Genomic DNA, 72,089 nt, shown 5'->3' on the forward strand with positions numbered 1-72,089 from the left:
GAAACAAAATGAAAATAAAACTAATAAATGTGTTCTTGAGTATTTGCACCAGATAAGACTACTGGATGCCTGCGACTACAGCTCAGGCAAATACAGCTCTCTATGATTAGCAGTATTCCCACAGATATTTTTGGTTTTATTAATTTAATGCAACTTCACATAACCCTGAACAAACTCTCTTTACTATACAGAGGGACTCTGAACTTTTAGTGACACTTCTAAATCCCACAGCAAGCTACGTAAACAAACAATTACACACTCAATCCTCTCTGCACACACAAATCGGCTATCAGGGTGCGACCTGACAGATGGGGTACTTCAGGAGACAAAACACATAGGCTTCCATTGAAAATACAACCCTATTTGTAATATGAGCTTTCTAAGAGCTGGATTTAAACTTGAAGCATATTCAGAACACAACTAAAATCCCATTAAAATGGAAATTAATTTTCTGACTCCTATTCTTGTATCAAAACTTTCTTCTTTTCAGTTTCCTTCATCTTCAGCAAAGTTACAATTTAGTATTTGTAGCTTCTTATTTAGTCCGGCAGAATGAGCAGTATTAGCAAGGTGAAAGCTTATATCAACGCATAAAAGCCTCGGTATTTTTAATAGCATTAGGAAGTGAAATGTAAGACTGCAACAGCACAAATTCCTTTTAGTTAATTCACAGAATAACTTCTTTAATGTGAGGTTCATAAAAAAATAATGCTAAACTATTTGATTAATTTGAGACTCTCAACGCTTCGTGTGCCATAAACAGGTTCAGGTAACAAAGGCTTACAGAGCAAGCAAGCAGCATAGAACCAGCAACTCTTGCTTTCCTATTCAAGCACTCATTCACCTTCTTTATATTTATACTTACCTGTCCCAGGTAAGATGAAGCAGTTCTTGCATGTCTAGTCTATGCTTTACACGTTAGCACCAAATAGCCTGGAAATTCCAATCCTTTCTCCTGTGCTGCCACATACTTATAAGTCTTCAAACTTCTCACTTCTCTCTCCTCAGAAACTTTTTCTAACCTCTTTCTCACAATACATGCATGAATAAAATCAATAACAAAGGCAGGGGCTTTTCAAGGCTAACCATAGATCAAGCAAGATCATCTACAGGATAGTTGTGCCTACCTTAAATGAAGAAGATACTCTAAATGAACTTCATAAGTCTCTCTGTTTTGTTCTCTGTGGCTTCTCTAGTTGTTTGGGGGGTTTTTTTGTTTGTTTGTTTTTGTTTGTGTTTTCCACCCCCTCCCTCCCCCGTAGAAAGGAAGAGAACCAATACTGACATTGCAACCAGAAGTCACTGAACTATGTAAGGCATCAAAATAGATGTATCTTATTATCTACATTCATATATACATACCCCCACACCATCATCTAATCCGGCTTCAGCTAGAAATCAGTATTTCTAGTTTTTCCTCTGTCAAGAAAGTAAGAAAAAGAGACAGCTGAACAGGACACATCAGCAACTAAGGGCAGAAGTTGGAACAAGCAGCGTTTTGAACAAGGTGCATTGTAAAAAGGCAAAAGTTAAACCAGTACCTACCTGTGTAGGATCTGATGTCCCACAGTATCCGAAGTGAATTGTTCCACTGGGGTAATTGTACAGAAGGTTGATGGTGGACTGGAGCAAGGACGCAGAGCTATCACGTCTTGTCTGGGTGCAGAGGGAATGCTTTAATCTTAGCCATGAAAAAAGGAAAAAAATAGCAAGAGAAAATGTAAACGTGAAGCTGAATTTTCATTAAAGGAAAAGGATTACCTAAGTCTCTGCTAGCAAGCTTCCATTCAGCTAGTCCTCTAGTGAAGAATGGGCCTAGTTATTTTCAAGTGAAGTCATACAGTTCCACTTTGTGCTAAAAGCTTGCCCCTGCTGAAACACTTAAATGGGTAGCAGCGCATACTTTGTACACTTTTAAGTATTGGAAACTTTTAAACATTGATGGAAGTGTAGCACATGATGAAAGACCAAACCTAGTTGAAGATGGCCAGTTCCAACTTTGTTGGAAGTCATGCTTGTCTCTATAAGCAGTAAGAGATTACCTTGTTTGTTGGGACCTTTCCCAGGTATTTCATTTCTTTGACAAATCTACTACTCATCCAAAATTTCAGAGCTTTACCCAACCGCACCTGTGTTAGGCTCCTTTCTGGAACAGGATGTTTCAGTGTTTTGCAATTCCCATTAAATCCACAAACCTGTTGTCAGCTCCCAGCACTACTGGTCTGCTGGATGTTCCACCTGCATTGTGTGGACTGGATTACTGGCAAACCCAGAACTGGATAAAGCCACTCCAACGCTTGGAGGCTGCAACGAGAACAGCAGCACAGTAGGTTCTCCTTTGTCAGGCATCGGTATTCTTTCACCGCATAGGGCAAAAGCAGAGACACAGCAAAGAAAATCATGAAATAACTGTCAAAGGTAGCTAACATCAATTACAATAGACTGCAGGTTAAATTGCACTTGATGTTTTTTCAAAGCGAATCACTTTCTATAAAGAATAATCTGCTGAGAACTCAAGATCAGGAAAAAAACCCCACCAAAAATCAATTATTTGCTACAGATGGCCACTGGAATCAGATGCAGCTGTGGTATGGATGGGGCAATTACAGTGACATGGCTTTTTCCCCTCCTGTTAGTAGAGATTATACTGCATTAGATGATATTAACAGGGTGGAGAGAACTAGAGCTGTCCTAAGACAGTGATGTATTATAGAGCTGGATGAGCTAATTTTAGAGCATTTAAGCTCAGAAACTGGCAGCAGTTTTTCTGAGAGCTCTGTTAAGTCTAATTTACCTTGAATCATGTACTGAACTCATCCTGCAGATCACAAAAATGTAAAACTATCATGCACTTAGAGGATAAAAAAATACTGTGCTAGTTCCTGCAGGTTACATAAAAATGCTTTTAGAAGCTGTAATGCCAAGAGGACATGACTTGCATTTTTAGACTTATAAATGCTCTGCCACAATAATTAAAAATGACATATCCTATTAAATCACTTCGTACATACCTTAAAGCATATGACGCAGAGGTTTCTTGAAAAAGCCAATTACACAGTACAGCTCTGTACAAGGCCAATGCTTCAAAGCAATTTTCAGATTTTAGGAGTTACATATGCTTCAGAAAGGGAGAGGCTTTTTTTTTTTTACTGCCAAGAAGATACACTGCAAATAACACACAAACCTCTACTTTGCTGTTTTGTTGTTGTTGCTGTGAATTAAAAGTCCATTGCAGATCTTAGCTTCAGCACAAATATCCACAAATTAATGAGGAGGTCTTTTAGTGTGAGAGGCCCCTCTTTACACTGAACTTCTAAGTAAGTAAAGCAGTGATAATTGATTGAATGAGGGATAGGATGCAGTTTTGGTATTGCACGCCTCTTCCCACCAGAGACTACTACTGCTAGAATTCATGTGTAGGAGAAGCCTCCAGTCTTTGCCACGCAGCTAGATACTGTATTAATCTTACAAGACTGCAGATTCTAACTGTATGTAACATATGAAACATTTAGGTTTCTTTCCATTACCTCTGTTTAGCCAAACACTGTTTTGTTCTGCTGACACCTAACGAAAAACAGCCCCAGAATACGTCTTCCCCCCCCCCCAAAATTTTTTCCCAAATTTGAAACAGTAGCAGTCTTAGAAAAGTCATGCACTGAAAACACCTGTTTTATCTGGACAAGGTACATTTGTTTCTTCTGTTTCAGAAATGAAAGATACTGTCAGACCAGAGGATACTGTCAGACCAGAGGATACTGTCAACAGAAGCCCAAAAGTTAACCTTCACAGTGTTAGGAGAAATGATCAAGTATGGCAAGATTCTTCTTGAAAGGCAGGAGACTTTGCTGGCAGTATGATGCCAAACACTTAGTGGGGTCACAGTCTAATAAAAACCCATATGCAAATTAAAAGGAGAAACAGTGCCAAGATGAGTTTCATCTTGTGAGCCGAGAATGATCAAGTAGAGGTATCTCCCAGCTTCAGCACCAAATCTGGCTGCAGGAATGGAAAAGCGGACTTCGTGTTAGCATTTTTAAACTTACTGAGCAGGGAGCACATGGCACCTAAAAAAAAAAATCTTCCTTTAATGCCCAAACTCACAAGTTCATTATAGAAATATTTTTCCTTAAAGAATCGCCTCCTGTTCCTTGAAACTCAACCAAATATTTCATCTCTGCACCAATACCTGTAAAACATCTGCATTGTGTCCTTTGCTGTAAACTCACTGCCCCATCCAAGAATTCAAAGATAACAAAAATGAAGTATTTGTGTGGAAAAGGACATGTGTGACAGCCTAGGTATGTCCATGACACATGCAAACAGCCCTTTTTATTCCAGGATTTCATAATTTATAAAAATAGTATCAAATCACACAAGATTAATTCCCAAGGAAGATAACAAATACTTCCATCCAATTATTTTCCTGAGAACACCATTAGAAAACAAAGAAATCACAGGATAAAGGAAAAAATTAATTTTTGAAATGACAAAAAAAATTAGAAGTTGAAGTTGACTTTTTAAACCTCTAAAGAAGTTTTAGAACTACACAAGACCCTTTTTCCTGATAAAGATCACAACAAAATCGTAGAGTCTTGAGATTTTTCTCACAGCACTGGTTTTGACAGTAACAACCAGATGTTCCTGCTCATTAGTAAATGCAAGGTCTGGGCCAGCTTAAGAGTAAGTTTATCAGGAGCACTTCCCCTCAGACATCCAAGAGAGGAAGTTTATGGGAGAGATTCTGGGGAGATGAAAGGCAATTAAAAACACTGACCCCTAACTATAAGTAATTGAGAAGATAACTGAAAAATAAAAACACGGCCGAGTTAGGGCACACTAAGTTCAATTTGTTGAGCAGCCAAATGTCTTTTCTGCCTAAGCTTTGTAACTTGCTATTGTCCCAGAAAATGAATCCTGGATGTCCTTTTGTAACAGCACTTTTGCAAGGTCAAATGTTAATATACAAAGAAGAAGAATCTGACTTGCTTGGCAGCTGGAGCTGAAGGAGAGGCTCTCGCAACATCCATATTCATAAGAAGTCAACATCATATATCACTTCGGTTTCAAGTATTTGTAGACTCACAGGAGCTTCATTTCTGAGGAAAGACAAATGGACTGAGGCTCATTGATCCCAGTACCTGCCCCTGCTCAGACCCTCTTGAAAAGCTGACTACAGCCGAAGTGGTCACGGGGCACACGTTAGCAGACGCAGCTACATGTACATTTAGAATCAAAGCAGATCGATTTAAAAGAATGGTAGCTAGTAAAATAGTGTCACTGTTGCCACGTAAAGTGTGAGGTAGATCAAGCGCAACCCGTGGGCTCTAGCACATATCCTTCTCATTTCGGGGTCATTGGAAGACGACCAGAATATGACGAATAGCCACAGAAAGGGGTGGTACTTTGATGGGTGGAAACAGGCTGGAATTGCGTATTCCTTGTGCTTTCACAGCAGATGTGACATTCAATAAAAAACAGTAAGTTTCAATATGCTGACGGCAAGCTATGCTCATACACCAGATGTTCATGTGTGGAAATTGTGTTTTATTTAAAAATAACATTGGTAAGATCAGATCTGTACAAGCTACAGTGGAATATATAAAAGCAGTGATTGAAAGGCCTTATTGATACCCTTTTGTGATGGCAATAGAACTTGCTTCTGTCTCCACCAATAATCTACCTCATCTTCCCAAATTCCAGCAAAGGACTCAGAATACACTGCTACATCCTGAAATCACCACGTGAAAAATAGCTGTAGTGCACAAAAGTGTCTGAGAATTATTACTTGGCCTTTGAAACCAAATACCCTAATTATCAAGAATCCAATCCACAAGTCTCTGAAAGCCATAACACTATTTTAAACACTCATTCTGTCCTTCAGATAGTAACACATCAGGAATTTCCAAGGCATGTCCTCAAATTCCTTGAATATTTGGAAATATTCACTTTCCAAAGACTGAAAACTTGGTCATAATAGGTTTTAAACCTGGACATTTTTATGTACCAAAATAGATAGCTTTGGTCCAGGGTTGAGTATGGTCTGTTTAACATATTTTTTGAGACTGTATCACTACATTATGGGATGAATAAAGACTAATATCCTATGTCTAGTTGATCTGAAAAGAGAACTGCTTTACAGCTTTTAGGAAAGCCAGCCAAAACTGAGGAAGATTTATGAAATCACATTCTCCCATCCTTTTATTGATTCTCAGCTCTCCCAAATTCTGCATAAACAGCCCAAGATGTTTGTCTTAAGATGCAAGATATTGTCTTACTCTTATGCATCAAATTTCTGTTGCAATGAGATCATCTTTAACTAGTTTGAATACAATAAGCATCAATACAGGTGACCATGATCACTTCATACTCCATATAATATACCTTAATAAACCAAAACCTATGTCCACAAACTATGCCAAAAAAAACCCCAGAAAAAGGGTGGGTAGATAAGGGCCTGAATCCAGTGAAGCATTTAGTTCACGATGAGAGAATTACTGAAGTAGGAACATGATTCTGTAAAGATAGATTTCCAGACTTGCTACAACCCTTATTAGAAGCTTATCTTTATGAGCAGACAAATTTAAGAGATACAGTTAAATCCACCACCTTCCACCAAGAGTTCAGAATAGCCTAACATTTCTACCAGGTTTTTTCCTATTTGTACTGTTACAAATTGTATTTAATTGCTACAATGAAATTTTAGAGTTGTTTTCACCCCAGGACCAGAGAGAGACAACGATATGTGAATCCCAAACATATACAGTAGATGAATTTCAGTTAGCCCAGAGAAGCACACCACGTAGAGTGATACAGAAAGTCATTTCATACACTCATACACTTCTACCACTTTCTTTGCCTTCAGACTGTAGATGAGAAAAGCAGCCCTTTCCTTCATCTCTTGTATTTCCATTATTTTTTCAATATGATGAACTGAGTAAATTTGACTGAAGTTTAAGGAACTATGTTGCGAGAAACCTTAGATGAATCAGCTGACAAAACATCAACATTACTCTCTACCACAGAAGTAATCCAAATTTCCCCCCCTTTCTTCAGTGTATTGGCCTCTGCTTTGGCACAGATGCAAATATGCAAAGCCTTTAGGACAAAACCAGAAACAGAACAAACAGCAGCAAGACTGGTTAATAGTATTTGTCTCCAAACAGCTATTAGTAGTTATAAAAAAACCCCCAAAAACCTGAGAGAAGGCTTTCATCAGAAAGGCTGCAGCTATTTGGCATCATTTTCCCGGTGCCTAAAGGCTGGATGCTAAGGTCCTCTGTACGGGACTCATGGGCTTTCCCTCCCTCTTCAAGTTAATCTTACCATCAGAGTGCACAATACAGAAAAACAACCACCCTCCACCTCGCCACCAGTCCTAGGTAAGCGCAAGAGATTTTACTTCGAGCAAGTGATCTTGTCGGAAAATATACATCCTATTCTTCTGAGGTTATGTATCTCACCTGTTGAAAACCATTTGCTTTTTAACTAAGAAACCAAAAGATCAAAATTCACAAATTAACACATTTCAAGTAAGTTTGTGTTCTTTCTGAGCACAAAAGATTATATAAGCATTTTACTTACTGTTTTCCTAATTATAAAATACAGCCTGCGTATCCTCTGCTTTAAAAAACTTCTCATTTTCACGGTAATTAATTCACAAAGCAGTAAAATATCAAGAGTTTGCCCCATTTTTGTTTTAATTAAAGAGACTGGAGTTTTCCCATCATGGTATCATGGTGATAACATAAATCTCTGACAGGTTACAGAAACCTTTACAGAAACACAATGGAGAAATAGATAGAAAAAGTTACTCTTTTTGTAGAAGCAGCCTAGTTCTGTACTCCATCATGATTTTTCAGTGCTTTTCCTGTCCCTGTTTGCGACTACGGCGTGTGTTAATCCAGACTTGTTACTTTTCTAACAGCAGGCAGGGAAAAATACCTTAAGTTTGCTTATGCATTTTGCTCTCATACAGCAGATGAATTTCAGCACGTGTAAACATGCAGTTTGACAAGGCATAGCTTGGAAATGGGGAAGGCGGAAAACACCTCTGTTTTGCTTTAAGTGAGACTAAGATAAAAAAATTGGCACCCTATGTTACGATCTAGCAATCGCATTAGACTATGCAATCTGCTTTTTTCTGAGATGCCCTATGGCTTCATAAATCAGAAGCATTGATTACTTATCCTACACCAGTTCTACAGGGCTTTCAACCTCAGTGCTATGGACCGAATGAGAGCAGAACATTCTTTCAGGATGTCTTCTGCAGTTCAGAGATACAAGCTGTAGACTTTTCAAACAGACTGATTCTGCCCTCTGCATTGAATGCTGAATCTCTGAAGAAAAACAGCTTGGGAGGAAAGAAGGTTTTTTAATGGCTACTTCAGGTCACCTAAGAAAACAGGAAAAACAAATCAACAACTGAGGCTGAAGGAGGGCTCCATATGATATTTCATATTTGCTTAGCCCACTGGCATCCTGATTTTAGTGTAACACAAATCAACGATAAAGAGTATTAGACTATCACTTAGTTTCTTTCCTCGTAGGTAAGAACTCCTCAAATTAAAGGTTATAATCTTTCATGTTGTAATAATTAATGAATATATTTAAAGCATCATCACTCTAATAAAGGATGACTTAGGAAATGAGAAGAATAAAAAAACAATTTAGTCTAAGAGTTACATTGACATTTTTATATTTCACTTTGAAAATCATTAAGTTTTTAACTGCATGTTACTATTTTTAGGGCTAGCTGGAAAACTGATTTTGATCTTCAGGGTATTAATCATCGACTTACAGCACCGAAGCAATGGAAAAGCAGTGAGGTGAACACTCCACAGCTTGGCCCACCAAGTCACGTCCACAGAGGCGGCAGCGATGGGCGATGCTACTGTGCTGCCTCTGGCAAGGCTGCGGAACAGGCCACAACGCTGAGCCAAATCAGAGACGAACATGGTCCCTCTCTACCGCATGGTGTATTGCTCACTTCCTGACACAAATCAACAGGCTTTGGAGGACAGCTGCACTTAAATCAGTTCTTTGCCTCATGGTTTCCCCTCCCTGCTTCCATTTCCTTCAGCTACTAAATTGCAAAAAAAAAAAAAAAAAAAAAAAAACCCCAATAAAACAATGTAACAGATATTTATAAGGGAATGCACAACTGTGAGCAACTAATCCAGTTTTGTTTATGTTAGGTTTAGAGATGACAACATTTTTTTTCTCATGTCTTTTTTTGTTATACATAAAAAAAGAAATCACTAAAAAAATATTAGTGGTAACAAGAAGCATGCTGAAACCCGTCTTTTTTTTTTTTTTTCAGAACTGAAGAAAACAAACACGTAAGGAAAGTATGCCCAAAATCTCCTCAGGAACTCATCTTACCTTTAGATCTTTTTGAATTTTGTGATGTATTGATTTCTCAATGGCTGACAAATACAGCTGTCTCCTACTGTACTGGAAGGAAGGAACTCAAGGCTCGACAACCTTCTGCAATTTTTAGGAGCAATCTATGCTTGCTATCATATGCCACCAGGATGAATTGCAGATAGTTTAATTCCTGATTACAACTACAGACTCTTGGAATACTGGAGCAATGCACAAATGGTGTGATACTAAACATAACAGCTCTGCCCTACTAATACTATTTTGTGAACAGTAACAGTTTTATGGTTTGGCACAGGAAAAGTGCCAAACCATAAAATCCCAGCTCAAAAGCATTAACTACTCTGTACTTGATAGTAGCAAAGGGATCGGAGGCAAAAGCGTAAACCTAAGTGTCTGTGGGAAGGATCCACACTGGAGAAGTTTGTGAAGGACCGTATCCCCTGGGAGGGACCCCACTCTGGAGCAGGGGAACAGCATGAGGAAGAAGCAGTGGAGATGAAGTGTCATGACTTGACCACAAGCCCCATTCCCCACCCTGCTGCACCCTTGGAGAGAAGGAGGTTGAAAAGTTGGGAGTGAAGCTGAGCTGGGGAAGAATGTAGTTTTACTTCTGTTTTTATTTCTCACTATCTTACTCTGGTATCAATTGGCAATAAGTTAAATTAGTTTTCCCCAAGTCAAGTCTGTTTTGCCCGGGACAGTAGCTGGGGACTGGTCTCCCTGTCCTCATCTGGACCCACGGGCTTTTTCACTGTATTTTCTTCCCCAGTCCGGCTGAGGAGGGAGAGCGAGAGCAGCTTGGTGGGCACCGGGCGGCCACTGGGCTCACCTTGTTTATAAGAATTTGGACAGTGAATTCTCAGAATTCAGTTTCTTACAGGGCTCCTAACAAGACCTAACACAACAGCTGGCAATCAGCCAGCAAGAGATGCGCATCAAACCAATCCTGTCAGTGACATTGCTCTTAACACATCTCATTTTATAACTTTAAAACGCTGTGCAAACAGCAACTAATCCTCTCACTCATGCAATATATGCTTATCCCCAGAGATGTTAAGTAACCAACACAGGCACACCACAGATGCAAGACAAAGCCAAGTTCTAACCATCACTGTCACTGCCCAGATAAGCAAACCCAAGTACAAGACAAAAAACCATTTTAAAAGTGTGCATTTCCTGCTGTTTGAGGTCAGGATCAGCAAGGTGAACTTAAGTCCCCGCAGACTGTGAACTAAATTAAATGTGAACATCTCAATAGCAGAATCTCAGGCTTCCTAGTTTAGAAATTCAACTCCTTTATTAAAGGGGAGAGACAAATCAGAGCCTGAAGGGAAGGGGCTGTTTAATGATGCTTCATCCAACGTGGGAGGCAGTTGGCCTGTTTCCCAAGCTTTTTTCCTCCACCTCCCAGGCCCAGCAGAGACCTTGAATGTTATGGAGATACCAATCTGGCAATCAAGGAGTACCTTTAATCACCTTCAAGAGGAATAATGCTTCTAAAGCTTGTCCCTCAGCTGGGAGGAGGGAGGGGATTGTCAAAGGTCAATAAAATTAACATTCAAGAGCAACAGAAATGCAACAGGGAGATGACAGCTGTAATTGAAAGCCTGGAAAGTGGCAGAGGAAGGGGAAGAGAATTAGGGCAGTTTTATAGATGTGTTTGCTCCAGGAAAAGTACAGGGCCTCTTATTTTGGGGAAAGAGAGTAGTAAGATCTCATATCCCACAGGGTAGGCAATAATCTTTGTCAAGGGGGGTAGACAGGTAGAGGAACGAGTGCATCAGGCTGAGGGAAGTTCTGCCTGCAAAGGGAGGGAACATAGTGCATAGTAAAATCTTTGCTTCCCAGTCCACTTACTTGCTGGTATCACTATCTGCACCCAGAAAAGATGGGATGGAAGGAGCAAACACACTACCTGGCAACAAACCTGGCTGATATAGCCCCAGCACAGGCTTTTAACCACAAGGTGGTAGAGCCTCTACCATGATTTTTCTTCCTCCTTGAGGTGAGGGAGAAAAGGAAGAATAGGTGAAAAATCTCAGATGAAACCAATCCTTCCCACCCCCACCAATTCCTTCCTCTTCGGCCCAACTTCTGCCAGCATGGGCTCCCTCCCCTCCCCTGCCAATGCACAATGCCAGCCCATGACTTCCACTCAATCACCATCTGCAATAGTTCAGACCTTGTCAGTGCTCTAAATTGCCCTCCGCCCACAAGCTACGCAAGCCCCAAGTCAGAGCATGTCGAAGGGAAGATTACGTAAGGAAGTCAGTGCCAGGTTTCCAAGAGTCGTATTTTTACAAGGCAAGAAGGTGGTGAACTATGCCAGCATCGACCCACAACTATCAGCCTGTTAAAAAGCAAACAGCAACAACCGTGTAAGTACTACTTAAAGGGAGCTTCTTGCCCAGACACTCTTAGGCTCACAAACCTCACTTCTCAGTCCATTTAGGTACAACTTACACGTACCTACAGTTTGCAGGCACACTACTCAGCAGCAGAAGCAGACAAGTCAAATCAATCACAGCTGGGGATGCTCTTGCGAGGGTGTAGTGGGAAAAGGGAGACAAAGCGAATTTCTTTTAAAAACAGAATTCCTTGTCAGACATTGTACATACAACCCCCCGCCTTGTGTTTCAGAAAAAAAAAACTAGGAGACTGCACTAAGTCATTTTTAACCAAGTAAACTATAGAAATAGCACTTACGCACTTTCAGTGGACAAACCAACAAAGCTGCTAAACCTTGTTTATTAAAAAAAAGTAATTTTTTGAGGATTTCATTTGTAAAGACAACTTTTCCTACTTAGAAATCAAAGGTAAATCCTTTGGATATTCATCACCACAGTGTTTGGACTATAAGCATCATAAGAGTGGCAAGTTATTTAAAGAAAAGCTAGTAGAAATACTGTAGTTCAACACTCCCCCCCGCCCTTGAATCTCTAGGTAAGACAGTCATTCTTTTCTTCCCTACCCAGATACATCTACTGCAGACACATGTACAGCTGGTTTTGGCAATTTTGATGATTTCTCCTCTTGCAGAGCAAGCACCACAATGCATGCACAAACATGACTTAGTCATATTTGCTGGTCCAAAAGGAAGCACAAGTAACCAGCAGACCCGTGGCATTGGCTCTGCAAAATAAACAAATGGTATTTTCTATGCTGCCTTCCAGTTAACAAGCAATCTGTGCTGCCTCCCCAACATCTTGTCATTATAACACTTTTGAGCACAGGACTGCTCCTGTTTTTGCCATGCAAAGAAATTATCTTAAAGGATGGTTGCTATTTTTAGAAGCAGCACTGGAAACTACAGAACTCAGCTCCAAACTGTAAGCTCATACACCTTAATGGAGGTGAAGATGCTCAATCACACATTCACATAACACACATTCGCTCTGTACTGGCAATTCAAAAAGGTCATTTAAGGAGTTCTTAACCAGTCTCTTCATTTACTTGAATTACAAGCTTGAGAATAGATTATATAGTGCTGCAAACCCACAAAAAAGTGGTTTGCTTCATTAGATCCAGTGTTTGTTTATTTTAATTAAACACTTGACCTTTCCTTCCTCTGCTGTTCCCACCTCTTTTAAGGCACATTCAGGAATTTTTCCCTTGCCAATATTCAGAAGAGACTTGACAAGCACAAGATTTAAACAGAGGAACTCCAGTTTAGAGCTAAAAAAAAAAAATTACTTTTCAGCTTTCTTTTCTTCCAGTATTCGAGATGTGCTGAAGAAAGGTAAACACTTCAAGTCTTTGTCAAAAGGCACCCCAAGGGGAATAGTGAGAATCTGAAGCTTTAAACAGTACAGTTACACAGGAAGAATCTTTCAGGTCTTATTCTGGCTTTTCAAGGCTTATTACAGAATATTCAGCTGCTCCTTTTGTCTCTGACTTGCCCCCACAGTTCTTGCACTGGCCAACTAGCTGCTCATGTTACTCAAGACAAATTATAGTGCTCAAAATATAATTAAAATTCATGCTATGTGGAAAGCCATCTACTAATCTGGTGAAGTGTTTTCCATGTTTACAATAACTATAATCATAACCACTCCTAGACCTGGAAAGGATAAATTTCACCAATAAGTTAAAAAACCACACAGCTTTGCTGTTTATCCACTGTTTCAAGAGCTACAGTCCAGATACGGGGTGACAGAGACAAAACATTGCTTCAGCTAAGAGCAGATTCAGTAAGCAACATAAGGATTTTCAACTGCAGCCTATAAAAGGTTCCTGGTATTATAGTATGAATAAATATCAGAGTATTTTAAGGACACAGAACATCCCTTCAGCATTTATTGAACAACATTTATGACAACAGAAAAGTAAACACACCATTTTGCCTTCAGAGTCTCTGCCTGAGCGTCTGTACTACCCAAACTCACTAATGATTTGGAGCAAATGAGTTTGAGGACAAGGTACCCTTTCCTTGTTAGCTAGAGGTAAGATTGTTTTAGAGCACTCTAAACTCAGTTAGACCTGCACTAGCTGAGTTTCCATCAAAGCAAGTTTGAAAACTTAGGACAACATAAGCAGATATTAATTTAAATGCTACTTATGTAGCTGAACAATTAAAGACTCTCCCTGTAGTTCTAAGTGTCTACTCTTGTCACCCAAATACATAGAGTAAGCACTAGTGCTTACTACTTGCAGTTACTTGGCCTATAGAGGATCATTTAAGCAGCTTGTGTAAACTGATGTCTGTTTCTCACAGTTCTTTCATCAAGCTAACAACCCAGCTGTCACACCTCATTGCACCAAAACGTACATCAGTCCCTGCAAGTTTCTCGTCAGAGGACAGACCAGCAGAAACTGTAGAAATTGCAATGCAAGGGAACAGGCAAAAGCTGTCTCCCAGCCTTTTCAGAACTAGATCAGGAAATTCTCTTCACACTTGGCCAATATACCAGGCCTGCAATTTCTTAAATTTATTTTCAGTTTTATAAATAATGCATTACCAAGATACAAGCCTGAAAGGTGCTGGGCAAAAGAGGGCTTTGAGAATGAGACAGTATGGCCCCAAAACTTGGGAGAACTGACAACTTGAGTGTTGAGGGGCACATAACAGCTAGACTCCAGGTACAGAATACTTAAAAGATACTTTAGAAAAGACTGAAGCATGAAGCCATTCTACTTATTTATCTCAGTCACACACCAAACAAAGAAGATTGGAAAAAAAACAATGTCAGACCCTACATTCAGAGGTATTTAGTTGTCTATTACAGGTTTTTATTTTTCAGATTCTACCTTTTTCTCTAACAGTGTCAAGCTTAAAATCTTGGCTTTTAAGTATATCTTGTTGTCATGGCACCTTTTACTTTACATGCGAGCCTACTGAAACACAAACAATGTATTCACTTACTAGCAGCTACTTACCATATATTTTTAACTGGAATGTTTAAAGCGTAAAAGACTAACTATATAGAGTGCTCAATGCTTGTAAAGTATCACTTCGAGCCGACAGCCTGGGCAAGTTTGACACGTGGAACATCTGCAATTAGTATGCTGCTAGAGATACGCAAGTGGTAATTATAGATCAATTAAACCTGAACCTGCAAATCAAATCTGAATTTGAAATAAAACTCAATTAGTGCTTACTAATAGTAAATTCAGGAAATTAGCATCCATTGACTTGGTTGTTTCTTCCTTCACTTCCTCTATAAACAGTTACACAAGGTAAACTTTGCCATTACCAGCCAGTTTCTCATGATATAAACTCTTCTGAACACTTTCTTGTTTACCAAGTTTCATTTCAGCTGTTTAGATTGTGCAAAGTCTGTAACATATTACCTACTACCAGCTGTCCACCCTAATCTCCCGACTTTTAAAAACAGCTGAGTCTCTGGTTCATCCACTTCAACTTAGAGATTAAGGTCATTTCTACACTACTATTATGCCTACTTTACTTCAAACTGTAACATCTGACCTATTAAGAGGTAAACTTCCAGGCATGCAAAGTTTTGGCAGTGCCACACTTAAGGCCACTGCTGCAGAAGTGATAGCAAGCAGGTGGCTCTATCCAATATTTCTGAGAGACCAGAACAAGTAACTCCCCAGTCTGCAGCAAAGCAACACCAGAAGCTCAGCAAGTGGCCCCATTGTAAAGTCAAAATATTTTGCAGTACTACTAGGCACCCACAGCAAAACCTCAAAAAGTCTCCAAGAGTTATTACATTTGAACACCAGCAAGATTTGTTGCTAACACTCTAGCTAAATTCTACTGAGCATATTACAGCTATGTTGCAGTTAAACACTACAACATAGGTATTTAGGATCTTCTGGAGTATACAGAAGTGGTATGAAATTGTTCTCAGTTTGAATAGAAAGAATTCTACATACTTATATTAAAGCCCATTAGAGTTCTTGAGCAAGCCCCCAGATGTGGCGAGATAACTTGTTTCTCCATTTCAGGTTACAGCATGCACAAGTCTATGGAGGTTTTAGTATTGCAGGTGATAAAAATATAACTGAAGCACAATAAAATCTCAAGTATGTGATAACATAAACCATGAGGTCAGACACCACCGTATTGTATGCGTTGTTTATTGAACTTCAAATTCCATGGTACATCATCGATTAAATAGTTAAAAACTGTTTGTTTACTATCATACAATGTTCAGATTAGTCTTTCAAAACATCTCTTTGGACAAAACCAAGAGCCAAATTCAAGCACAGCTCCCCCAGAGTAGAATGCTAGGGGTGGAAGAAAGCTTCCAAGTACTGAATGCACACAACACCACAGAAAGCATGACAGCACACCAAGTCATTGTTCTCTGCTGCAACACATGCTTCAAAAATTCTACACAACGCTTCTTACCATCATAGGCAGGCACCTACTATATTAGTGGGACAGATTACTCTCAGACCCTGCTCCTCCATGACTTCAACACTCCACGTAACAGTACAGACTTACAGTACTGGGATCTGTGATGTTTTACATTACAGAGCTGAAGCCTCTAGCACTTAATATAGTCATAAACAGGAAGAGCAAACTGACATAATCTTGGACTTATGCTCTTCAACCCTGACACACAAGATGCCTACAACTGAAATTTTTATGGTAAAGACATGATGTCACCTGAGGTCAAGCAACTACTAATGTGTACAACAGCGACGTCTTAAATTACTTTGAAGTTTTAGACTAGTTGAGGTGAGAGACTAGTGCTTGAACTGCACTGCTCAACATTGCATCCTGTTCGTGCCATCTTGCCCCAAGTGAATATACAATCAAGTAAAACAAAATGCATCAAAAAAGATAAATCAGTCAACTGTAAACTGTTGGCAAGAAATCTTTAATCATATATTTGTCCTCTGTCTCAGGCATTTGTACAAGACACTGGAGCCTAGAAGCATTAGCTTTAATTTGTGCAACTTAAGAATTTCCTTCAGGAGCACTTCAGTCATCTGACCGGACGAAAAGATCTCCCAACCTTGCATGGCAGCCATCAGTCGTAGCTCACCTCACAATAAGGTTCCGAGCTAGAACATCAAAAAAGCACAGTAGTGCTGATTCCAAGCAAAGTCAGGATTTACAGTTCAAGATTTCCCTGCTGTATTACTGTTTCCATTTGCAACGCTCTTTACTGAGGAAGCCTCACAAAGGCACCACTCCCAGCTGCAGTACATAGAGTGGTACTGATGCAAATGTTTATTTTGCTACAAAGGATATATTAGGGCTTCCAAAGAACCAAGCATGCGCAACATGAAAACATGTAAAACAGCAGGTTTAACCTCAGCAACCCCTTTGAGTGATGTCTTGTCCTGAAGATTTTGTAATATCCATTGTAGTGAACACCTGTAAGACACCGAAAGAACAGCTTATTTTCTGTTGTTCTAGATCATCATCATGGTCTCCTCTTGTAAAGTAACAATACTAGATTTCTTTGAACTATTGCAATGGAAAACAAGCTGCAGTGCACAATGCACACATTTTCTATCACAGGCCAGTATCTTACACTTAGAAGTAAAGCAAATACTAAATAAATCTCATACAATACAATGCAGTATTCTTTCCTTGCAGGTTTTAAATCAAGCTGTGTCCCCTCCACCTCTTACCTCTCCACAAGTTGGATGGATACCAATTGTTTCATCAAGTAATTCTTTGGTGAGACCACATTTTATTGCAGCAGCAAAACCTTGGGTAACTTCACCGGCATTAGGTCCAAGAACATGGAAACCTATCACACGATTCTTTAAGACAGGTGAGAACAAAACAGGAGTTAGTACTAGGTAAAGTTAACAAAAGCTCTAGTATATAACTCCCACTACAATAAAAATTATATCTTATGCAAACAGGTCAACAGCAACCTTTTAACAAAAGATTAACTACTCTGAAGAAAGAAGTTCTGCAGCTCTTTTCAGTCGAGCATAGCAGAATGAAACAAGTTTTAAAACAAATGAGTTTTAAAATCATTGCACAGCACTAATTCAAAGATACTGCCTAAAACTAAACAGATTCTAGTTTTGTCAGCTGTTTTTATCATTTTATATATACAGTATGTTTAGTATGTTACGATTTGAAATTATTTTTCAACATTGAAATTAAGTCAGATAGAGGACCTGTTTATATTTGTTAAAAATCTGATACTGAAGGGCTTCACTGGCCATTCCTTTCCTCCCCAAGCAGTTAACAGGAAGGAAAATGGAAACGTTATAGGCTTGAATTTTAACCATCTGTCTCTGTAGGAAGATCTAGAGTGATGGCAGTAGATTATAAAAACAAGTTAAAATTGAAATAAGCCACACACAGTTTGTTTTATTAATTAGTTTATCAAGAGGGACACAAACAATGTTTTAAAACATTTTCCCAGGATGTCCCCATGCCTTCAGAGATGTCCAAGCCCAGGTGTGGCCATGATTTGCAAGACAGGATACAAATTCCTCTTAACATGAGCTATTCAAATATACTATTTACCTTCATTCTCCTTCAGCATCCTAGGAAAAACCCTTTCACATAGAAATCTAAATAAAGTCCCTCCTTCCATTGTGTTCTTTTCATCTCAATTATTTCCAATGAGGCTCCAATACAAGCACAACTTTGAGCCTTTCTGCAGTCTTTGAGAAAGTTAGGTGAGCTAATAAGGAAAAGAGTATGCTTACTTCCTCTTAGCTTAAAAGCCATGCTATTTCATCATATGATTCCTTCTCTCCAAAGCAATTTAAAACACCAATCTTCCTTTGTTTGTCTGTTCTTTCAGACAGTTTTGGGGAAAAATACGAGACAGCCCTGGCACTTATTTTTTGCAGCAAGAACTTACTGATGACTAGAAATTCCCATTTTTCCGTCACTGAGTTTACCAGGACCAACCACATGTTTTCCAAGTTTCTACTAAACATACAAAACTCTGCACTTTACAAAGGGCAAAAAACAGTCCAGAAACCTGAAGCAAGACATCCGATAGTACAGTTACTCAACACCCACTTGGAAGAAAAACCCTGGTGAATTTCTTCACAAGTCTATCCTCAGTAGGAACTCAGGATGAAATTTCACAATGTGTAAAGCTCTCACTTGCTCAAACAGCTGTTATACCAAAAAAAAACCCCAAAACAATCAGCTCCAAATTGATTAGACCTCTTAAAACAAATACTTCTGTTAACAGGATGGGTAGAGCTCACCTCAAGCAGGCCAAACAAAAGATTCTAGTCTTTTGGCTGGTCTAAAAAGACATTTCAAGTATATGCTCAGCATATCCATGCCAGCTTGCTACTTACGTTGTCACGTTTACTGCAGATAATCTTTGCATAACAAGTATTGTTATCTCTGCCTGGTACTGTCCATTCAAGTGGCCAGAACAAACTATGATAAACCTGGGAGGATGACAAGGAAAAGAACATTAGAAATTGATGAATTAATTCAGTCAGACATCATTCTAATTTTTAATGTCTTTACAAATAGGTGTTTTGACATTCAACCAGCTAGATTTTCATAACATACAGTAGACAAGACCAATTTTTGTTCCTCTCGGCCCAAGCAGTCCATCCTCCAAAAGTCAGCAGAGAATGACTTGACTCAAACCATGCTACCCTGATTTAAATGCTCAATTAAAACAGCAACAGCTATAAGACCTAGCTTTTTAAGACTGTACTTTCAGAAAGTGCTTTAGTAGTACAAAATTAATATCTAGTTACTGTAAGTTTAAACCTATTCGGCAAAACAGTTAACAGCAAAAGCTAAATAATGCCAGGTGTATTCAAAAGACGTAAGGACTTAAAACACAAGGCATGCAAACAGCTTTAATGAAACTCTTCAGAGAAGTGCAGAAGCCAGAAATTACATCAGAACAGGATAGTTATGCCTGATACTCCTATAGCCATAAGAAAAGGTTAGGAAAAAATTAATTGCCAATTCAAGTACAGTGAATAAGCAGAAAATAGACAGTTCATCCCAGGAGCTTGGTATGCTTCAGCAATAAGCCTTTAATTTGCAACAACGTAAAAAAACCCACGTACAGTTCTGCAACCTGAGTTTGGCCCCCTGAAGTCAAATGCTTCTTGGCAGCATGCAAATAGCGACACACAATTCTAATGGTATCAAGTCCTGGACTTTTGGTAGTCCAACACCTTGTAGCCGGATGACAACACTTCCATGATCAAAGACCCACCTAGCTAACCTTCTAATCTTGCTTTAGCACTATGCCTTGAGTGTAAAGCAGCAAGGCGCAAGAAAAACATTTTCAAGCTACAAGTTAAACAAGTCTTGAGTGCTCTCACCTCCAAGTTTTGCTTCCCGTATTCTTCTATGGCTCTCTCTTCAGCTAATCCACAGCTGCCATACTCTAAAGGAGTAAACACTGTCGTTGGTACATTGATATAGTCACACTAAAAATAAAAAAACCAAAATTTATATTTAGACCATGTAAGTTCTATACAGTACATACAGGGAAAAGTTGTTTAAAAAAAAAAAAAAGAGGTAATACAGAACACTTGCAGTGCCCAGAGTCAAGTGGACAAATCAACTTGTGTTACTGCAATTTTGAGGCAAAAACATAGAAGTAAGTAGAAACTGTATTGTTATAGCTTTACCTTTGTGGAACTACCACCATAAAGCCTGCGGGCTAGCAGTTTCCCTGCCTGAATGGCAACTGGAGTAAGTTCAAGCTTTCCATCCAAAATATCTCCAATAGCATAAACATAAGGCACATTGGTTTGCTCTCCATCATTTACAGGTACTTTCCCATTCCTTTAAAACAAACAGAAAAGAGAAGAGAGTTCAGTATCATAACCTTCCTCAGAACTCAACAAAAACCACAGGGAAGTTCTGCCACGACATTACTCCAACTACTGAGCACGTTTATTAAATATGCTTATGCCGTTTTTTACTTAAACTGCAAACTCCTCGGAGCACCAGTTACCTCCAACTCTGACACATGGCTGAAGTCAGTATGCAGTGGGCCAGTTTTGACCTGAGCAACAGGGCCTGTCTGGTGACAATGAAGTTACTCAGACATCTTTGGACTTAAGATCTTTTACTTCTTATACAGCCTGCAATGTACATTTTCCCCTATGGGGAAAAAGGGCTGCAATACCACTCACGTTTAAGCAAATTGACTTTGTAAGTTGTTAGCTTCTGCAACCTGATCTTAAATTTCTTTTTCCTGAACAACTTAACCCTGCCTCTTACTTTGCACCAGTTTTGTACGAATACCAGCGAGAAAAGAAAAACACCTTAAATCTGTAGGAAGCAAGTAGTTTGCTGCCTCTTTGAATCCCTAGATTAACTTGCCACATCAGCTGAATAAAACATTTGATTTAGAACTACAGTTTAATATTCTGCTAAGTAAATTAAACAAATATATTAAATCTATTCCTTAAGCACAGTGGCCAAAAAGTAGGTATTAACTCATTCAGAATAGTTCTTTTACAAAATATGTATTAGAGAATTGAAATTAATGGACAATCATACTCAAATCCAGGAAAGAAAAGGGTTTAAAGGTTCACATACTTGCCAGGTATGACAGTGATGCTTTTTTTTTTTTTTTTTTTTTTTAAAAAAGCAGCAGTATCATTAGGTACTGTTAAAGAGGTTAAAAAAATCACCACATTCAGTGGTTTAAGGGAGTTGAGCAATACTCACTTCTCATTGATTTTGACACCAATTGTCTCTAAACCAATATTTCTGGTACATGCATCACGACCAATGGCTATCAAAACCTAAAACACAAAATTAAATGCAATAATTTTACGCAAGAACAGTATAATCAGCATAACACTTCCTTTGGTCTTTTTCTGAAAAAAATGTGAAGCATTCGACTGAAGTGACTTTTCAAAAAATTTTTTGAAAAAGCCACCAACAGTTCAGGATCCTCCATATGCAACTTGTTTCAGAGATGCAACAAACAGCAAAACATTAACATCAGAACAAAAACAGAAGCAACAACACTGTTCCCAAGAACTAAATTCCAGATACAAAGTTTCACCCATTCTGCTGACAGTGCTCAACTGAAGATTAATATTGAATTTTTTCACTTGTACTTTTTTTTTCTGCCAGTAATTTATGTGAACAATTTTGCAAACAAGATTTCCCTTTACTTTTTTCCCTGAACAACTTTTAAAGTATTTCAAACACATTTTCATGTGCTGCTATATTCAGTTGTTTCAAATCCAGAAATGCTTACAGTGTTATATTCTTCTTCAAAGATTTCTGGTCCCTCAGTAGACTTTGCTGTCACTTTCAGTCTTCCAGGCATGCCTTCCTCCAGCTGTTCAACCTGTATAAATATTTGCAAGCTCAGAATTACCTTAAGCAGCAGAGCTTACTTATTGCCACTTCAAACCTTGATCATTCAGTAGTAAAAAAGATTAATCTCATAAAACATTTATTGCTGTACAGAGCCAAAGCCTTCACAGACAGCACACACATTCTACATGGGCTGTTTAAAGTAATTTTGCATGGAGAGAAGAAACCTAAAGAAAGCACTTGCCTGAACAGGTACAAACTTCCTCACGAATTTTACGCCGTGTGTCTCCATGTGAGCACCTACTTTTTCTGCCATTTCTTGGTCAAAGCCCCGGAGCAGTATGGAACGAACCATCACTGTGACATCTAGGCCTAGACCGGCAAGAAATCCTGCACACTCCAGAGCCACGTAGGAAGCACCCACAACTAGAGTTTTGCCAGGGCAGTAAGGCAGGGAGAAGAGGTCATCACTAAAAAGAGAAGATGTGTAAGTTACAAGGTTCTTCTAGCACAAGCTTGTGTGTCTTTACAAACACCAGAGCAGACAAAGTTCAGTCTATTATGCCTTTTCAGCTCACCTTGTAATACAGTATTCTTTGTCTCCAGGGATACCCAGGTATCTAGGCCTTTCTCCTGTTGCCAGGACAAAAGTTTCTGCTGTATGATAGGTTACTTGTCCTTTTCTATTAGTTGCCTGTTTATTTAGACACAGTTAAGAAAGTCTTTATCATCACAGGAACAAGTTTTAAGATAAAATTTCAAAAAATTATGTAATCCCCCCTTTAAATAGCGTGGATACATTTAAGAATCAAGAACAAGCAGTTTCAAAGGAGAACTAATGCATTTAGGGGAGCCATGCAGGTCACTGAAGAATAACAGGCTTAAATCACACACTATCAGGCTTTTGTCAAATTAGTCAAAGCACTTAAAATCATTTACTCTTTGAATCCTGCCCATTTCACCTACTCATTTAGATTGAATTGTTCATAATAACTTCACTTTCAAGTTATAAAAAAACACAACAAATTAATCCCCCCACTTCCAATAAAAGGCCAACACAATGCTAGTGACAAAATAACATCAATGAGTTCTTAGGCTAATGTAGAAATTGAAAAAGGTATCTAGTTACATGATTTAAGCAGGCCTAAGAAAAAACCTGTAATGAATTCAAACTAATTTGACTTCTAGAGGCCTTTGGTCTTGGGAAATTTCATCTTGCCGAAGTATCTCTCTCAAAATCTGACCTTCATTCTTGCTTTTCAATTACTTTCCAACACAGATGAAGGGAAACTTCGTCCCCATGAAGTCATCAGGTAATTCAGGTTGGAAGGGATCTCAGGTCATCTAGACCAACCTCCTGCTGAAAGTCTTTCTGTTCTACTTCATTTATAGACTAAGGACACTTAAGTAGATGACCTGAATACCTGGACACTAGAACAGTAGACGGGGTAAGTTGAGCATACTACAGTCTATTCAGTGCTAGTCTCTTGGTTTGAAACACATGTAGTTCAGCCTTCATAAACTTATACTGAAAACAGACAATTACACCCACTGAACCGAAGAGTTGTCTTCAATGTGCACTTATTCTAAGTTAACCTTGCTACAATATGATCACTTACAGCAAGACTGCCAGCACATGTTTTATCTTGCAAAACTCAGTTTAATTCTTATGCATAAGGTTCTAGGAGCGCTGTTATGCAAATGCTTAATCTGAATTAAATTTCAATTGTTTCTATGCTTTAGCATCAAGATTTTCCAGGTGGCAAAATCGTACAGCTAAAGCTTTTCCTTTTTTTCCCCCCCTCCTCACTCAGGCTGCCGACCTCAGTCATGAAGTTAGCAACTGAGAGCACCGTACTCTATTCATGCTGGACATAAGTTTACAGACATCCACAGTAGTCTTACATAAGGGTTACTAGGTTTGCAAACACTGTGGCATGTATTAAAGTACAATAATAATTTGAATCAATAACTATTTCACAAATGAGTTAACTTCAGTTGACTTAAGTTGGCAGTGTCAAGATGAAGCCTCTTCCTTGTTGGATTTTAAAGGGCAGTTTTAGAACATGAGTTTTCCTTCTCTACTAAATAACAGCGCATACCTTTATTTTGTGTGGTTCAATGAATTCTCCGTAAGAATTGAGGTATGTCACAGACTTCTCTCTTAAGGACACTCGATAGCCCCAGTTTAAAGAACCAATGTAATTTTGAATTGCTTCTACCATGATCTCCCAGTTGTGTTTAACTGAAACAAGACATTAATTTCACATTTAAAGAAATCAAAATGCAATGAACTCTTAAAGAAAAACTTAAGTCTCATTCATTGTACATCATGCTAAGAGAACATCTTTATCACCAGTAATGACGATACATATTAAAGTCTTGTTCCACTATGCTAATATCTACCTGACTTAGTTACTATCTGAAATAAGCCCATTCTAGAACAAAACACAATTAGCTTTCAATCCTAAAGGTTTCTATGACTCAAGGAGGGTGCTTTCTGATTCACCTAAGAAAACTACTGACCTCTACCTCTAGTTTACAAAGTCCAAAGTACAAGAAACCATTTTAAGCTTAGAGTCTCATCTGTACACTGTCTTGGTCTGTCCTCTGTGTTCTTACTAACCTTGTTCTTCATACTGCCACCCGTATTTCCTTGAATCTTGGAGTGCCTGACCCAGAAGTGCTGCTTGATGCATTAGCTTCTTAGGAATGCAGCCTACATTTACACAAGTGCCTCCAAGTCCTAAGATAGAAAGAACCATGTTATTACTTGCGTGAACAGGAAAAGCATAAATATCCTATCATGTGCTTTGTATAATCATCCATATATCGGTTGGTAATGTTTGCTATAGCCACACAAGTAACAAAACTTCTGTTGTATGAGACATTTTAAAATACAATGAACACACTAAGTTTGAAAGTTTTTATTCAGTTTAAGAGGTTACTTGACCCACTGAACCAAGAAGGGTACAGTGCATTGTCTTAAAAATAGATCCAGGATAGTTACTCTAGAGTGCTTCAGATTTTAGACTGACAAGTAAGCAAGGCAAAAAGCCCAGAGTTCCTAGAGTTTAGTATCACCTATTAAGTGGAATGTGAATTACGTATTTGTTTGAAACCTTAGGTATGAAAGCACATTCATATCGCAACTCTGTTAGACTTGACCCATGAAGTTACTTACTCATTCTTAACTGCCAATAGCATTAATAAGGTCAGACAGCTGCTGTCTTTAACTATGGAAAGGTGAGGCATGCATAGCCATATAGTCACATTGTTCTAGAGGTAGCCTAGAACAGTTGTCCACAAAATAGAACTAGATGAACTAAAAGGCAAAAAACCCTCACAAACATGAGAATGTGAACGTGTGCATACACACTATCCAGACACGATTTGAAAGTGAACAGAACTAAAACAACGTTTGACAAAGAACTGAGAGTTAGCAATGCAGAAAACAAATAACTGTCCAGAAAAGCAAGCATGCCAGGAAAACAACACCTTTGTTATGTGTGTTCCAGTATTACAGGAATTCAGCCCCAATTTCTAAGAATACAAATCCATAATATTTAACAACTCAGTACGTATCACTGGCGCTCAAACATCATAAAATACAAGTTAACAGAAGCTTACCCCATGAGGTTCCAAGAGGCGTTGGAACAACATAATCTAATACCATTACTTTCTTTCCCAAGGCAGCAGCTTCCTATACAAGATGGAAAGACAAGTCTGCATTACTGAACTTTTTGCCTGACCAAGAAAGCCTGTCTGCTCATTTATGGTCATGATATACTTAGCACTAAGAGAAGGCTCCTTTGCTAGTTAGTTGCGTTATCATATATGGGTCTTCCACCTCCTACACTAGACAAAAATTCAAATCCCTCAAAAGCTACTACTCTCTTCCAAACTTCAGTGGATGCTCATGTTCAATGCTGCATCCATACCATCCTACACTGTCAAAAGCCATGGTCTGAAGAGGGTATGAGATGGGCTTACCAGCCTATGATCCTCCTCTACCTCACCCAAGGAAATATTTATGTTGTTAGCTCGCCTTTTCTCTCAGAAGGGCAGTACTCACTTAGCATGTTCATGAATGAAAAAAAGTGATGTTAAACTGGAGACAGTTCAGTGGAAGACAACCAAGATGCTCAGGGGGGTGGAGCACATGCCCTACAGGAAGGGTGAGGGAACTTGGCATGTTCAGGCTGGAGAAAAGGTGGGTTTGGGGGAGACCCAACAGCAACCTTCCAATGCCTATGAGTTCATTAAGATGACTGTGCCAGGCTCTTCACGCTGGCAAGTGGTGGAAGGAGACAATGGCTGCAAGGTGAAACAAGGGAATTTCAGAACTGATACAAGAACAACTTTCACAGCATGAGGACATTCAGGCAGTGAAACAGTTTGCCCAGAGAAGCTGTGCCGTCTCCACCCCTCGCTATTTTCAAGACCCAGATGGATGAGGTTCTGCATGATCCTGTTTGACCTCACAGTTGACCCTGCCTGAAGCAGAATCTTAGGCTAGCTGTCCTCCTAATGTCCATCCCAATCTGAATAATCCTATGATACTCCACCCAAGGAATTACCAGGCACTTGATTGAATCTACCCATTGTTTGATCTTTCAAGGGCTTGATTCAAGTCTTTAGGTGCCTCAAATCTGTTTAAAGAACTCCTGCACAGTTACTGCAATCCTGGCTCAAACAAGGTTTAGCCAGCTATCTTGTATTCTGTGAATATCTGACCTCTCCCACTCTGAACAGTTTGGTAATTATCACCAAGTTTATAACTGATGTCCCAGAATGCACTGTAGGGAAAAATCTGCAGCATTCTGAAAATGCCCAATTAAGACTGGCTAACTGAAGCAGTGCTATGTCACCTTCTCCTGCCTTTCTTGTATTTATCTAGTGAAAGTTGCACACTTAACTATTGTACAGCAATTGCCAAGGCTGTCAAGAATAAAATCACTATGCACAAACCATAAACTGATGGGTAAGATACTTGGCTGAGAGGTGAGAAGTGTGCGTTCAAATCCCTCAAGTAGAAGAGAAAACTGAATCTGCATCTTAAGTCCTGAGGCACTCTGAACAAGAGCTAATTGTGTAAGAGGTACATAATCTCTACTAACATTTCTGAAAAAGCAGCTAGAAAGAGAACTAAAAAGTGAGCTTGCTCCTTGAAAGAACAGCTGAAAGGACTTCATTTTAGATGACTGGTGATCCTGAATCCTAAACAGTCAGAAGTACATCAAGAGTAGCCTTTAGGTTTTCCATATTACTGTTTGGACGTGTTAATTTCCAAAAGTGTGCAGTAAGCGTTAACTGCATAGTACACAAGAGGAGATACTTAAAAAACTTCTGGTTCCACCCTCAGCCAGGAACCTAAAACCTATTACTAAGACCAAGAGGTGAATAGGCATTGGCTAGAAACTGGTCCACAAGACCATGATCTCCTGAGTGAGCACACTACTAGACCACTACTGATTCATTAACTAACAAGTTGAACAGTAATAATCATCAAAATATAGACTGTTTTATACTATTGCGATTAATACAGAGACTAATTTTTGAAGAAGATTCATATGCAGCCTGTTCCTTAATGCAATCTTCACATCATACCTTGGAACATGCAAGTCCACCTGAACCACCACCAATAATAATGAGGTCATAATCATAGGCTTCTGCATCTTTGCTATCCCCAAGAAGTTTCTGTAGTGATCCGTCATGATAAGCCTGTTAAAAAAAAAAAATCAAATTACCACACATTTCTGAGCAAACAAAAACTGAATGACATTGCCTTATCTGACCTAGATCACCTAGTCTAATGTGTCACACAATTTAATTATTATCGAACAGCAAATTCACTCTGTAGTCTTGTCTACTTCCAGCTGATTTTTAAACAAAAGTTACCTCGTAAGTCGAATCACAGCCACCTATGTGTGTTCCATTCACAAATACATTAGGCACTGTCCTCTGATTAGTTAGCTCTGCTAACACTTGCTGAATACTGGGTCCATCAGCTAAGAATAAAAGAAACAGGTACATTACAGAACAGTTTTCAAGAAGGGAGCTTTTAAAACAACCTGAAGTATTAAAGGTTTGACTGCAATATACCATAGGCCTGCCAAGAAAACAAATCTGTTAAAATCATCACATCTGTAGACTTCCTGAACATAAGCAAGTCTTCAGTGACTACTTCTCAAAAGAGTATGCTTAAATACTGAGGATAAATGGTTGCTTCAAGCCGTAATTCTACAGAACACAGTAAAGTTGAAGTAATAAAGTTTAGTACCTCTAACTCCTGGATTCTTATCAGTCTCCTCCTGACAGTGTCACACATGGTACTACACAAAAATTCTTTTCCAGATATCACAGGAGATCACACAGACTGCTTTTGCTTCACCAGAAATGTTTGGTTTTGGGAGTATGTTCTATGTAAGTGCACATAGTTTTGCCCATCAGCTTTGTATTATGAGAATATGGGGATGGGAAGAATGAACATGCTCTTCTACTTACTGAAAGTAGCTTTAGAGACTTTCTATACCCACCACATTGTCTTAAACCTTTCAGTTTTAAGATTATCATTACCCAACATCTGAATCATCAGTACTTGCAAACTGAGCCTGTGTGTATCTCTCAGCAGTAAATGTGTGAATGAGAATTTACAGTAGTTACTTTGACTAAAATCTTTTTACTCCAAGACCATATCTATTTAGTATCAGTAATCAGAGCAATTGCAAAGGAAATACATTATTAATTAGGAGTACTTCCAGAAAAAAAATGACTGTGCATTATACTTTGCATATCCTGGGCTATAATTAGTTCACAGTATCAGAACTCTAATGAAAAGTAAAAATAAGAAAGAAGAGATGCTATGGATCAGTAAGTACATTTTTCCCAAAAACTGCTTAAGCACACACTTCAAAAAAGCATTAGCACTTTAAAAAAGCACTGTAAATGAAGTTTTGTACAGAAAAAAATTGATGATAATACACATTTATCAGCTTACTGACAGTGCAATTAAGAGTTTACTAAGAATTATGTTAGAAACGAGTTGTTCTTAGAACTACATTAAATGCTACATGCATTATGAACATATATGCATAAGGCACTACACATTTACTAAAAACTAATGCAGCTTGGGCTTTAAAAAAACACCAAAATTGCAACAGCCATGGTACTGGAATTTACCCCTCCTTCCAATGACTCAGCAACTTTCCCTGTGAAGGTCACCCACATACCAAGTCAAACATTAACAATTCATCTAAAGCCACAAAAAGAACCTGAGGTAGGAAAAAATTACCACAGGCTTTTTCCCAAAAGACAGAGCTCCTCAGGGAGAAATCACATCTCACATCCTCCATCAGTTGATGATTTGTACAGAAAGAGTCAAAGTTATATTAAAAACACATCCAATTTTAAAATCCACATTGAAGCCTAATTGCTTTTATCTCTGCATATATTAAAATTTATTTTAATTATTTTATATATCCTCCAGTTAGCTCAAGACAGTTTAAAGAGTCATGCACAGTCACCCATTTTTAGTTATACTAACCAGCATGCGATAGATTTTCTTTCTTCTACTTACCAGTTACATCAAGTTCCAAAGCATAGTACTCCACACGCATAGAGCGGAAGAGTTCTTTCACCTACAACAGAAAGAGACACAGTGTCAGTGCAAGGTCTTCACAAGATCTGATACACAGCTCAGGGTAAAACTTGATTGTTGAACATACACAGGTAACTTTTAAGACTCAGCTGTTATGCTTCAAGGGCCTAGCTCTACGTGCCTTTGGTAAAGTTTGGCCTACTTCTACATTTTGCATGTTTCTCACTTAAAGCCAGGCTACTTAACAGCATTCAGATTAAGCATCCCACATCACAGCAACCTTCCAATCCAAGTTTCATTACCTTAAGAAAAAGTTTCTAGATACAGTTTGCTTAGCTGCAGACTTCTTCATCCCTAACAGAAACCAAAAGCCATGAGAATAACTGCCATATGGAAAAACATCAAGAAGAGAGATAAAGTAGCAGCCAGATTCCTTGATAATACTAAGGAAAGAAAAAAAGAGAGTAGAGGATAACATGCAAAACAAAACACTGTCAAGCAAATGCAAAAAGGTGTATCACGAAAAGCTGCAGAAAGGGTAATACGCTCCAAGTGTACTTAGCACTAGGAGTGGTTCTAACTTGTTTGCCATTGTTTTACTAAATCAGTCATATCTTGCTTGTGAAATATTGAGTTAATACCAGAAAGTATCACTAGAACATGTCCTAGAAACATGGCTCTTGTGGCCAGAAGTCAGTAATAAATTAAAAAAAGGAGGGGGAGGGGGAAGAGAACACTATATACAGGCCTAGTCTTAAAAAGAAAAAAACCCCACCAACAAACAACAAACCACACCCTAAATGACAACTTAAGTGGAGATTTCCCCAGCCTGTAGAGATTTCTGGGCGTTTTTCTAACATCAGTTCTGGATGGACAGAGTGAACCATTACCAGATTCAAATCAAGTAGCATTTTAGAACTGAGTTTTTTTTTTCTACAGTAATACCTATTTGTAAAACTTGCAGTATTGAAATTGTGGACTGTCCTTCCAGTTGGGCAATGACGTACCTCACAGTACACTATTACATCTGGCAGTATTTACTCCTTTGAAATACAATTTGCAGACTTACCCACGCAAGTAGACATTGTAAGGCAATGGGTAAGAGATCTGCTTTTAATCATAACTGTCTTGATGTGAAGACAGCTCTAGCAAGAAGCACTAAGTGTCTGTGTGATGGATCCACTTGCCAGCATGGAGTCTGAATGATGAATCAGGCTAAGTTGCTGCCAATTTAGAAGAAATCTTTTACAACCAGCTCTTTGATGAACCTCAAATTTATTGACAGCACTTCACTAAGAGTAAGTTGAGTCATGTCTAATAAGCTTAAAGATGTCAAACACACGATGAATAAAATGTTTTTAATGTTGCTGTGATCTATGCTGTTACTATGCCAAAGGCTGAGTATATCAATGCTTTCTACTGCAGTTCTGGCTTTATGCAAACAAAGTTTTTGTATTCTGTACCAACTACATGGCAAGTTTCTTACCACAATATATATCAACCATTATATAGAAAAATAAGCTCTGCTTGTATAACTCATTACATTAGTTCTACAATTATAGAATAATTGAAGTTGTAAGGGACCTTTAGAGGTCATCTGATCCAACTCCCTGCTCAAAGCAGGGCCCAAAGTGAAGTTTGATCAAGTTGCCCAAAAAACTGTCCACTCCAGTTCTGAATATCTACAAGGACAGAGATACTGTAACCTCTCTGGGCTGTTCCAATGTTTAACCATCCTCACAGTAAAGAATTTCCATTTTATCTAATTGGAGTATCTCTTCTTCTATCTCTAACTTGTATTTATTAGCCATTGTCCTCTCACTCTGCAACTCTGGGAAGAGTCTGGTTGTCTTCCCACTTGGTAGATGAAGACAGCAGCTAAAATCCCTCCTTAGCTTTCACAAGGTTGAACAAACTGAGCTCCTTCACACATCCTGTGCTCCAGTCCTCTAACCGTCTAGGTGGCCCTAAAAACTTTTGTCCTAAACTCACCATTATGTTCAGGTTTGCTTATTGGAATGACTATGGCTATGGCTATGGCCTGAAAGAGAAGCAGCAGTGGAAATGTTCCAGACCTCCCGCTCTGCAACTGGTGTTACAAAGCCCAAGCGGAACGCCATGAAAGATTTAAAAAGGAAAGCTTAAAAGGATTGTTACACAAAGTGGCAAGCTAAGAATCTGGAGGGAAGTCACAAAACTAGCTACTTGTCTGCTGTTTAAGCTTGCAGCAAAGTACCAAAGTAACAGGCAAGTTTTCCTTAGTGGTTTGTTGTTTTGGTGTTGGGTTTTTTTGTTTGTTTGTTTTTGGTGGGTTGTTTTGTGTGGTTTTTTTGTTTGGGTTTTTTTTGGGGGGGTATTGGTTGTTTTGTTTTTGTTGGTTTGGGGTTTTTTTGGTTTGTTTTTTTTACAAAAATCTGCTAAAACATTGCAACAGCAGCTGGCAGGGGCGAGGACAGGACAGAGAACATTGGTAGAACAAGAAAGGATTACACTCAAGAAAGGACAGATTTAAGATAATGGATTTAGGCAACCTTTATTCTCTACTGAAAATATGGAGCGGAGCGGGGCGGGGCGGGGGGGTGGGGGGAAGACACACAAATGTCAGCATCCTACCAAGAAGTAGCTACTGCACTTTAGACTTATGAATAGATCATGCTTGTGTTGTGCTAATGAAACAGAACAGTAACAAGAATATGATCAGAGTTATGAAATCTTCAATACCGGCAAGAGATAATAGATTATTTCAGTTTGGAAAAGAAAATGATTAGGAGAAGTAGAAAGATAAGATACACTAATCATGACTAATATCTAGATTAGATGAATAGGAAATTAACTCTGAGAAATACTCACCGAAACAAACAACAATTACTTTTACCAGAGAACAATTTTGAAATGAAAAGGAAGTAAACCTCCATACAACACAAACCAGAGAACTTACTGCTACCTGACATTGTCAAAGCCAAAATCAAAAGATCAAAAAGCAATTAGACCAACTAACGAAAGATCCACTGAAAAATTTTAACTCAATAAAACTAATACAAACTCAGGTCAAGAAATTGCTGAGCCACCCAGTGCTGGAAACTTCAGCAGAATACTGAAAAATTTGCTTCTTTATATCCTAATCCTAAAAATGTAATTTCTGCAACAAGTGTCTGGGACAGGATACTAGGTTGCATGGTCACCAATACAACCATTTACTTCCCTTCTGACCAACGCAATGGCCTCATTTACCTACTAAACCCTCCAGTTTTCACAAAGAGAGAGAGACTAGAAAAATTTCCAGATATTACCAAGCAGTAGATGATTTCTCCAAAACTGAGAAATTGGTCTAACACTTGAGAAAATTCTTCCTGGAGACGCCTTCTGTCACTCGGGTAGCTAAGGAGGTTTGAAATAAGCTTCATACAGTAAAGTTATGTAGTAATGCTATGTCCCGTATCTGCTGTTTCACATATCAGCTAACATTCTATAATAGCTACAGCTGAATTGACCAGAAATCCCTGCAGATACAGAACGTAATCAGTAATAGCACAACATATAACTAGAATAACCAGCAACTTCTATGCAACTACAGTTGTTGCTCTTAAAACACTTTCAGCATCTCACAATGTTCAGACTTGGCAATTTTTCATGCTAAAAACTTATGTTTTCTTTATGCATTTCTATCTTACTTGATATTAATCTTTTCAGGGTGGTAAGATATTAAAGAGCAGTCAAGTTAAGTTATGACACAGAAGTCATTCTCATACCACCCCCTCTCCACAACTGCCTTGCTAAAGCAATTAAACAATAAATTGCATTTGCAGAAAAAGAACTGCACAATTGCCTAGTCATGCTACTAGCTAAACTGAACAGAATCAACTACTAAGTTCCTTTAGAGAATTTATTTGCAATGCTTTTCTGAAGGAAAGCACAATCTTAATTTTCTTCCAGCATGGCTACATCCATTTGCAATAAAGAATTTTTCCCACCCCTCAAATTAGGTCCTTTTAGAGCATGAGTGTTCTCTGCACTAGTGCCTAAACATCATCAGTTTTTCAATTAGTCCTATCAAAAGTACATTGCTAACAACCATCCACAGTAAAACACAGACACAGCGCACACTATTCATATCTGTCTGCCTTTAAGAACTCAAAACTATGTGATTACAGGCTAAGTACCCAAGCTGTAACTACGCTTTCAAATGATATCCACTTCATTAATTCTACAGACTAGATCAGCTAGGAAGAATGCTGCATTAGCCATTGTTCTCCCATTCCTTTCACTATTTTCTAAGTCTTTGGTGGGAGGCGTTGTTAATACTCATACTGTTGCAGATATTTTTCTGTTATATCACTTGTCTCATGCGTGGCTTCCTTCTCTCATAAGCTTTCTTCTTCTGTTTCTGCCTCTGTAACATACACCTCTTCTACATGTTTTCTTCATTCTATTACCTTTCTCTTCTGTTCCAAACAGGAAAGTAAGCCATGGAAGTCTGCCTACCAGAGCAATCAGCTCTTCCTCCTACCTCCTCTGCCAGGTTTATTACCCGTTCCTTCACAAAGATTCATACAGGGTCCTTCAACTCTCCCTCCTAGAAAGGGCCATAAGAGAGGGGCCTCCTACTCACGATATTAATTTTTCCCCTTTACAAGACAATAAAGATAATATTCCTCACATCTGATTGTTTCCTTCAAGCAAGTAATCCTGCCTAATGGAGAAGCTCTGAACAAATGCAGGAAAGAACATTAATCTGGAATTTAATTACTGGACTACAATCAAGTCTGTTTTTCACTTGAGCTCCTTGTGTCAGTCTTGCTCCACTGCAATACCAGAAACAGATGATGGAAAAGGTTGCAAGGTTTAAAAAGCTACTACGCCATTGTATAATCTCAAAAACGCCAGACTGAGTGCCACGCATATCAACACTGGAGCAATCATGATCACTCAAAGCACAAAGAGCAACACAGACAGGCAGAACTAAGTACTTCTCAATGGACAGCATCAAAGTCCTCAAAAGAAGGATATAGAAGGATTCTGTCCTCCACAGAAAACACAATTTTAGTCAACTGGACTAGACTTGAGCAAGACTCCTACCTTATCATTACTTCATTTGCTAAAACTTCAATTGAATAAGTTGGTTAAGTAAACAAATTTTAGAACAATCTGAGCTGCCTCCTGTGCCATACTATCTTTCTGCCAAAATTCTTGGAGAGAATGTGTTGGTTTTGCCTATCCTCTCATACACAGAGGCTTCCTTTCCCAAAACCTCAAGTGAAACCAGATCTATTCATTTAAGTTTTCTACAGCAGGGTCACAGTATCTCCTCCCTCACAAGGGCTACTGGAACGAAACCTAACCCATACATGGAAGCGCAGCTTCCGAGTGTTTTTCCTGGTTGTCAATTCCACTGAGGAACACCAGGACTCAATCCCACAGTTCCAATTATGTTTTTCTGTCATGGCCACATCAAATATGATATTATGAGGTTTAACTGACACTTCATAACAGTCTCTTTGCAAACATCCAAGAATCACAATGGCTACAAATGCCCACATTCTGTATAGGCTATGACTACACTGTGTCAGTATTGTAAAATTCTAATGAAGGCTCTATGTTTCTCTAATGACTCTGGTTCACTAGTTACAGCTACCCTGTGGTGTTGACACATAACCAGGGCTAGAAAGATATTTTTCACTAAAATATCTTTCACTTTAAAAAAGCACACATTATGGCCACACTCTTGCTATAAAGAAAACTTGCTACCTCAAATTTCAAAAACAGCAGAAAACTTAACTTGTATTCCTCTCCAGGGATGCAACTTTGTCCAACTTGGAACATCAATGTGGTGCTTAAACTTTCAAGAAGAAAGCTACACAACCAGCACCCTAACCTTCAGGTAACAGAGGCAAAAGCCGTTTAGCTGAGGTAGAAGCACGTCGTGCAGAACTTCCCACACCTTCATCCAGCTCTTCATTCACGTGGCAAAGGGGAAGAACTACCAAGGGCGCCAGCTGGGATCTTTGCCTCATTTCAAGCCTGATAAGGAGGTTCCCAAGGGGTGGCACTTGCTGCTTAACTTAAAGTGGAATAGATAGGGAGCTACTCCTGTACTGCCTAAATCGCTCGGGTGCCGTCTCCAGAAGCTGCATCCCCCCAAGGCCTGCTTTCCAGCCTCTCCCCCTCGCGCGCCTCCTCCCGCCCGGGGCGGGCCGCCAGCCGCGCGCCCTGAGGGCGGATGTCTCTCGCCTCGCACGGGGGCCGCGCCAGGCCTGCCTCCTCCCGCGGAGAGACGAGCCAGAGAGAAGACGGAAGCGTCTCCGAGAGCCCGCGTTCCGGCGACTGCCGGCCCGAGGAGAGGGCCCGCCGAGGTGACTCCCACCGCCGTCTCACCTTATTGCAGTAGGGGCAATAGCTCTTGCTGAAGATCATGACGCGGTGGGAGGCGATGAGGGTCCGCACGCGGAGCTTCAGGCCGTCCCAGTCCGGGAGCTGGGTCTGGCCCGGCGGCGGCATGGTGGGGGCCAGCGGCTGAGGCGACGAGATCCGCACGCCCAACACCCGCACCGACCCTCGACTTCACCCCGCCTCTTCCGGAGCGGGGAAGGTGACAAGCAGGACCGACCTATCCGCAGAGAGAGGGGGGAAAACACCAAAGAATGCCTCCCGCCCTTTTCTTCAGCCACACGCACTATGACTCACTGCAAATTAATAAAAAGTACGTTTATATCACGGGTAGAAGCGTAACTATTTACCTAAAGCTGATGTAAAGAAGGACAAACTTGCATTTTTTTAAGCCTCCCCTCCCCTCTGAGAGGAGGTGTGGAATAACCCAAGAGAAGGGAGACGAGAGGGCGCATGCGCAGTGCACAGGCGGCGGGAGGGCAGGGGTGGCCGCGGCCGGGGCAGTACCTGCTGTGGCCGCCCACAGCGCCCGCTCGGCCCGCGGGTTCCGCGGCGCCTCCAAAGGCTGGGGACGGCAAATAGTTCCGGTGGAGCTTCTGTAATAAAATGGATTACGTCTCGAGAGCACGTTAGCCAAGACGGCAGAAAAAACTCCCTTTTCTTTCTTGTTACAGTGTTAAAGGACGGGGATGCTGAAGCACCTGGTACTGCTTAACATTACACACGTCCCCGATTGGATTCGTTGTTCTCTTCCCAAGAATCACAGTAACGGTCAGGACTGAAAGGCGGAGGGGGACGTCCTGGCCTAACAGCGGAAAGAGCCTGGCTCGGGGCAGAGGGCAGGAGTCCTGCCTGGTCACTCCCCTGCTCCGGTGGCCTTTTGGCTGGCGACCAGCAGGCTGCGTGCCGAGGTCCCCAGAACCTGCTCGGCTCCCTGCAGAGCAAGCCCGTGTTTACCGATTGCAGCAACAGCTTTCTGTAAACAGTCATAAGGGGTTGCCTTGGTTTAATATCTAAGAACTTCACTAATGTTACTAGATCAAACCCTGCAAGCTTCAGTGTGACTGGCATTATTTTCTATAGGTGACGAAAGCACAGAGACAGAGCGATCTACTACAGTTCAACAGGAAGTTTGTAACAATGCAGATAATAAAGTCCAGTGCTCCCTCCCACACCTGCTACAGACCAGCCCTACTGCAATTTACTAGTACTAAAAATAATCACATATAAAAGCTGTAATGCCACCAGTGATGAAAATGGGGCTGGTGGGAGACAACTGTATTAACTTGCTTAATTCGTTTTTGATCACATGTATCTGTGGTGTTCACTGCCCTGTGAGCTTAAAAAAATGTACGTTACATTTGTTTGAATGTTGGCAATGAAAGAGTTCTAGGCTTAAGAGTGTTTCTACACTCCCCATAGAGAAAAAGAAATCTAAGTTTTGCAGCCTCTTGTTTCAGTATCGGCACATAGGAAAGTGGATACAGTACCTGCAGTTACTAAGGTTTGATATAACATGCAGGGGCCAGAAAGATCCACTGTACTTTGTTTGTAGTCCAACCAAAGCTGCTTATTTGGTTCCTAGCTTTGGCTAGCTATTCTCCCTCTTTCTCAAACTCCTTCTGTCTGATGAGAAACATCATTACACTTAATATTCTTACAGGAATTAATATTGCAAGCTCAATGGTTTGTGTCACTGTCAGAAGGTTAGTGGGCTTTCTTATTGAACTTGGCATCCATCATCTCCAGAAAGGTCAGAGAATGTAATAAATATTCAAAATATCTTTTTCTGTGGAAATGCTCAGTGTTGATGGCAATGTGCCAAGTCCCATGAGGAATAAATGTCCAAGGCAAATTATGTCACTTGAGGGTTTTTTCCCTTCTGTTTTCTCTCTGCTGTTGGCTATTATTATCGCTGTTACCTTAGATAAAGCAAGAATGGGGTAATGGTTTTAAACTAAAGGAGGGTAGATTCAGAGTCGATATAAGGAAGAAATCTTTCACAACAAGGGTGGTGAAACCCTGGCCCACATTGCCCAGAGAGGTGGTAGATGCCCCATCCCTGGAAACATCCCAGGCCAGGTGGGACAGGGCTCTAAGCAACCTGATCTAGTTGAAGACGTCCCTGCTCATTGCAGGGGGTTGGACTAGATGACCTTTGAAGGTCCCTTCCAACCCAAACCATTCTATGATTCTATAAAGAATGGGTGAGGGGACAACGTCAACTTGGAACACAAATGCGTGATTTGGAAGCACTATAATGGCAGTATCTTGCTCAGCTTTGCTTTCCTCAAAGCTGGATTGGAGGAGAGAGCAGGTCTTGCCATGTTGGCAGTCACTGTTTATGGTTAAGAGAAAAGGAAAGGATTGAACTCTGGAGAAAGAAGAGGGAAGATGACTGTGCAGTTCTAGAGAAGAAGGGACCACCGCATTAGTATCTTGCCCATGCGCCTCAATGGCTTATAGTGGCTCTGATTATTGCTAACAGTATATATCTGTCTTCTGTTGGGTTTTTTTCTCCCTCAGAATACCAGATCATATTCAGCTCTCCAGATCTTACTCTTCAGGTGTGCTTGGGGTAGATCTAAGGGGTTGACTGGGGCTCTTTGGGCAACCATTCCACTCGCTAGGAGACTATGTCGAAATATTTGAAACAGCAGAAGTGTTGTAAACATTCTGAATAAAGTGGTTTGCAAGAAGAGATTTTGAGGAAGGGGCAAGTGTTTGTGGAAAGAATCAGGGAACTGTGTTAAACATAGGAGTGTGAAAGACTTGTTTAATAAAGGCTTAAGCATACTTGAATTGTGGCTCCCTGCAGGCCAGTCAGCAGCTATACAAAGAGCTTATAGGATGATAGTAAACTTCTCCACCTTCCACATGAAAGGCCTTGGTCTGCTTTCTCTAATATAAACAGATAGAATAAAAGCAACTGGTGTCATTAAGACAGTCCTCTCTATGCTTTACTCACCTTAGTCTGAGGATTAGTAAAAACCAAACCACATAAAATAGTTCTTAATGATGTAGCATAATGTGCCATGGGAAGCCATTGAGGTAGAAGCTGGTAGGGGAGGTTTAAGGATAGGATAGGATAGGATAGGATAGGATAGGATAGGATAGGATAGGATAGGATAGGATAGGATAGGATAGGATAGGATAGGATAGGATAGGATAGAACAGAACAGTACAGAACAGAACAGAATAGAATATGCATCATTCCAGCAGCTCTTGCACAGGACTAGCAGGCTCTTAGCATCTTAAAGGTCTGATCCCATATTTAAAAGTGTAAAGCTACACACCATTCTGAAAAACATGGAGTAAGAGAGTCTCTGATGTAAAAAAGGCTCAGAAAGACAAATTGATGCATACAGCAGATGTTGGAAGCATTTCTAAATGAAGTTGTTTGCCAGAAGATATTTGGAGGAAGGAGCAAATGGCTGGTAGAAAAGAACCGGGGAACTGTTTTAACTCCAACAATATGAAAGTCTTCAGCCATCCTTTTGTCTAAAACCAAATTAATTTGTCACTGGGCTTGCTCCCATTCCTCAGGTACACTCAAATAGCTGTGAACCTGGGTGCTGCTGAAGGGAGTCAATTTAACAGTGAAGAATAGTCAGAGAGCCCCCACCCAGCCACAACCCTCTGTTCTGTGACTCAGTCCTCATGTCACAGCATAGGAAAGTAAAAAGCATGACCTATCTCCATCTTTACATTCCATTGCAAATCCATCTACGAAGTGGTATTCCCTAAAGTTGCTGCCCCTTTGATATATCAAGAATGCTGTAACACAGATAAGAAAGAGTAGACACTGCGCCTTAAGGAGTTGAAAAAAGCCCTAAACTGTGGCCTAATTCTTTCTCACATTATTCCAGTGCCTTCCCCGACCTTCTGGAAACTTGCCATGTCTGCACCAGAAGAAGAGTAAGGGTGTTGTGTTTTAGAACTGCATGTCCTGTTTTGGAGAAGGAGCTCCAGATCACCCCAAAGCATTTCATGGGTAGAAGGAAGAAAAGAGTGGCTGGTTATTTCTTCAGAAACAATAACAACTGGGTGTCCTTGAATTACCATAGAAATTGGTCATAAGCCAGGAGACAGCCAAAGTCCTTAGCCATGAGCATGGTTACACCCTTTGTCAACACCAACAACAGAGACTTAATGGAGACTGAGCCATGCTGGAGGCTGTTGAAAGCCTGATTTGATAGCCAGTCATTTGGGTGACATGCAGATGGCCTGCAGTTCAGAGTTTATGGATTTGTGTTCATGGTAAATGATGTCAGAAGCCTGGCACATTCGCCAATTTTGGCACTATTAAGTATATTACCGTAAGCTCACTGGAGTGCTGATGGTGCACATAATACAGTGTGTAATAACCCTGTGCCCCAAGTTTGAGATTGGGAGAGTCTTTCAGACATAAGAGACTTTGGCCAGGGCGGGAGAGGGAAGAGCATAGCGAGGAACGATTATTCTTCTTCACTGAAGAAAGAGGAAAATAAACTCTCCAGGAAGGGCTGGGCATAGCAATAACTTCTGTTAGCAGTGGTCTTGCTAAAATACAGTGAGCATACACACAGCAGAGGGCAATCACATCTTCATTGTTGTAAAGATTCAACATCCCACCCAGAAAAGCTTGTCTGGACAGTGGTGGAGCATTGAAATGAGGCCTGGATATTAGTTGCTATTGAGAAGTCAACGGGGGGAGCTCAAGACCCACCAGGAACAATTTTTCTTCAAGATCTTGAATAAATAGTGAGAAGCCATTGTGCTCCTTTTTAAAGGGCCTCAGAAACAAGGCAGTTAAAAAGAAATAACCAAAGTGGAAGATTTAGGACCTGCATCTGTTAATAATGTACACATGTATTTTTTCCACGCAAAACTCATGCTTGTGAAGTTGTAAAAGACAGAGTGGGTGCTTTAAGTTCGCTTTCCTGGTCTCCTCCCATAGTTGTAGGGCACAAGATTTGTTGATGATTTTATATGCATTTTACAATAAACAGTAGTATAGAGAGTGCCAGGTCTTCTTCCTCAGGTCGCTGCAGTGAGAGGGAAAGCAATGAAGCTTGTCAGGCGCTGAAGATTCGTGCAGACCAGGGTCTCACTTTGCCCAGGTGAAGCTTTAATGAAGTCAGAGAGACCCAGGCTGGATCTAAACGTGCAGAATAATGGCCTCCACAGTTCACCTGTGCCAAGTTCTGCAAGCCAGAAGCTTTTCTAGTGCTGACGGAAAGTGTTGGCGCTCAGCTACTTTATAGGATGAGCTCTTTATTTGTCTGCTTTAATGAACAGCATGGTGTCTGTCTCTCATGCACTGAAGTCACCTTTCCATGCTAAGTTTCTTACAAGGGCTTTTTAAAAGAAAAAGGGAAAGAAAAGAAAAGTTGAGATAAAGGATAAAAAAGTCTTTAATCTTTTAGAAATATGGGAACTTGGCTGTTTTTCTAAGTAAAACCAGTTCCTTTAAGTAGTCATATGCTGCACTTTTCCCAGGAGAGTATTTTAACGAAGGTTGGGGTTTTTTTTTAATTCTAGTCAGCTTTAGCAAGACAACTTTTTTGCACTTGCAATGCAGGGGTCTTGGCCTGGGATCTGCTTCCCTTTGCATTCCTCACTTACAGTGAATTTCCTAGTGTCTTGATCTGTCCACTGTGACTGTGCCATTCTCCACCTGGGAGAGAGACGGTCAGAAGCATCACAGGTTAATATTTCAGAACAGGGAATATTCAAATGTTTCCTACAGTTTCTTTAGCTAGACCAATTTATTTTATCCTGCAGCTGCACAGGAATGCTCAGCAGGGAGGTCAGATAATAAATTCAAAAGCACAGATTTCTACATTGCCTTTTGTCATAGATTTATTATCAAGTGTGTCTTTTAAAGTCTATTTACATGGTTTTTCCTTTAGGTAATTAAATACTGTGCTGAATAGAGCAGGGATTCTCTCACTTTTTCACCCTCAGGGTGGCTGCATCAGGGGGGGATCTTTCCGTGCGTTCAGATTCCCACCCAGTTTGTAGTTGCCCTCTCGGTTTTTTCTTCCATTCTGCAGACAAGCAGGCTGGACATCTTTGAATCCTTGGAGTTGAGAGCTCTGCCCTTTGTGCCTTTGGCTCACACATACTGCGCTCTCTGCTGCTGAGAATAGTGTTGCTACCAGCATATGTCCAAATAAGCCATCCTTTTAGGATTTTTACTGCTTCAGTGGAGTTGAGTTGATCCTTAATAGTGGCTGATGCTGATGAGGATAAGCAAGCTGTTGGCTGAATTTCTGGATCCATTCAAGGTTTCACATCTGCTAAGTAGGGTGGCTCCTTCTGTAAAAACAGGCCCGCCCAAGAGGCTTGTAATAATTCCTGCTCCTGGGTGGTGATCTCAATGAGCAATCTTTCTTGTGGTTATTTGGTGCTTCCAGGCCTGGCTGGGACCCAGGAAGATGCAGGAAGCACAAGAGAAGGTATTGTGGAAAGGAAAAGACATAACAGACCTGTGTTTTCTAAAAGTTGAGAGATGGATGAAGGTCAAATTTCAGGGAAGGATCAAATAAACCATAGTTGTGCTGGAATAGATTTCATGGCCTTACTAGATAACAACATAACCCAGACACAAACCTAGTCTATTGTCAAATCTTGGCTCTCAATTTCTGTGTTTTGCGTAACACAGTGATGGGGAGAGAAACTGTACCTTCTTTTTCAGATTCTGTTGCAAAGAGTGGCTTGGAAACATGGGTCTGATAGTCTCAAATACCAGGCAAATATGCACAAAACTGAAACATTTCTTAACGGCACAATTTTAGAGCCAATCTGATGATTTTTGTACACTTTGGTGGCAAGACTCAGCAGTTGGTTCTTCAGAGATTGTGATCTCATTGAGTCTTGATTCAGTTTGCAAGTGGTCCCTGTTTTTCTAGCAGGTTAATCCAGAAATCAGAATGAAACATTCCCAAATGCTGGTGGTTGATCGGGTCTTAACATAGTCTTTTGGAGTATCTGAAATGTTTTTGTGCTTCAGTCACAGCACCAGCAGGGTGCTGCTTTAAAATTCTAATGCCTGTGCACTCTCTGGAGTCCCTGTGTTTAGAGGTTCCTTACATTGCCAAGATAATATTCACAGTATTTCTAGCTAATTTTAAATTATTGAATTTATCATTGATGAATCTGTGAAGGAAAGACTTAGTACTGTTCAGTGAAGGCCTAAGATCCAAATCAAAGCAAATACATTTATTGATTTTAATTAACTGAGCCCAAAGTGATAGTTGCTCAAAGTAGGAATTGCTGAAGTGCTGTTGTTGGCCTTGAGGTTTCCCAAGGATGCCTTGTGTTTGTCCTCCTCTTCTGCAGTAACCCACGAAGATCCCTGTCCCCCGGAATGTCAACACCTAGAGCTGCAGTTCAAAATGAAGAGTAGGATGACAGAAAGTACTTCTTCCCAGCCCATCGTTCCCTCCTGAGATGGTGCTGCTTGCAGCCAGCTCCATTTGATGCAGGTTACCGAGCACCAGGACTGTGCAGATATCGTGATCTTTGGTCTTGCTAATCTTCCATATCCTTGATTTTGTTCTTGTAGTTCTTGTAAGCGTTTTGTCACAGGAGGATGTGGTGGATGGGGGTGAGGGTGGTGGGAGGGACAAAGCAATGAGACTATAGGAAATAGTTATTTAACTTAAATAATAGGGCTTGGAGCTCTGCTTGGAGAGGAAGGACAGCCACGCTAAGATGTGGAGCTGCTAGCTCTTCTGCACTCCCTACTTGGTTTTTCAATTGCTTTTGCTCTCCCTCATATGGAATCCATTTTGTTATTTTGACTTCTCTCCAGCTAAAGTGTTTTATGTAGTACCTTGGATGTTACTGAGTCATTGATAAGTACTAACAAACCACCTGCTTATCTCAATTTGAGCCAGAGGATAGGCTGCAAAGCATGGTAGGTTGTTTTTTTTCCCCCTCCTTTTAATATGTCAGAGAAAAATGCAGCAGAGGGCACTGTGTTGTTAGGTTTCAGGGGAACATTTACTGAATTGCACCGGGTGGCTGGGAGTAGCCTCCTTCTGAATGCCTGCACAAGTAAATACGAGAATATTGAAAGCACTTCCTCTGAACATGAGGGTTTTAGGGTTTAGAAAGCAGTCTTTTTTATGCTGCAAGGACTTGGCTCTTTTAATTTTTAGAGTTCCTGGGAAGTGCTAGCATCAGGATCTTTTTCTGTTATGTACGGGATCTGAAAGACAGCCTCATGAAAGGAGCAGCGTAGAACACAGATAACATCGAGTAGGCAGGATACCTATAATAATGTCATGTTCTGTCATTTATAATAGATAGTTCTTCCAAACCTTTGGGATTCAAACAGCACTTGGCAAATTAAATATTTGAATGTTGTTAAAGGGAAGCTTGTTCAAGGAGACTGGGCAGCTGTGAAGTGGGACATGGATGCCATTGCAGGAAGAGGTGGAATGCTGAAATTTCGCTTGAGAAAAGTCCCCATTCACACAAAGCATGTCATGGGACATTTTTAAGCATCTCTTCAATAAATATGGCCTTGTTTAGGGCATGATTGGAGAGAGCTGGATACAGTAAATAACATGCAGTGTTTTCACAGCACCGAGCTCTGCCGCAGGGCTCATCGCACAGCAAGCTGTGTGCAATCCCTTTACCTTTGACTGATGGCTGAAGGTGGATCTGACACATCTGGAAATGGAGTCCATGATTTTAAGAGGCCCTGTTTGTTCAGGCTGGAGGCTGGCAGTGCAAAGCCATCTCCCCATGCCAGCCTTTGCTGTTAAGATTCTATGAAGATAATGTTAAGATAGTTAATTCTAGATGCTTCAAGTCAGTGGTGGAGGTTTCTCTGGCAGATAGGGACTCTGCTGGGATAAATACTGTCCTTTCCTGAGTTTTCTCTGGAGCAGGGTTTTGGCCTCACAGACTACACCCTCACAGAGTGAAGCATAAAACCACAAAGAAGCTCATGAGGTTGACCAGATTGTTTTTGTGCTTGAAGTTAAGCATGTGCTTAAATACATGTTAATAGGTTATATTTTACTTAATTCATAAAGCTAGATTACTGGAAGAGGGAAAGAGACCCAGGGAGGAGAATGGACTTCCCTGACACTGTCCTGTCAAGGGACTGCCAACATGGCAGGACGTGCTAAGGCTGAGGAGCAGGTAGAGCCCTGGAGAATGCAGCTTGATCTCACAGGATCAAGGATTTGTCTGTCCTGTTTTGGGTCAAAATCAGGATGCCCCATTTCAGTGTAAGTTCATGACCTTTCCTATGGGCCATCAAGAGGAATGGGAAGTGGACAAGCAGCTATAAAAATGAATAGCATTAAAATCTCCAAAAATGAGAAGAGGAATATAAGGAACGAGTGGAAAGCCTTCCCCTCTCCCCGTCACATAAATGATGTTCTTATCCTAGCAATGGTGACAGGAGGTGGTCAGATGGCATTATTTAGCTGAATGGCCTGCGTCTCCATATGTGCTCAGATAAAGTTCAAAATGACCTTTAAAAAAATCCATTTTTAAAGATTCTTTTTACTTCAGAAAGGTCTAACTTTAGTAGCTTAAATTTCATTTTGTTCTTGAGGGAAGTAGCTATGGGGAGGGAAGGCAGCCCTAGAGATGCTCACAGTAAAGTAATAGCAGGTAAAATGTCATTTAAAAAAAGTGAGTGGAAAGCATGTGTGATTGCAAAGAGGAAATTAATGAATTCTCCTCCCCTAATTCCTTTTCTCAGGTTTGATTTCTGATGTCTTCTCTTCTGACTGCCACTGCCTCTGCTTATGTTAACACAAACTTATTAGCTGCCTCATTGGTTAGCCTGAACCCAAGGTCACAAGAACAGAGACGCCGTAGCGGTCAGCTGCACACACTTGCAGGCATAGTCATGGGAAGACAAGCGCCTCGGGCTCTAGAAACGCACAGCTCACAGGCCAATCCCCATTGCTGCTCAGTAAGCACAGACTGTGGGGTTTTTCCTATAAATCTCCAGCAACAGAAGGCTAAATTGACAGCAAGCACTTCACAGCTGTACCCCGTAAGGAACAACAGCGATATGTGAGCACCAGCAGACATGTTGTACAATGCCAGGGACTTCATCACTTCTTAAGAAGCAGTAGTTGCTCTCCTTACTTCCCATGCTAAGAAAATTGGTCTTTAGGTTAGTAGTGGTGCAAGGTGAAGGAGACATTACAGGGAAACCCTTGCTGAGGCTGACTGGATGAGGGATTCTGGCACTGGCCTGTTGCACAGGAGTGGAGAAACCTGTCTGACCCTGAGTTGGTCTTTGCTTTTATGGAAATTTGATTCTGAGGTCCTTTTGGTGTTTGTTGCTCTTACGTAGAACCCAGATAATAGTCATGCCAGTTTGCCCCAGTAAGGATTATAAGATGTATCACTGTGGCAGCTGGTAAGCAAGCAAAGGAGTGGACAAATGTCTGTTGCAACCACCAGAAGAAAAAGGCCATCTAAGTCATTGGGGTGAGCAAAAAAATCCCCTGGAGTTATCATTACTGTCCATAGGAAAACATCCTCTCTTCATCTCATGCTTCCCCTCGCTGCTTGGAGGATCCTGACTGGATGCTGGGGACAGCTCAACACCTTCATTCTCTGAATTTGGGATTTTTCATACAACGTATCCACTGGATGGTATCACACCAAGCCTCCTTTCGGCACAACACATGGACCTCCTGGTCTGAGCATTTCTAATGTCAACCAAAGACTGGTTGCTGAGCCTGACAGGACACTTTTATTTTCTTGCACTTGAAGTATTCAGCTGCCTGGTGAAGTGAAGCTGGAATTAGCTGTGCTGGCAGCTTTGGTTTGGCTTGTGCTTTGGTTAAGCTGCTGACAAGCTAATTCACACCGCTTTGTTTTCCCTGGAGATTCTCTCCTGGGCTTGTTGGGAAGAATAAAAGAGATCGGGCTGGGGATGGACAGCCAAGACTACCCATGTGTAAGAAAAAAATGGAGAGGCCAATATGGGAGAGACATGCAGGTTTGGCTGGGTCTTCTGCTGCCCTGGGATGGAGGCATAAGCAGCTCACTGTGGACTGATGGCTACATGGTGCTTTGGATGAGTTTTTACACATAGCCCATTCTCTGCCTGGATCTCACTGGAGGATGGTGCCTGATGGCTTGGCTGTATTGGCAAGGTAGCAGCCTGGCCCCTTCTCTCAGCCCTGGTGTGTCTCAGAGGTAATGTCAACAGGAGATCCAGTTAGAAGCTTGACTGGCTAACCAGAAACAGCCACTGGAGGCTGAAGTTGCTATGCCTGCTGTGGATAAAATAGAAAGCTCTACTTGCCAATCCATCCAAAGACTGCTATTGGAAATCACTGTATCTTCCTTCTTTATTGCTAAGGAATAGCCTGTCTGCTTCTCAGCCTCTGATGCAATGAGTCATTCACAGGAGTCCTGTAACTCTTCTTTTTTTCTCTTCTTGCCACCAAACACAGTAGATCTCCCTCTAACAACAATTTCTGTTGGAACTAATTCTCTGCGGAGCCATTATTATGGCAAACAAGGAATTCAAATATAATCCCATCAGCCTGTCTCTGAAGGAAGAACTTGGACCTCGACATACTGCCTTCCTGGGAACATCTGCAAGCTCAAGTTTTTTTTGTATTATGTAGCTGAGAGTCTGGGCTGTCTGAATCACGCCAGGCAGATAGTCAAAGATGACTTTAAAGGCTGGATAATGTATTTCACAACTGTATAATCCTGCAGTAGCCTGGGGGTTTAGAGTTGTTTTGTACTGTTTTTGATGTAGGGCTTATTTTAGGTTTTATGAAGAGATGTTGCCTTCTTAACTAACACCGCAGTAGCTTATGAGCTGTTCTGCAGAGGACCCATTTGCTTTAGGCTCTCTGCAAACAAACCAGTACTTTGGGGGGGGCTATGTTCAGACATGCACATGGGTGGAGATGTGCTGGCCTGTGGATATAAATGCACCCCTGCACATAGATGCAGTTGCTATGCTGAAACTGCCACATGAAGAAAGATCTATATCTTCTAGTGTCAGATTTATGTATATGTGCAAACACATGCTCATACATGCAGAGAGAGAACTGCCTGTCCTCAGACACATACACAGAGGCATGTGTGTCTATACAGAGATGTGTAGAAACAGTCATAAATGCACTTGAATTAGAAGGCATCTTTTATATACGTTCATGTACTGGCTGTGCACATATTATTGCCTGCATCCTGACTCTACTCAGACCTCTCTCAAGTGACAGGTTCACCTTAAACTCAGAGTACATGAACTAGTGGTGAAATCTAGAGAAAAAAGTGGGGCTGTAACATAAAAGAACATTGTAGGAGTCCATTTTGAGCTATTTTCCTCTCCCTTTTCCCCGAAATCCTACTAGTCTAGTCATAAAAGGTGCTCCTCCTGTTTTTCTCCTCCCAACATCTTTCCGTATAAACTTTAATAAGTAATCAGGTGTGATCAATGCTGGCTACTACTCTCCTGCTCATCTGCTTGCTGTTGTAGTGCAGAGCGATTCTGTAAAAACGACCTCCCGGGGATCCTGCATTGATTTATTCTGAGCTGATATGAAACTTCAGACATTTTCCTTCCTGCATATTCCCTGGTAGAGCCTATCCTGGAAACAAAAGGATGCTGTGAAGGCAACTGCTGGTGTGTGATCTGGATCTGAAGCCTGGGACAGCCTCTCTGGTGACACGGGTGCAGCAGGGCGGACACGGCTCAGGTTCAGGTAGGGAACAGAGAAGGAGACTCAAAGTGGGCACTTAAATGTTCTCTTTTTTGCATCTATTTGCAAGCCATGAGTAAAAAACCACCATATGTTTTCCTGCTGTCAGAGCTCACAAGGGAAGTGGTGCGAAATAAGGAGTGAGTTGGGAAGGTAAATCTTTCTTCACCCATCCTCAGTAAGCACAGGAGCTTCACTGTGGAATATGAGAGACAGAGCACAAGGCTGGCTGTACCAAGTCGTAACAAATATCCATCCAACCCGGGTCTTTGGTATTGGCCTGTAATGGCAGGGTCTGGAAAGGGAGAATAAGGAAGAGATCTGATGGATAGAGCCCTCTTCTGCTGCTTCTCCCCAGCAGCTGACAAGCTGTAGTTCAAGGAACAATCTTGGATCTAGCATATATGCTAATGGAGGAATTTGGCAAACTAGCTGGGATTGCTGCCCCAGGGTGAAGCTAGAACAAAACAAAGAGATCTCGGGGCACGGGCACTCGGCAGCCCTACGGAAGCCAGAGCAGGAGTTCAGACTGTGATCCTCCCTCTGCTGCAAACACAGTATGCAAATAGTATGCAATGAAGTACGCCAGTCTCTCAAACAGGAAGCTCAGGAGAAGTTAGCACTGGCCTTGCTCTTTTCCCCATTTAGAGAAATGAAACCTGAGGACTTGTAGACCTATGGCCACAGTGCCAGTCTTGACCCTCTCTTCTTTTTATCTGAGACAGATGAAAGAAAGGAATGTTTGGATGCGAAGAAAAAGCACCAGAACTCCGGCAACTCTGACAACAGTGACAACTCTCGCCCTGCCAAATCAGAGGGGTTTGCGTTAAAGCCCTGACATAAGATACGTAGGATCATGAGATATGTAAGGTTAACAGAAGGTTAAAGCCCCAAGTACCAGAATGCCTGTGTTTTCAGCACATCTGTGTTTTCAGTTTGGATTAACTGCTGTGGTACCCTTTGATACAGGAGTCACCTTACAGCCTGCCTGTAGCTGTAACCAACAGAGGCTACTGCAACTTGCTCCCTCTTTCCTTTTGTACACAACCCATTGCATCACTGGAGTAGGATGAGGATAGGGAAACACTCTGACCCCAGTGTGCAGCCTCCCTGCATCTGGGAGAATAAAATCTGCTTCTCCCCTCAAGCAATTATAAGCAATAGCTATTTTGCTATTCAAGGATCGTGATTTCAACACTTGAGGGGTTAATGCACCAGGGAGGCAGCTGATGCTTTCATGCCGGTATGCTGTATCAAACAGCACAGTTTCCAGGAAGATGAATGTCCGTAACCAAGTAGCTCAGCAGAGCCCAAAGCCTGTTCAAAAGAATTCTTTCTGATGATGTGGTTTTATTACTTTCAATGAACTGGAGTCTCCAAGGTACCAGTGAATAAGGGATGCTGTAAAGCGGCATCTTGTATACATGTTTCAAGCTGCGTCTGTTGGTGCTAAAAAGGATGAAAAAGAAATTGCTTAGCAATGACCCTAGGGCCTAAACCCAGCTCGAGCTTCCACGGGGCATTTGCTGAGACAAAAAGAAGATCTTAACCATTTGCACTGGGACATGACAACTGGGACACAGCCTACATCATTCACTTTCCCCACTGGGAAAACTAATCCATTTCCAGGCCAGAGCATGTGGCATGTGTTATATGTTTCATAAAAGCTCTTTCCCAACTGGAAAAAAAAAAAAAAGAAGAAATGTCAAATCAGGAACAGGTAGATGTGAATTATGGGGCTCTGTGCAATCTGGAGAATCTAGGTGATTTAATAATACACTATGTGAGACACTACACTAGTCAGAAACCCTCTACAGAAATACAGTGCTTAAATTCACCATTATTCACCATATATGTGCATTTGCGTGTAAAACACATGGACCACAGGTACATGGACCTGCCTGTGAATGTGGTTCAACGTAACCCCTGCCCACTCCCAACATGTGAAGGGACGCAAAAAAGAGTGAAACCTGATCAAAGTCAGCAGAAGGAGCACCCAGTCATGGTTTCTTCTTTAGGCACCATCTTGCCATTTTTGTAACAGCACTAAGGAGAAATTTTATAGCTGTAGACTGGAGCTCAGCTTCTAAATGGACAGGGGCTGAGCTTGGACAGAAACTCAGTTTGAAAGTACTCTTATCATTAAAGGACGTGAGCTAGTGCCCTTTCTTCCTAAGCTTTGCATATACCATTATAACAATATTAGCCTGTGCATTGCCTCTCAGTGCTTTCGCTTTGGAATTCAAATCATGTGTATGTTTTATAAAAGGCTCTCTAGTGTGAGCCTCAGAAATACATATGCACTCTCCAGCTGTGTGGGTTTTCTCTTTCCTGCCTAGTGCACAAATTACTCATTGTAACATGATAAATGAATGGGACTGTATAACCCTCTTTATAGTTTACAGTTTTTATAGTGCTTTGCCACCATATGTTATAAATTCATGAAGCAGTTGTAGTGTGTAACAGGTTTTTCTGTTTGTTTATTTAGTTATTTGCTAATTCTTACAGCTGTATATACATATATGGATGTGTGTGTAAATAGATATAGATATTTGTCTGGTGGACTGAAGCCTAGCAGAAAAGATCAGCTGCATTTTGAGAGCACTTGAGGGGCAGAAAACAAGGATAAAAATACTGCCTCGATATCTGGTGACAAGTAAGGAGACTTAATAGAAAGTCACTTCACAGGCAAAAAATTCACATTTCATGGTCTGCAACATTTTGGGGCAATTTCTGCTAAAATTGACTATATTGTACAGTCAAAGAAATACAGAATATAGAATTGCATTGTGAAAAGCCTGGAGAATCTTCATGTGAATTCTGTAGCTTGCAGACAGGGAACAGAAGTTGTGAGCCAAGGAATGAGGAAAAACACAGGTTTTAAACTTCTGGGATTTCTGATAAGCATTGTCATGGGATCCTACATTCTGTTCCTCCCAAGGAGTGGAAGCCATAGGGAAGCAGCTAAAAGGAGTAGCTGGATTCCCAGGTATAGATGTGAAGATATCATCTGCTTCAGCCTGCAGTGCAATAGGCTACCCTAAAACACCTATATAGCTCGATAAACCTCTGTGTGGTACAATTACAGGAGGAGCAAACCTAGCTGGCCCTTCGGGGTGGTATGTTGGGAAGGGGCTATTTGTGAACTGGACTTTCTTCTTGCCTATTTTTCTGTTCCTCTTCCTTTCCTCTTGTGACTTCTCTGCAAGTACTATTTGGTTAGGCCTATCTGTTTGATTCATCAGTTGTGAATAGGGATTTATATTCACTGAGTACCCAGACAGGTTGATTTAATTTCCCCACATTTCCTGGTGGGAAATCAAGCTGGTGTTTTAGTGGAAATCCCTAGACATTAAGCGTACTTGCAGTCAAGGCCTGACAGAAGGAATGCATCTAACTGCCTATATATCTGTATCTGTGTAAGCATGCGTATTTTTCATATATACAAGCACAGCTACATACATAGGTGTATATATGTATGACCATGTGTATTTATGTCTGTGCCTGGCCGGTTTCAGCAGCCTTAGCAATTCCATTAGCATTCCCATGTGTCTCGCTGTTTAACAGAGTTGGACAGGACGTGTTTACACTTTATTTAAGAAACACTGTAAAAACAAGAGGATCTTAATCATCACTAACCATGGTAGCTGCAAATTAAATAGCTGAGCTCTTGGAAGCTCATTCATCATAAATACTCTATGTATCTCTACAAGGGGGACTTAAGGAATCATTGCTAGTTCTACCCGAATGAGATCGTTAGGAGGATATATACACATAGCGTAAGTAAACTGAAATAACGTCTATAATGATGGATCTGGTGCTTCTAACAAGAAGAGTTCCTATGTTTTGTATGTCTTATTTTACCTATATCATATATATTTCCCATTTAGAAAACAACTTTAAGATAGGACCCACGCTTTGAAGCCATAAGTCGAACTGAGGAGGGCAGGAAGGAATTGGGAAGAATATACAGGAAGGGGCCAAACAGAATGGAGGATAGAAGCTGTCATAAAATAACAACAATAATTTGCAATATCCTTTCTCTGGCCACACCAGCTCAACCATGGGACCCTTTTGTCTGGTGGCAATTACAACAAAGTTGATGATTCAGAGAAAGAAGACTAGCTTAATTAGTAGTTTCATTAAGCCAATTTTCTAACAGCTCAGACTGAAGGAAAATTCTTTCTTTGCTCTCCTAGAAGGGTAAATTATGATGAGTATTTTCCCACCAGACTGTTTTATTTACCTACTGATGTTATGGTTGTGTGTATATTCTGGAAGAAAGATAAACCTAAACTCTGGATCCAATACTACTGAATTTTGTCAGATGGAAGATTTATATCCTGTCTCGGAGTGCAAACTTGTCTTCACCATTGTGCTGACAGGCTGAAGAGACCTCTCCACAAGTCTAATAAGAACTATACTTCATCTGAAGAGTATGATTTCCAGCCCTTGATCTTACATCAGACATGCCAGTTACTCAGCCCCTCCTGGAAGTCAGACCACTTCATTAGGCTCCTAAGCAAGGTGTTAGAGGGCTTGCTTCAGCCTTTTGCTTTTGAAATTAAGAAATGCAGATTTTCACTGCAGATCCTCCTATAAGTGTGCATGAACTACACTCAACATACAGCTAAACTGCATCTCCAGAGAGGCTGCTGAGGTTTACATGCTGTGCTGCAGTGTGGACTTAGGAAATGGACAGCAACAGTTGGGAACTTTTCAAAAGAAACATGCAGGACTGCTTTAACCATCTGGAGAAGCAACCTTTCTTCATATTATGCAAATGCTTTGCATGTTTTTGTGTTTGGGTTTTTTTGGTAGGCAGTTGGCGAGATATGGAGGAACTCTAGCTCATAAAGTTAACATAGCAGCTCTTTGGCTTGCACTTTACCCAAAATAAAAGCAAATGACTCATTTGCCTATAAAGGGTCACCGTCTCCCAGATATTTTTGTTCAGAGATGTTATCCATCAGCAGTGATACAGCACCTGGCCTGCACCAGGGGAAGCTGGCATTGAGCTCCTAGGTGAGTGTGTGCATGTGAGTGCATGTGAGTGCATATGAGTGCTGGAAGAGGGGAGAGAGGAAGGAACTTGCTCTTAAAGAAGCTTAGAGAAAAAGGAGAGAAAAAATAAATCAACTGTCTCATTCCTTTTTCTATGAATCGATTGAGAAAGATTAAACAATTTATTGAATCATTGCCAATCCAATGAAGCACATACCAGCACAGCCCAAAGAGATCCTTGCAATAACAATGGAGATTCCTCAGCTCTGATAGGACTTGAAAGGGTCAGGGCTATTTTGGAAAGTGGTCTTGAAGGCACGATCTGAGTTGTGCTTTCACCTGAGGAGTCATGATGGGCACACCTTCTCCTTCCTCACTAGAGAAAAATGAGCATTTGCAGTGCTGCAGGCAACTGCCACCTTCTTGGCGTGTAATCTGATGGTGAGACCCAGGGGGATGTAGTTGTTCTGTGATTAGTGAGATAATGGTTGTGATGTTGGTCTGTACCCTGGTGTTGCAGAGGCTGGACTGGAACCAGCCCCACTGGTGGTCGTGTTGGGTCTCTGAGCTGTGCTAAGGAATTAGCTGGGCAAAGACTCTTTGCACAGGTATCTCTAGTCTTATTTACACCCAGGCTTCATGAAGCCATCTCATCACCTTGCTTGTCTCTGTCTCCATTTATTCCCTGAAAAAAAGCAGGACTTAGCCCTCACTCATCTGCTCCAAAGACATTCACATCCCCTGTTTCTAGGCAGCCCTTCTTCTAAAGACATCACTTGGTAGTGCTCCTCCTCTTTTCTTTGTTCCTCATTTTACTTCAGCCAGATCAGGATTTCAAGGTAAAGTCTTGGAAGGAAGAACAAAATAGAAATGGACCTAACTTGCAATATTTGCAGATCTTATATCTAGATGTGCCAGTTGTAATTAATCTAGCCTAAGGTCCTGTTTGAGCCAGAGAATTTCACTCAGTAATTCCTGAAGAATTCCTTTGATTGCTTTGATGTTATTTGACTTCCCCTTTGGCAAGTCATGGTCTCCTGTAAGATTCAATCTCACAATTACCTGAACTCCCACTGTTAAGTACAGAACAGTCCTAACTCCCATGGAGTCTGTTGAAATCAGCTCCGGGCAAGATCAAGCCATGATTCTATTCTTCTTCCTCCCCTCCTCCTCCCCTGCACATCCAGTTTTGTTGCTTGTTATGTTGTGAAGTCCTGCCTTTAAGCGTCACTGGGTACCACATTTGTACTGCTGTCTACCTGCCTCCAACACCTCCGAGGTCAGCCTGTATTCATACGGCAGATCCTGTATCATAAAATGTGCCAAGGACACCGAATGCCATCAGGTGAAATGAAGCTGACACTGGTAATACATTCAAATACAGACAGAGACCCACATCCCAAACTGCCATGTAAATTCACACCGTGACATCTTCAGGCACATGTCCTTGGTTCAGAATCTCAAATGCGTCGGATGAGGTGTCTGCCAGGCATTGATTTCTTGGTCTGATTTACAAGCAAAATTTGCACTGTGGTGGCATAACCTTTTCATTACCTTTGCTCTGAGTAGTGAAATGGATTGTTTTAGACAACTCAGGACACATTTCCAGGACTGCAAGTGATAAACTGAGACACAACTGGCCATCAGCAGAACCAGAGTTTCTGCTTGTGCACCTGCTCTTAAACCCTCCCCAATGGCAATAGAAAATGGTGTTGCTTCAGCTCTCATGTTTGTGTAGTCAACAGAAAGAATCAGGCTGGCCTAGAAGAATGATGTGGGACTTAAGAAATCTTGGCTTCCCATCAAGGCTGCTCAGGTGATTCAGTGTATGGCTACAGGCGCTTGCAGCTCAAAATCAAACTACAAAACACGTGGACTTTGAGTCTGGTAGGCATAGCCGTGAGGAAGGTTTATTATGCTCCTCCCATCTGCTGCAGATGGACATGGTCAGGGTCTGGCCACATCCATCTCTGTGTCCATGTGTCCATGTGAAGGTTTCTCAAGCTTCCTGCCTCCTTCTCTGTGCCAGGGTAGAGTAGCTCCTCTCATAACAAGGATTACGAAGGGAAACAGCCTCATGCTGTACCAGGCAGCATCAGTGGCAGGTGGGCTTGGACCTTCTTCCTACCCGTGGGGAGATCTGTGCTCTTTATTTCATTCTGAATCTCTGTCTTAATATCTGCAGCTTCTTGCTTCAAATGATTAGTGAGCCGATGACTGGCATTAACAGTGATTAACAGAAACTCTGTGAAGGAAGAAGCACTGTGTATACACTATCTGAACGGGGCCAGTCAGTTAGTAGACTCAAGAGAGATTTATTCTGCATCACTCCCAGTCCTAGAATAATTATGCTAAACTCTATCCCTGCTTTATGAAGCCTCTTATGGCAACCCACTGCTAGATTCAACAAACCATTTTGCGTATATTTACTGCCCTCCTAGCCCATAAAAGCTGGCTTTCCTTTATTAAGTACAGTTTACTGCCACTCTCAGCAGAAGCAAATAATAACAGAAATGAAACTGTACTAATTTTGAAGACCCCAGAATACTTCCAGATGTTGTTCACATTGGCAGTGTCTTGTCAAACTGTAATTGCATGTGTTGTGATTACAAAATGGTTAATAAATAAGTGTCCTCCAGATGTTATCACTTTCTCCACCCTTATTACTGTTGCAATACATGAATCCTTTGAAGGCTCCTGTTGTTTGTATATCCCTGACTCCCGTAAAGCCTCAATGCCAGGAAGTGCTAAGCACCCTAAACTGGTCCTCACCTCCCTGCAGGAGCCAAGAATACCAGGAGGAGGAGATGGGAACAGTTCCTAGGAGTGTGGCTATAGTAGAGGAGAAGGAGTGAGCATCAGAGCAGGCTCGTCATGCCAATGCCATAACCATCACTGTGGCTTTTCACCTTACTCTATTCATCTTGGACTGAAGTAGGCTAGGTTGTAATGCACTTTTCTTGTGTTAAAGTGCTCACACTAAGGTATTTTCAGGCTTTCCCTCCCCATAGATCCAATTATTAGTTCAGGTCATAAGAATGTGCTCAGCATCATGGGTAACTGACTGTACAAAGAATGTCAGGAAGATGGTTTGCTTAATGTTTTGGTGGCCACTTGACCTCATAGATACTCTTCCTATTATTTGGGTGTGGTAGGTCAGGGCTACAAACATTTGTGACTCCACCTTTTCATAGCAACCAAAATTATTTTGGAGGTCTGATAGTCAGGATGCAATTCTGAAGACTTGCAAGTGGCATGTCTCCTCCAGTCTGCTGGAGGAGACCTCATGAAAGAGGGTCCTCATGAAAAATAATGGCTTGGAGGTAGAACAGAGCCAACCTACCAAGAGTCCCTTTACAAGATAAAATGGCCTCACTGAGCTCTTCCATTACAGATCAGAAGTAAGGACTAAGTCCAGACCCCTGTGCTGAATAAAACAACGATATTCAGTGCCACTTACTATTGTTGTGATGGGTCATGAGAGGTAGCTTTGGTGGGCTCATTGCCTCAAAGAACTGCCAAGGAGTCTTCTGTTTCCTCGAGCAGCGCTCTAAGCTTGATGAAGTTTGCTAGTTGCTCTTTTGCCAAAGAACTTTGAGGGCACAAATATGGGTCATATCTGTCCCTTTGGTTGGAAGAGGGTGTATGTTGTTCTGCTTGAAAGCACAGCACACAGTTGTTGGCAGCACTTTGAGTAAATCCAACTGCACTGTTTGGTAGCTTAATTATAATTTCTGTGCCTATGGAACCTTCCGTCCAAGAATCACAGAGCTCTTCACAGGCATTAATTCATTTTCAAAGGTAATCTGGTGAGGTAGCTAAAAACCTTACCCATTTTCTAAATGTGTGTAGAGAGAGGAGGATGGAAAAGGAAGTGAAGACACAGAGGGATAAAAGGTACAAGTTTCATTCATGCACATGCACATTTATGACTCCAAATATATAGGTGTCATTTTATAGCTAAATTGCACACCCCAACACAAGTGTAGGCTTGATAGGGATCCCCTCCTCACTATGCTCCACCACTGCAATTTTTTGGCCAAGTTGAGAAAGCAGTTATGTGGGCATTTTCACACATGCAACTGCACAATTGAAAAAATCACATCCCAAACAGCCCGACACAGTTATCAAAAGCTGTTAGCAGAGCTGGGACTAGAATCTGTGTATCATCTCACCTCTTACCAGCCTGTCTTTGCACCTCTCCTTCCCATTCTGAGAGAAGGCTCCTGAAGATGGCCCTGCCATGGCATTACAGGACTTGTCTTGGTGCCGGTGGCTCTAACGCATGCTTGAAACTGGTTTGGCACCTCAGAGGAGAAAATCAAAGCAGATCTTTGCATTGCATCTTCTCTACCGTGTGTGTGGTCACTCTGGTGATGAGTTTTGGCAACATAATCCTATTAAAGTTCATTCCTGACAAACATTATAGATATGAGTATAGGGGAAAAAATCACATACTGTTAGCAGTGACAGGGTAACCTTTATCAGGGTACAGTCCTAATAATTGCTGTAAAATTCCTACTTTAGAGAAGTTCGTTGGGCTCACAGTTGGCTTTGCCTCCACTTGCTTTTGTTCCAATTTAACTTTGACATTGTAATTAATTTGCTCTCCTTGCCTTCCCTTGAGGCCATTGCCTCTGTTAGTCCTCAAAGCATCTTGCAGCAATATTTCAGGAGCAGCTCATAGGCTAGACAAACCTATTTAGCTCCGTATTCCAAAATTTGGGCCTGTTTCTTCTCCTTCTGTGCTCTTGGCCTCAAAAACCAAAATGCTTTTTATGATTTAGTGTCTGATTTCTGTGCTGAGGATAGAATGATCCAATCACTACCATTTGTTTTTGTGGTAGCATCATTTGTACAAATGCATCCCTGATGATTCATAGGCAATTGCAGTTGGTAGGTGCCAGGATGTATGCACTGAATGGGTTTTTAGTAATGTATTCACTAGAAATTAAGATTAAACTTAGCAGCTCATTTTCCAGATGCCACCGATGCAACTGTCAGACGGGAACAACTTCCAGTGCCTGCTTGCCTGAGCCAGAATTTACAAGTAAAATGCTTTGGCTTCCATTTTCAATCACCAGTAGTAATTTTTTGGTATTCAGCTTCACCAAAAGTGCTGAGAATCTGCTCTCTCTAAATCTTAATATTTCTCAGGTTCAACATCACACATAGAGGCACTGAAAACCACCGGCAGCTTGAGAAAAAACTGGTTTTGATTCCAGCTATGAAAGACCGAGGCTTCCATACCCACTACTTTTATGTATACAGTGAAACTTACTGATCCTAATGGAAAGCCTGTCATCCTAAGCACCGTACAGGCGTACAGTGAGAAAAACAGTCTATGCCTTGAACGGCACACAACCCAGGGCAAACTCACACAGTCTCAGGGTTAGAGGTGAAAGCACAGAGAGATGAAAGGAAAAGACTTCTAAACCAGCCATCTGCATTTAGGAGCCCAGCTCCCACTGCCCAAATTGAGGAGTATGTCCCACTGAAAGTCAATGGCATTCAAGCTGTCTTGAAAATTTGATGAATTCGCTCAAGGTCACCCAGGGCATATGGAGCAGAGGTAGGAGCTGTGTCCAGCACTCAGAAGTCCTTTGCCAAGGTCTAATCCACATGGTCATCTTGCTCCACAACTCTTCCCATCCACACAAGCTCATAATAAAGAGGACTTGGTGAATGTGCTCTGCAGCATATCTTTTTTTTTCCTCCTGTCTATGGAGGAGATAATATTAATTACTCTGTATTCTGGAAAGCAATAAATAAATAAATAGATGGAGATCCGGAGGAAAAAAAAAATCTGTAAATTAGAAACTGGTGATTTATGAGATGCCACCTGAGGAAAATTCTCCATCTCTTTTATGCTTGGCTATTTCAGTGCTGCATTCTCAGGCTAAGAGAATGAATCTAATATGCAGATGAGGCTGTGATAATGATTTTGTGCTGCCTGGATTACAGAAGTGTATTTTTGATGCGGATGTATTTAAAACATCTTAGCAGGGCTCTGAGTTCCCTGCATAATTTGATGAGCAATAAGTAAGACACAGGTATGCCATGCAAGCAGCAAAATGTTAAAAGGTTATAGAACTGTATTACATCCAGTCATGTGAGAGAGCAAATTAATAGTGCTGTTCTTCCAAAGAGACGTAGGCTGTAGGGGAAAGATCAAGTTGATCTGACTGGGAGAGTTAAAAAAAAAGAAAAAAAAAAAAGATTTGCTTCTTTTATGGACTTGTTGGCTCTTGCTCGTGGGCTGCAGGGACTCAGCTGTTCTTTCAGCTGAGTTTGTGTTTACTTTCAAATTTTTTATATATTTATTTAAATACATGGGAAAAATATATTTATTCATGCAGTGGCATTTCCTGTGCTTGTTTGAGACATCAGTAAAAGAGTCTTGGCACCAAAATCAGACACTTTGGAATATTTTCCCATTAGTTTGCTCTGTCAGTAAAGTGGGAAGCATGACTCCCCAGCATACAATTCCTACTGACATTCAATCAAAACATCTGACCTAACATTTTAGTACTGACACTCAAATTACAGGGCATTTTCTGAATAGCTAACCATTCCTTTTTCTCTTTTTCTCCCCTTCTCTTCTCTACCTCTTTTCCTCTCTCCTCCTTGTCCCCTTTCTTCCTTTAATGCAATGTGTGATTGTTCCTTGTCAGTCTGGAGCACGTTCCCATCCCGCTAAGTGTCAGCATGCTGCTATCTGCTTGCAGCAAATTGTGCTTTCCCTGAGCGGTGGCTGATGGAATGAATAGCAGCCTGGAGATAGTCCTGTCCTTCACAATGCAGAAAAGCCAAGAGTTCCCACAATTGCTTTTCCCTGCGAGTGTATTATGGTAGCAGGTCAAGGGAGCCAGAGAGTTGGAGGGTATAGAGAAGAGAATTAAAAATAATAGTCTAGAAAACTTGGCAATATCCTGATTATAACCAGATGTAAGCAAAATAGTAAGGGCATAAAAAAAAACCCTCACCAGAAAAAACACCTCTCTGAAGTATTTGTGTCAGTTGAACCTAATGTGGTTTTGCAAGGCTGAGGTTCAGGACTAAGCTATGGATGAAGCCACAGCTTTATGTCCTCCTACCATCATGGGCAGAAAGGTTATGTTCAGTGGCAACTCTTGCATCCTTCTGTGCTTGTCATTGAATTTTTCCCCACTCATATCCTACATGCATTCTGTGCAGAGGGATCTTCCTCAAAGGTTTGTCTCAACTCCTGATGGTTTAGGAGTACAAAGGCATTGAGCTCTGCCCTAGCTCTTTCTCTATTAGCAACCTGAGGATAAACCTTGTTAAACATCTTGATTTTATTGCTGTTGTGGTTTTAATGTCACATCCCCCAGGTAATGTGTCCTGAACTGTCCTTCATCCACATCTGCTGCTGAGATCCATGCCATAACACCTATGGACAGCTGCATTTTGTGATTGTCACCCTATTGCCAGGTCACCAAGTTCCTCAGGACTGGGGCTCTACCCAGCTCTTCCCCATCCAAAAGCATCTGCTCCCATCACATTTCTGTCATGTCACTTGACAGTGCTGTGGACTGATGCACAACTGAGCACCCCTGGTTCTCTGCAGCAGGGTGCTATCACCTCCTGTTACACCACTGACAACTGCAGGTAGAAAGAAACCCAAACCAAAGTAAAAACAGGACCAGGATCTGGATTTATTGCAGCCTGTGTCCCCCATATTAAAGCATATTAAAGGTGGGTGGTAATTGCATTACATGCTGCATTACACAGAGCTGTTGGTGAAATCTGAACGCAGACACCAGTTTTCCTTCCAGGCATCAATCTTGACCGATACACTGCGAGGGGGAGGGAAGTGGCATTTTGGATGGGCCTCCTACCACCTGCCCCACCACATGTGAAAAACCTGTGAGGCTCTGCTTTAGGACCTGCTGGAGCAATGCCTCCTTCACCCTCACTGTTCCCAAGTCAGGATGGGGGGGAGCTGCACGTCATTGCCCTGTTACGTACAATTAATATGTCAGGGTTTGTCTGTGGCCGGTGGCTGCTCCCAGCTGCTCCTTTGGTGCTCCTGGTACCGCAGCCTGGCCCTGGGCTCTGCCCGCTGGCCGTGGGTTGTGCAGAGGCGGCGAGAGCACTGCTACAATGCCAAAGAGCACAACCCAAGGGTATCGCTGGATGTTGCTCCCAGGGGTGCCTGGCTGCTATTAAACACTGCCAAAGACGCTACAAGGCTTTCCTGAAGAGCTCTAAAGCAATAAGCACTTTTTTGCCCTCCTGCCACCTCGAACAGTAACAGCAGCTGTTACCAAGCCAACAGTAAAGCAAATGAAGCCCTCGCGTTGGGCCTGGGAGATGCTGCTAACGATATTCGCTCACTGCGGTTCGGAAGCACTGGCAGAGCGATCACGGCGCGGTCAGGCATCCCAGACATGGAAACGCTGGATGTTTGTGCGGGGGTGAGTGTCCCCTGTCTGTTCACAAATTCTTTGCCTTTTTGAACTAGAGGGCTTACAAGGAGATCCTAGAGATAATAATAAAATAAGAAACAAGCGATACTTTCCAGGGGCCCCATCTAGCTCCATCTCTGTTGCCATGTGTGGGAGTTGCACTGGGCTCTGAGCAAACAGACGGTTTCTCCTCACTGCCTGGGTTGGAGGCATATGGCTTTCTAAACGTGTTTAGTTTAGAGGTTTGGGTTTGTATCCAGCTTCTAACTTCCAGCAGGTCCCCATCACTGTGCTTCATCTGCCTGCCAGTGTGATGGGCCAAATGCAGTTCCCATCTACTTTGACTACATGTTCCCATAGCACGAGCAATATTGTGAAGCTGGGGCCAGAGTTATCCACATCTCCCCAAACTTCTGTGCTGGCATGGAAATATGGTAGGATTTCAGCCCTGCTGGGTTCCAGGTTTGCTGCGGTGCATCAGTCCTTGTTGTGCTGCCCCTCCTGGGAATCAAGTGTTGCCAAGGCACAGGTTGTAACTGGTCAGAAAAGGAGGTTTTTGTACACCTCCAGCCGTCTCAATGCAAATAAGTGGCAATAAAACAGAGCTAAGAGGATGCTTTTCCAGTGGCAGTCATGTCCCTGGCCTTACTCTTCCCCCACTTGATTATTTTTGTCTTTCTAGGCTATGGGATCTTTGGATTACAGATGTCTCTGTGCCAGACTTACCACATTTGGATTCTCATAAAATAACATTAATACTTCCAATTTCTTTCTTATCCCAAGCTGTGATCTTCCACCCCCAAGCATGAAAGTAGCCTTTGTAATGCTACCTTAGCAAATGCTGCTGCAGAAAATTTCTCTGTCTGCTGAAGGGCTCTTTCGTCCAGGGTAGAAAGGCATGGCGGGAACCTATGGCTAGGAGCTGAAGCCAGATAAATTCAAAGGAGGAATAAAGAAATAAGGTTTGCATTTTAAACAGTGAGGTTGATTAAGCACTAGTTCAAAGAAAGTGCTAGATTCCTTATATCCACCTGGCCTTAAAACAAGCCTGGAGGCACTTTCTGGAAGATCTGTTTTAGCAGACACAGGTTGTTACACTCAGCATAGGGTTATTGGGTGAAATCTAATGGCCTGAAATAAACAGGAGGTTGGCTGAGCTGTGCTGATGGCCTTTTCTGGCCCTACGCTCTATGACTCAATGAATAGCATGCATATAAAAAAATCCTCTCTAAAGCAAGCTACTTAAATACGTGCCTAACTCTAAGCATGGAAGTATTCTGGTTCTCTTCTGTGGGACTTGCCTACTAAATCAAGACTCATATGTCCTGCAGGCTTGATCTGATATACCTTGAAGTCAACGGGGATCTTTTCCCTGACCACTTCAGGCTGCAGATCAGGCTGTCAGAAAGACATGAATAGGTAAGTACAACTTCTAGAAATGCATTTCTTGCTGAAAGCGCTTTGCACTTGTATGAGCACTGTCTGATGAATGATCTCAAAACACTTTGCAAACATTAATTCGCTACTTAATTAAACTTAAAACACAAAGCAGATGAGCTTTGTGTCTTTCTTCAAGCACCATTTATCAAAGGAACAGGTTGCAGTTGTCATGCTGATAACAGCAAGTAACTTTCCCGCTTGCATTGTGTTTCTAAATCCAGTTTAAGTTGTTTTCCTTCAATATGAATAATTTTTGGAATAGTTTTTGAGAGAAAAATGCAATCCAAGCACACTTACTTATTTTGTTGGTGGTGCTGGAAGTTAGAGTACAAACGCTTTATCTGCATTACAAATACTATTACAAAGTGCTGGGGTGCTTTAATATATCTTCTAGAAATTTTTTTTATTATTATTCATGCTTGAAGTGCTTCATCTTAATGCTCACAGTAGTTACCATAGGCACACACAGCAGCATCAACCCCACTAGAGGGTTTTCTGTGTTTTGTTTTCTTTTTCCTGATGCTCTTATTACTTGGATGACATTAAAGTATAAAAAAGCCAGCAGATGTGCTCACAACCTGGTAGCTTTCTTGGTGGAAGGAAATACTTGATTGCAGGAAGAGGCGTTTTATGTGTGTGTTAATATTGGGATAGTGTCCTAAGTGCTACTAGATAGTGGTGTTATCAGAAAGTAGATTGGAAAATGTTGCCTAAAATCACATGGGAGACAGTATATAACTGCAGGGAAAGATCTGATGGTGCTGGATTTATATTTGGGTTGGCTTGACTAACCTTCCAGCCCCTATTCTGAAGCACAGATACACTTGCCTCCCTCTGGCTGTTAAAAGCTAAAGGGTGATGATCTGAGGCTGCAGCATGAGAGGAATTACAGGAGCTTCGGTTCCCTCAAAATGAACCATCTGCTTAGCAGCCAGTGCAAATCTAAGACAGGAGACCTCGGATTTCCAAGGCTGAACCTTCCTACAGATAGAGGGAAACCTGACAGATGTGTGACAGCTGTATTTAAGGATGGTGGTTCTCTGTGAATAACATCCTGGGTGGATGTCCCATCTCCTCTGCTCATTATTTGCTAAAACTCAGCACAGGATCAGCCTGAGACCTAGTGCACGGAGGGATAGAGCTGCTGGAGGAGGGACCACCTCAAACAGGCTGCACACATGACAAAGCAGAGGATTTCCCATACGACGGGGGCAGAAATGTCACCTCCTGTAAAGCAGTGGTTTCATTCAAGTAGCTGCAACTTAAGGCACTTTACAGCAGGTGAAGGTCTGGCCCACAGCAACCAGTTTTATTCCTTGATTGCTCAGAAGGGGCTCAATCGTTTTCTGGATCATTTGAAAGCTGAGTGAATCGGGACTCACAAATATTCCTATCAAAACTCCCCAAGACAACTTCTTTTATCTGATTTCCCTCTCCTCCCCTTTTTATAAGCAAAATCTCATCAATCAAGCTATTACGAGGAAATGTTAGTATTTTAAGTGCATTTGCTATGTATGGACAGAGTCAGCACACACATCCAGCACATAAAAATTTGATAATCCACGTTTCGAAAAGAGATATCAAAAGGCATAATTTAATATGTTCTTATTGAAAAAATCATGAACTGCATATTCCTTAGCACTGTATATTCAACAGTCCTAATTACTGAAGCTATTTACATTAGGAACATAATTTCCACAACCTGAAGGGTTAGAAGGAGGTGCTACGGGTGGGCTGTTTCATTTTCTGTTGTGTTTTGATTTTCAGTGAAGGCCATGTCTTCTGATTCCTGGGAAAATAAGAACCTGATGCACCGTCCTACAGGACTGAACTCAGACTGGACCATGAAAGTGGCGGTTGTCAGAATAATCTCTCTGAAGACGGAGAATGATTGAATTAGGCATTGGAAAATGTCTGGCAGAACCAAAGCCTCTGTGATTTCTTGGCAGGTTGGGTTTATTTGTGGTTGCTGGAACCTAGAAGCTGATGGTTTGTTTGTCCATGTTTTCACACTTGTGGAAGGAGCAGTGGAGTTGCGGCAGTTTGGGGAACACCTCATAGAATTCAGACAGGTCTGCAGACAGACATCCAGTAGAAGCAGAATGAGGAGTGCTTGTGTTGGACTACCTGCAGCAGGCCTTTGCCTTTGGTATGTGTTTTAGGACAGATAAGAACAGAGAGATATGAAATTATTTCATAACCTGCATTTTAGGATGACCTGCTCCATTACTGAGATGTGCTGTGGAAATGGACTGTTTAGACCATGATTATCTGTGCATCTCTCATCTTGCCTCCGTGTGCCTCGTTCATGGATGAATACAGGAAGGAGGTAACATTTTCACATTAGAGTTTGGTGGACAACCACTTCCTAATGGGATGGTGTGTACATCTGAGGGAGTGTGCTGAAATGTATGCAAATGTGTGCAAATGTATGCAAATTTGCAATCTACTTTTTCCCCACCTTCTTTTGCAGAGGATATTAGCAGGTATGCAAAGATCTAAAATTATCCAATCGAGAGGAATGCTGTGAGAGTGTCAGGAGGGGCAGGTACCCCAAAGTTTGGGGATTTAGTAGAATGGATATATACTGAAGTCTCCCCTCCCACCCATCTCTAATAAAGAGATTAATCACTTTCTCCCTCTTACTGCAGGCAAACCTAAAATCATAAACACCTAATTGGGCTGGGGGCAGTGAATTAATGTGAAAACTGTTGGCCTGCTGCTGAAATGGAAGAAGTTGGCAAACCTAATGGCAGAGTTCCTTTCACTTGCTTTTTTTCCCTGTAATTTGGAAATTCAGTGACAGAAGGATGATTTTCAAGCTAAATCCTCTCTGGATGGCTGAAACACAGACACCCAGAATTTGACATTTTGAACAAAACAATACTTGATCCAGACAAGTAATACAGCAACTATGTGATTGCAGTGTAGGGTTTTTCTTCTTCCTGTAACAGTTACTTTTCCTCCCTGCTCTCAACAGCAAACCAGAATGTTCTGCACCCTCAGAATTAAGCAGTGGTGGATTGGATGATTCGCTCTGTGTGTTGGGAATAAGACATCTTCATTACTTCATGACATCCTGAAAAAAAATTAAAAACCCAAAACCCAAACCAAATATGCAATTATCCATGATAAGAAACACCTGCAGAGTTGGGGCTTAGGTCTGAGCTGAGACAGACCTCTGTCCAAACCTTGGATGCATACAGGTCTGGCTGTTGGTGAGCCTGGGAGCGCTTTGGATTAATGGTCTTGCACCTACATCATGCTGGTTTCACTGTGTATGCCTGAACAGCTCTGAGAGTCTGGATCTGGATTAAAAGATAACTGGTTCTCTGATGCACTTTGCATTGGCTTAGAGAAGTACAAGGTGATTCCCCACTCTTTGCCCAAGCCATTCAACCCTACACAGCCGCCTGAGCACAACTCGCAATCTCATAAGCAAAGATGTCCTTGAATGTAAATAGTTTCTTTCCTGCATTCCTCAGGCCAGAGCTATCAAAAGATCCTCAAATCGCACCCAATTAGTAATGAGCTATGTGGTGCCAGGTGAAAACATGGGCAGGAGAGCAGCAGGTCAAAAGGAATTAGCCACATGGGGACAGAAAACATCTGGTTCCGCTCCAAAGCCTCAGGTTTGGCTGAAGCTTGGGGGTCTGAGAGCGCCATTTGCGCCAAAAGGTGGCTCCTCCTCCCCATCGGATGAACCGCTGCTTTGTAGACCCTGAGAGGAGAGAATTCCCTTGGCGGAAGTCTGAAATTGTCCCTCTCCCAATCCCTTGCTGACCATCCTGGAAGCTCCCAGGGACAGGTGGCCACAGGGTGTCACTCGCACCCCACGAGTGAACCACTCCACAGCTCTCCCCGAGCTCCTCCGGACCCTCCGCTCCTCCTGGGGCAGGGTGGGAGGGTGAAGGAGAGGGGTGGGAATGGCTCTAATAGTTACACTCCGGAACAAGAAAACAGACACCTTGATGCTGCTGGTCAGGAATCGTGACCCTTTTTGACAGCACTTTTGATACTCAGGATGCTGCAGGATTTTTTAACCTGCTCGTTCCTTCGCTGTCCGCCACAGTCAGAGAAAGTCTCCCGGGAAGTGAATCCTCATGGTCCAGTGCAGACACAAGCAGGTCTAGAGGGGGATGTGTGTGAGAGTATAGAGAGGGGGGTCAAATAAATGGAGATTTGCAATAACCTGTATTGATATTTGCATATTTCAAACTGTCTTCTAGGTTTTGTTTCTAAATGTCTTTTAATGGAAAGGGGTTAGTACCAACAGGACTTTTTTTTTTTTTAATTTTTCTTAAACCCATAGAATTTTTCTCTTTTGGACCACGTTCTTGGAACATTTGGTTTTAAAAGCAATTCTTATTAAGATCTATCTAGCAGTCTATCTGTCACAGGCATTTTCTGCATATACAGGCACACTGTCAAGTGTCTAAGATTTTCTAGCTTGAAAACCTTACATTTGGAGTTGGCAGCTTCTGGCATGTGAGCCAGGTGGCCTCAGGAAAGCTGATTCAGCACACGGCTTCTGCCACTGCCTGCAGGACTTGGCCAGCAGCAGGATTTCTGCCCTGCTGAGGCAACTACGATTTCCAACAAGTTTTGCTTCTTGACCTGGGAAAAGGGATTGGGCAAGAAATGGAGACACTGAGCTTTCCCCTTCTCGCTGCTTTTGCTGCATGAGTCACATCTTGCCTGCCTCAGGCATAATCCCTCCTGCTGTGCCTGTAATTTGCCCATTTGTGTCAATTTACAGGTTAAAAAGAAGGGTCCCAGTCCTGCTGCTGATGGGTCTCCAGGCAGCTTGGGTGGAACTTTCTACCTGGATATTCACAGTGTTTGGGGATATGGGTAAAGGACGTGCTTCCTTCTTGGCTTGCAGTCCACCAGGTTTCATTGTAAGAATGCTTGATCTAGTTATCTCTTGCTCCCCCTTTTCTCCTATGAGTTTTCTAAGTGTGAAGAGATGATAGCTTGTCTTCTTTTCATCTATAAAGGCTCAGCATGATCCACTGAAAAGAAAAAAAGGAGAGGACCACTATCCCCCCACCTCCAATATCTTGGCTGGCTCATTAGCAAATCTGTAGTGTATTTTTTTCCCTGGTTGTATGCAAACCTCTGTTGGGAAAAAAACCAGAAGCATTTGAAAAAAAGGAAAATATCTGCTACTTAAAAGTAATAGCTGTCCAGCAAAATGCATTGATATAATCTTTGAACTAATCTTCCCCTAGAAGATTCCTCTTCCCAACCCTTCATTAATAGCTACAAGGAACTTAGTCTATGCAAAATACTGAGGAAATGGCACAAATAATTCCTTATTACACTGCCCACCCCGCTGCTGTAACACTATGATCTGTTGGCGACTTTGGCATCTAGAGAACGAAGCAAAGAAAGCCAACAGATGCATATGGCTTTTTAAATCTGTTTTCTAACATGTCTCCTTAAGCTACTCTGTATAATTTGTATGCTGTCACTAGGGATAGAGGTGCCATTTAGTTTTGTGTGCTTGGAGCAAGTCCCACACGTGCATCCAGCAAAGGAAGAAGCACTGGAATATCTTCAACCTTGGGAGCAAAGGGCCCTGTCCTGGGTGACTCCCTTTGTGCCCCTTTCATTTGCTTCTCTAGGTCCTCCTGACCTGACGGAGTGGGAGATCAGATCTGTTTAGAGCATATGGAGTCATTCCACATCAGTAAGTTAGCCTGGAAATGGGAGTTGGCAGTGACTGTTATCTATTACCACTCGACAGAGGGTTGGCTGCCTGTCAGATTTGTCTATAGAGTCTCCTTGCACAGGCATGTGTGTCCCCATTGCAAAATTCACGATCCCAAATGACATCAACTGTGCCTTCTCTGCAGTAGCTGAATTAGCCCTAGAGACTCCCTCATCCATCAAAAGCTGGAGACAAGTCATGCTAGGAAAACAGCGGGATGAAGAAATTGTGCTTTCTGAGTCCCACTTGTTTTATGGATAGGTCAAGACCTCCAATCACCAGGGTCATCAATCCAAATAGAGAGCATACTTAACAAAAGGCTTTGAGCGCTCATTATCAGGAAGAGTGCTGCGATGTATGCGATAGGAGGAGTGCAGCAACACAGACGTAGAGGCAACCCGATGATGTTGACCTGTTCAAAGAACTTTTCCATGGGCGTGGTTTCTGTGGGTGCCCCTTCAGCTTCCCAGCCATCGTCAGTATCTCAGAGGAAACCAATATTTGTGAGTCTAATTGTGCCTGCAGTTAATGCGGAGAAGATGGAAGCTGTGGGCTGCTGCAAAGCTACTTCTTTTCAGTGAGTTTGTGAGATTAAAGGAGGGGAAGGGCACTGAAACTCCAGATATTCTTCTAAAATGTCTGGCACTCTCACTTCTCCACTGGCCTCAGATCCTGTTTCAGCTCTCACTGAAGCTGGGTTCTCCTTCAGCACAGATGTCTTTGTGTACATCCTTCTCATCTGCTCTATCCTAGGCTGAGGGACTCCAACTTCCGGTTGGCAGAAACCATCAATCTAGAAGTGTCCACTGAGACTTTCAGACTTCCAGGCCAACCATCCTGGCTTGTCCTGAAGCGTGGTTTGCCCCAAAAGAGCCCTACAATGCTACAGCTTCCCAAGTGGGCATCTGCTTTCAAAAGACTCCATCTCCCCTTGATATTTCTAAACAAGATGCTCTCCCTTGCTAAGCAAACAGCAAGAAACCAAAATGGAAACAAGGGAAAATATGACACCCTCTGCTAATAAATGCAAAGCAATGGAAAACAATTTTGCCAACTAGGCAACTCAAATTAGAGTTCTCTCTCAGAGGAATATGGTCGATTTGTAGCTCTTATTACAGTGTAATGCTATTTCCCTAAAAGTTTGTGTGTGCATTTTAATGAATTCATAAAACCCGGACTGTAAAAGTCCCATGGGGGAAACCTGGCAGCTCTTTAATTCAGCATTAAAGCTCAACTGATGTCAATTGAATTGATTTCTGCGCATAGAAATTGCATTCATTGAATGAAAACTTTAGCCCTTGCCATTCCCCCTTTTAAAGCTCACTGTAATACAATTGGCTCCTTGAGTCAGGTTCAATTACATGTTGAAAGTTTATAATCTGGTGTGCTGAATGGAGGCTGTGAAATCAAGAGAGCAAACCTAGCTAACCCGATTAAACCTTATACCACAGCCACTCTGGGGCCAGTGAATCCTTCCTGTAACACAGGGGACCAGCTCCTCTCTGAGTATGCAATGTGTCCTGATCGCAGCTGAAGACTTTATTCTGGTAACAACCACAGTGACCTCAGTGTCTCTAACAGGAGTTCAGAGCTGTGGCCTAATTTTAATTTTTTCCTCTTTTAGCCCAGGGAGAGCTTTGAATCAAATCAGGAATTGTGAAGGGAAAGGAAAGATTCAGTGGCTTCACTGGGTTTGGATTCTCTTCTAGTGTTAGACACATCCGTGTTAGGCTACGACCCTATGAAGGGTAATTTTCAGTTGCATTTCATGTAGGTTTACATCCCTTGACTTTTTCTGTTAGCCTGGGGAAACTCCAGTAATGCCCCAAATTTTGACCCAAACAGAGTCAAAGCCAGGAAAGTTTTACTTGTTGGAAAGTTTTAGTTGTTTCCACAAACTCCACCTCAGTCTGCAGGAGGAGTTGCTAACTTCTGCAGATATTTCAGCAGATGCAGTCTGCAACAGATCCCATATTTTGGATTTGATTTCCAGAATTGCTCCCAGTTCTCCTATGAACATAGTGGAAATTTGATGAAAGTGGCCTCCTTTCACATTGTTCTGTCGAGGGTCAGATTAATGTTAGCTGTTCTCTTTGCTTTTCCAGTGTTTCACATACTTCTAATGCTCTTTCACTGCTCCCAGAACCAAAAGCATATGAAGAACAAAATTGTGTGATCTTCCCAGTATTAGAAAACAATCAAATGGGCTTTTTCTGTATTTCAGCCTTTGGTAGAGGATTGTCTTACTCAAACCATTTGCTTATCCTGAGCCAACGTCACTGTAACTTATACTGTATGGAGCTACCCTCCAAAATCTCCTTCAGCTTGTTTTGGTCATATGCAAAGAATTATTCCCTAGTAACAGCAGTGAGTGTTGGTATGGTGTATTCCAGCCAACAACCGCAAGGTTTATATACAGCCACAGATCCTCACACCCCCATCTGAGACAAGTGTTATAATCCTTTTTTATACATGGAGAGAGTGAGTAATAGAGATGTTCAGCAACCTGGGAGGAGTTGGCTGATTTTCTGACTGCCAGCCCTGTGCTGTGGCCTCCAGCTCGGTTTCTCCATGGGGTGTGTGAGACATGCTTGAGCTCCAGAGTCCAAAGTTTTGGATGAAACATCTTTCCTTAATTTGATGTCTCAACCTGTAGTTTAAATCTATGTCCCCACTGGCAGCCCCTTAGCCAGTCTGAGGCTGCCTGTGGTCACTGTAATAATGGCAATCCAGACAAACTTTAATCCTTTAGTGA

General features: G+C 41.5%; 1 protein-coding gene across 1 annotated transcript; it reads right to left on the reverse strand.

Moving 5' to 3' along the window:
* Positions 1-17,116: 17,116 nt before the first annotated feature.
* On the reverse strand, positions 17,117-36,155 carry TXNRD3 (thioredoxin reductase 3; the record flags this gene model as incomplete). The annotated part of the gene is made up of 16 exons (XM_082004845.1): positions 17,117-17,179; positions 17,440-17,574; positions 19,096-19,191; positions 20,095-20,202; positions 20,407-20,563; positions 21,458-21,534; positions 21,999-22,091; positions 22,305-22,530; positions 22,639-22,754; positions 24,163-24,305; positions 24,687-24,806; positions 25,691-25,763; positions 27,671-27,784; positions 27,962-28,071; positions 29,640-29,700; positions 36,033-36,155. The coding sequence occupies 16 exons, from the start codon at positions 36,153-36,155 to the stop codon at positions 17,117-17,119; spliced, it is 1,815 nt and encodes a 604-aa protein (XP_081860971.1).
* Positions 36,156-72,089: the final 35,934 nt, after the last annotated feature.

The sequence above is a fragment of the Phaethon aethereus genome, assembly GCF_964289735.1.
Source record: "Phaethon aethereus genome assembly, chromosome: 11".
Lineage (NCBI taxonomy): Eukaryota > Metazoa > Chordata > Aves > Phaethontiformes > Phaethontidae > Phaethon > Phaethon aethereus.